This window comes from Canis lupus, chromosome 1 (genome assembly GCF_011100685.1).
Source record: "Canis lupus familiaris isolate Mischka breed German Shepherd chromosome 1, alternate assembly UU_Cfam_GSD_1.0, whole genome shotgun sequence".
Lineage (NCBI taxonomy): Eukaryota > Metazoa > Chordata > Mammalia > Carnivora > Canidae > Canis > Canis lupus.
Genome location: NC_049222.1, coordinates 65,691,736 through 65,763,824, shown reverse-complemented (window position 1 = coordinate 65,763,824; position 72,089 = coordinate 65,691,736). Strand labels below are relative to the sequence as shown.

Below are 72,089 nucleotides of genomic sequence, written 5' to 3'. Positions count from 1 at the left end.
GCTTTGTGGATCAGAGTGAGGGAGAAATAAAAATAGGGATTTTTTTTCTTGCTTTACTAATTATTGAAATCCCTAAATGGTAGTTTTAGATCTTCATCATAAACATCTATTTTTATACACAGAGAATATTATTTTTCTTTACACTGTGATATCCTACTTGTAGTTTAATTCCAACTCACAAATTTCTGAAAATACTTAATTAGGTCACAATTCCATGTCTTTATGGACATTATGGAGATAAGCATAATCATCATTGACCCCTACATTTACTTTATAGGAGTAGGCCAGTTGATCTGAATTCATCATAATACTATTTTCCCCAGCAGTCTGTGGTTCTACTTGAAAATTAAGAAATATAAAAATTCTAGTCATTTCACAACCAGGTCTCAAGACTCATCAGGATCTTTTCCTTCAGCCTTTTTGTCTACATGAAAATTGCCTGCCACAGGCAATTTTGAGTATTGTGAGCATCAAGTTACTTCTCTCTGAATCTTAGTTTCCTGATTTGTAATTAAAGTGAATAATTGTAAATAACATCTATTTTACAGGCTTCTAGTAAAAACTAAATACCTTTGCTGTCATGCAGATGGGGTGTCTTCTGACTTGGTTTTATTCAGTCCTGGGTATTAAATTTACCTTATATATTCCATACTATTTCAGCAGTTCTCCTCCTTCATGTCTCTCAATCCTGAGTCAGTGGGTGAAAAAGACTTGGAGGGGAACAAGAAACAAATTTCCTTCATTCAAGCTTTCTTTGACATACAATAAGGTGAACAATTTTATTCACCCATTCACAAGAGCGGATTTTGAAGAGAAAAGAAACCTTGATTGGAAAATTACATTTAGAATGGATGGGGTGGGGACAGCACCACACACAGAGGGTCAAATGGTCACAAGAATTAGGATGTCTGCAAGTTCCGTGCAGGAAAAGAAGAGCTAGTAAACACTAAGGGGAAAAATGGTGGTGACACTACTCTGGAGGGTGAAAGCAGTAGAAATTTTTAGCAGATTTCAAAAATAGGAGAAGGAAAGTGCATCTCAAGAAAAATTTTAGAAGCTTTCTGGGTGAAATGCTATAGAAAAACCTGCACTATGCCTTTAAGAAAGACTAAAGTTACCATCTGCATTATCCTTTAAAACCTTTGAAAACAAAAAAATAAAAATAAAAATAAAAATAAAAATAAAAAAAATAAAACCTTTGAAAACAGATTTCTGTTTTTTTTTTTTTTTTTTTTTTAAAGATTTTATTTATTTATTCATGATAGTCACAGAGAGAGAGAGAGAGAGAGAGAGAGAGAGAGGCAGAGACACAGGCAGAGGGAGAAGCAGGCTCCATGCACCGGGAGCCCGACGTGGGATCCGATCCCGGGTCTTCAGGATCGCGCCCTGGGCCAAAGGCAGGCGCCAAACCGCTGCGCCACCCAGGGATCCCAGATTTCTGTTTTTTAATGTGACACAACAAAGACCAGGCTAAGTGGTCAATTTTAAGTAACTTCCGTTACTCATCCATTCAACAAATGTAAAACTGAGTGCCCGACTGATGCAGCGACAGTAGTACATTTTTCAGGACTATCTCTAGAATTCAAATTTACTCTATCAGATGACTCTAAGAGGCACCTCAGAATTAAGTCTACAAAGTGCATTTTCACCATGCCTATCAAATTCTTAGGAGTCAGGATACAGTGGCTTAAATACAGGACAAATAACTGTGTGCCATTAGGGTTCCTGGTACAGCATTACAAAGGAAAGAGACATTATGGAGATGAGCACAATTTGAGAAATTTCCTTTTGGTGCTGAATATACAAAGAGGCAAATACTGTATAGCACTATTACCTGTGCAACATATATAGGAAGTCTAAGAAACTCCCTTAGGAAATTGTAAATTGGACATGAATTTCAATCCAACTTACACAGATACAAGAAATCTGAAACTTGAGTTACTTTTAGATGGGTGAGATATGGTTGATGGGGGAGATATGCTTGGATGAGTTTAAACACTTTGCCCTAATCTATTGCCAGAGACCAGATTCTTTAAGGACCTGGCTGCTACTCTTGGACTCAGAACAAGCTTTGGAGCCAATGATACAAGCTAATTGCTACCAGAAGCTTGAGAAAATTTTGGAAAATACCATGCTGAGAAAGAGAACATAACTGAGTCATGGCTAGGGCATGCCACTAAAATTGGCCAGCAATGTCAAGAAAAATACCAATTTTTAAGTTTTCAAATAGGTTGTGAACTCAAATGCTTACATTGGTTCAGAGTTAACATAAATAAGTAAAGCAGGTCTGATTCAGCGGGGTGACAAAAGAATGTTGTCATCTAAAGAAGTCACTATTTAGACCCAATTGATTATGGATGTATTATGGCCATATTGTCCAATTTAAAAAAAAAAAAAACAGAGTTAAATCTGCAGGTGAGATTTAATTTTAAAATGTAATTAATTAAATTAAAAACACCAAAACTACGCGTGTCAAACAAAACTCTGCAGTCCAAATATAGCACTTGAACCACCTAGTTCATGGTCTCTGGTTATTACACCCCATTATAGATGGACAGCTGATGAAATCCCTCCAATATGAACATTAACACCTCCCTCAGCTGGTCTAGTTGTTATGAAGTCAACATACAAATCCCAAATACTCTTTACTTGGCAGTATACAGTTTGCAAGTAGTACTGCATTAAAGAAAGAGATCTCAGTGCCTGTGAGTCCACAAAGAATGCTAAGTTGAGACTTAACAGACATAAGCCATTTTTCTTTTAAAATATATTTCTATGTTAACTACAAAGGTTTTTATAATGAAATTTAAGTATACAGGCCAAAACCGGCCCAATCTCACTTTTGAGATATAACCTTGAAACAACATCTATCTTCTAACGATTTTCCTCTCCTCATTATATGTAGCTTTAGATAAATCAAGAAGAATGTGAATCTTAACTCTGAAAAGCTTGTTTTCAGTACAATTACTAAAGAAAATCACACGGGAAAAATTAGTAAGGAGAACATAGGAAAAACAACTAAACGCAACAGATTTAAGAAGTTATCAATAAAAAAGTTTCCCTCTTTTGAGCTTTTATGCAAATGAAATTAAAGAGATTAGGGAGCTCAGAAATGTTATAATTGTGGTGGTTCACGGATTTCAGACAACACGAGTTAAGGCTCTGATATATCCAAATAGAATATTCTCCACATTGGCTTTCTCAGAAGAAACCAGTCTGTCTGTCTGTCTATCTATCTATCTATCTATCTATCTATCTATCTATCTATATTTTTTAAAGAGTTAGAAGGAATGTTAGAAACTATTGAAGTCCTTAATTTTATAGAGGAAGAAACTTTCCTTAAGTGTAGTTAATGGCGGAATTGAGATAGTTATTTAGATTTCTTAAAACAAGGCAACCTGGGTGGCTCAGTGGTTTAGTGCCTGCCTTTGGCCCAGGGTGCGATCCTGGAGTCCCAGGATCGAGTCCCATGTTGGGCTCCCTGCATGGAGCCTGCTTCTCCCTCTGCCTCTCTCTGTGTGTCTCTCATGAATAAATTAAAAAAAAAAAATCTTTAGATTTCTTAAAACAAGCAGCAAAGTTCTATCCTTTGGATTAGTTTTGGGGTTCGGTAAGGTCACGGTATATATAAAGATGTGTATCTGGCCATATGTAATTGAAGCTACATCTCTATCAAGTCCTGCCCATTGAAAATTCAGTCCTTTTAGAAATTAAATAAAAATCTGTATATGGGCTTTGAGGAACTAAATAATTAGAAGCTCTTGCTCTAGAAGAACTTATATTCTATTTGGCAAAATCATAAATGAATATAAAATGACAATTAAAAATATAAACTGAAGTACACCTTTGGACAGCATGAGAACTATCAAAGGTAGGTATTTAATTGCCCAAAATTGTATCACATATGGGATATTCAATCAACCCTTTTAAAAAATTATACCTCCATTAATAAAAAACATCTGCCTCTGCAGCATTATTTAGTGGACAAATTTTAATTTTTAAAACTGTAAATATCAGTAAAACAAGATAGTGTCTACATGAAACAAGTTATTTCTTGAGGTTAGTAATAGAACTTTTTTGTCTCCAAGAGCACAGTGTTCTCACTTTTCTATGGTGCTTACTAGCTATGAAGCCCTCAGAGCACTGAGTTCAGTGCCTTAACACAGGATATACCATCCATATACCATGATTAGATGGTCTTTTATAGATTTCTAATAATTTCTAAACAATAATTATTTGCATTTTTCTAGAATACTCTTATGCATGAAAATACTGGCTATAACAATATTTTTAAAGATTTTATTTATTTATTCATGAGAGACAGAGAGAGAGAGAGGCAGAGACACAGGCAGAGGGAGAAGCAGGCTCCATGCCAGGAGCCTGATGTGGGACTTGATCCCGGGTCTCCAGGATCATGCCCTGGGCTGAAGGTGGCGCTAAACCGCTGAGCTACTGGGGCTGCCCCACAATTTTGAGGTAAATAACATACAACCTCAGTGTGAAAAGTAGTCTATTCTTGCTTGAGTTTTATTAAAAGTACCTTCCTATATATTAGTTTCATGCTAAATTAATTTTATTAACTTCTGTTTCTAGATGGCTTGGAATTAGGATGACCAACTGTCTCAGTTTGCCTTCAAATGAAGAGTTTCCTGGGATGGATGATCTACAGTGCTAAACTGGAACAGCTGGTCACCCTCACCGAAGTAACTTATGGCCAACCAGTGTTCCTTCTGAGAACAAAATAAACTACATAACATATAGAAACCATTTATATGAAGACAAATGAGATCTGATAAGGCAACAAGAAATATAAGGACTAAGACTCCAGAGGGCAGAACATGAAAAAAGGAAGCTAATATCTTTAGCAAATTTTACCTGGGAGGCATCTGACAGTTCTAACAAAGGAAGAAGTTTGAGACTCCAGGCAGCTATAGTGGAGCTCTTAATGGAGACCTAGAATGTTGGATTACTAGGTCAGTTTTTTCTTTAGGGCATTTACAGACTTCTTAGGCCTATGTGGGAAAGACTGAAAAGTAAAGTAGAGTTTTTGGAATTCTCATGTGTCAAAGACTAGCCTTCAGGATATGCCAGAAGCAGAGCTACTAAAAAACATAATCAAGCTCTCAGTTAAAACACCTGAAAGGCCAAGCACACACAAGAGGTGAACTGAATCTCTTATAAACTACAACTTAGCCATGAGTTAGCAGTCACTGATTAAAGTGACCAGCCATCACTGTCTGCATAGTGTAGGAGAGAATGACCCTCGGTGGAGAATAACTTTTTTTAAAGAAAATATCCAGCATCTGAGCAAAATTTATTAGGCATGCCATGAGGCAAAACTACATGAAGAAACACCAAGAGAAAAAACAAAAAGGATATAAAAAAAAGACTCAGAAAAAAAAAAACCCTCAGACCTCAGATAACCCAAATATTGGAATTCACTGACAATTACCTTAAAATACAACTAATATGTCCAAAGACGTATTAAAAAAAAAAAAAGATCTGTAACTTAGAACTTACCAAATGTGTTTGTGAGCAGATGAAACAGAGCAGAAGTCAAAATTAGGAAACTCAAAGACAAGTGAACAGAAATATCCGAACTAAAGGACAAAGAAAGAAATTAATGTAAAAAACCTAAGAGTGTAAGAGATACCTTCAGAAGTCTTATATTAAGAGTGTAAAGGGGGGCGTATGGATATCTCAGTCGGTTAAGCCTCTGACCAGCTCAGGTCATGATATCAGGGTCCTGGGATCAAGCCCCATGGAACTCTGCACTCAGCAGGGAGTCTGCTTGTCCCTCTGCCCCTCCCTCTGCTTGTGTTCTCTTTCTCTCTCAAATAAATAAAATCTTTAGGAAAAAAAAAAAAGAATGTGAGAGATATCTACAGAGTTTAATAATACATAATTGGAATACCAGAAGAGGAAAAAGAAAATGGGCAGAATCGATATTTGAAAAAGTAATGACTAAGAACCTTCCAAAACTGATGAAAGGTACCACCCTATTTTCAGAAAATTCAGGAACTTCAAGCAAAATAAAAAGGAAAACAAACAAAACAATCCTAGGGCAATTAATCACAGTAACACTGCTGAAAACCAGAAAGGAAAACCTTTGCTAACAAGAGGGGTTGGGGTGGGGACACATATTGCTGTAAGCCTTATGAACTTCTCAGAAAATGATGGACGCTTGAAAATAGGGAATAACATTTTTAAAGTGTTTTAACGGCCAATCTAGAATTCTACACCTAATGAAAATATCTTTCAAATTTAAAGGTGAAATTTTTTTCACAGACAAAAACAGGGAACTTATTACCAAGATCTAGTCACTAATATTGAAGGGAGTTCTTCAGGTAATTTCAAAAAAACTCCAAAGAAAAAAAATGGAATTGTAGAAATGATCAAAGGGTAGATAGGAAGATAGGAAGATAGATATAAATAAACACTGAAAACTGGCAGTATCAAATAATAATAATTCTAGTGTGGTTTAACATATATAAAATAATAATCCTTATGTGGTTTAACATTTAAAATTAGTAATTCTTATGTGCTTTAACAATGTAAAATCAAAATAATCAAAGACAGAAGGTAAATGGAATTACAATGTTCTAAAGTTCTACAACTAGTCACAGATACATGTTACAATCTCTAATAAAAGAGTGCATAAATAGATTAACAAATAGCGTAATAAATCAATGAATACACACTATAATCTTTAGTGTAACAATGTAAAACTAGAGTAATAAAAAGTAAAATGAACCATGAAATTCAAAAAAACAAAAAACAAAAAAGAAAAAGTAATTTTAAAGTGCTGGATCACATAGAACACAATTAGTAAAATAGTAAATATGAACCCAAAAGTAGCAGGGTTGTATTAAATGTAAATAGATTACAAACTCCAATTACTAATATTATCATACTGGATAAAAGAATAAAAAGAATAAAAGCCAAGTATATGCTAATTGCCAGAGACACATTTTAAAGAATACAGAATGTTTGCAAAGTATGATGGAAAATACCTATCATACAAAAACTTACCAAAGAAAACTCATAGATGGTCAGACATAGGGAACTCCAAGACTCAAAAAGGAAAATTGCACACAGATGACAGTATCTTAAGAAAACAAGGCAAATGGTTTTACATGGGATAAGAGTATCTCAAAACTCTATCCCTAATTGGTAAAGTAAATTCAATGTAGCTGATATAAATAAGGAGGAAACTAACTGCAGCATGTCAATGGGCCCATCAAGTTTTATTGATAATATTTAGAAAAATTAGTTGGATACAAGATTTTGACTACATGCCTCAAGTAAGAGGAACGATTTAATTGACAAAGTAAGAAATATCTATCTCTAGAGCTGGGCAATTCATTTATCTACTTAATGGAAGTTCTAACAACCATTTCTTATGGTCTGGATTTTGCTTAAATATCCAGTCTAGCATATTGCCATGTGTTTGTTAAATGAACAAGGTGGGTAGATTTGAACTTTATGTATTTGGGCGACCGTAGAAGCACAGCTAGCAAGAAAAATAGCCTCTGGAGTAATCTGCCATTTGGCAACTTGTGTTTAAGCAATATAGCCAGATGAGGAAAAGAGTGATCTACAACAGGGGTCAAACTTTCTGTAAGGAGCCAGATAGTAAATATTTTAGGCTTGTAGAACATATAATATTTGTGGCAACTAATCAACTATACCATAATTTGTAGCATAAAAGCAGTCACAGATAATAGACACATGTGCATCTATATTCCAATAGAGCTTTATTTACAGAACTTGTGATCTAGAGCAATTTTTTCTCAAAAGTATAGTCCCTAGATGAGCAAAATTAACATCTCCTGGGGAATAGAAAAATTCTCAGCTCTATCCCAGATCTACTGAATTAGAAATTGGATGGGATTAGACCCAGCAATCTATACTTCAAGCCCTCAGGTGATTCTGAAGCTTAGTAAAGCTTGAAAATCTAGAGATTTTCTAGGAAATAGAGATAGCATCATGAAACTCATCTCCAGCCACCTCGATATTGAATGTCAAGATTCAATTACCAAGGAGAAGGTGAACTAAGCACCCATCCTTAGGTACTATATCCACTTCATGTTCAGCAATCAAGGCCTAAAAGTGTTCAAGAGAGAGAGTGAGAAGGAGAGTACAGGGCCAAAAACAAGTTACTATATTAGAGATGAGGAAATTGAGCCTCCATTTAAAGTACTTGTTCAAGGTCTCACAGGCCCTCCTCAACATACAGAACACTTGGTTTTTTCCCCCACCTCTGCTGGAACTCATATTCTAGATTCTCTTCATCTTTTCTAATTCAGGTGTAATGGGTGGCATACAACTACTCCAACATACAGAAGACAAGCCAGTGTCTCCTACTATTCTAACTTCATTGTGTCTTGCTTCTGGCTTTCTTCATCTCTAACTCTTGTGAACATGTTGGAGTTATAACTCCTTACCAACATAGTAAAATTTCTACCTATAACAAAAAACTTCCCAGAAAAGATACCAAGCCTACATTGACACTATGATTGCCTCTACTCTTAACTCTACCAATGCCCCCATCCCACCCCACCTCCCAGGCTGCACACATACTCCTCTTTTGGTCTGGTATTTTCCTGTTGGTTAGCAAAAGTATGGTCTGCAATGATGGGGGCAAAAACCTCCAAGCTTTTCCAAACATCCAAGTAGAATCCTATTTTGCCCTTCGATTGGAGAAGCTTAATCTTAGCCCCACTCTCCGAGTTTTCATACTTCAAGGTTAGGGTGAGGTAGGATAATTGCATATAGAAGCTGAATATGGAGAGAAGAATAAGTCCAGATTATCTGAAAGTCTTTTCAGGAAATGGTAGTGGGTCCAACTGCATTATGATGGTCATTAGTCACTACATAGGAAATAGAAAAGGTGGGAAAATCTCATTTTTTTAAATATGGAATGATTCATGAATTTGCATGTCACCCTTGAGTAGGGCATGGTAACCTCTGTATTGTGCCAATCTTAGTATATGTACTCCCAAAGCAAGCACAAGGGAAAACCTCATTTTAAAAATAACAAAAAAAATAATTCTGAATATATTATAGTTGTCCTGCATCCAAAATGCCCTAATCTAGCTCTTAAGGTGAAGTGAAAAGTTAAGATTTTGCTATTATGTGTATTTACAGAACCCTTCAGCATGAATTACATATTCTAGTATGTCTTTTCAAACTTACACATTCTAATGAAAAATCTTAATATTTGTCTAATTATCTTTATATTAAACATGATCTTATGTTAAAAATGTGTATTTATATTGCAAATAAGATGCTGAAATATTGGCACATTAATGCTTTGGAAGTATTAACTTACTTTTATTTATGTTGAACTAAGAATTCATGAGGCTTTCTGCTCAAGACTGACCCCCCACCCCCCTACCCCCCACCCCCCCCACACACACACATACTCTCTCTCTCTTTCCCTCCTTGGACTCCACTAAAATAATAAAGTATAAAAAAGTATAAACCAAAATTGAAGAGATAAGATATAGCCATTCAAGAGAGTTCAGGAAACTTCTTAGATGCAGAGTGACAAAGTAGAGCCAAAGAAATCATAGGTAACAATAGAAGATGCTGCAGCAGAAGCAGCTACCTGCCCAGGCAGCACTCTGGGGCCTCTCCTGAGTCCAGCCATGTACAATGGAAGAAGAGAGTAAGATAGGGCAATAACAAAATGATTAACTGATGATCTGTGTGTGGGACAGATCACACACAGTCCGTTCCCTAAAACCTTATCCCAGAAAAAAAAAAAAAAATTGTGGGGGTAGAGATTTGTCTCTAAAGAAAATAATTACACAGAGAATTAGGCCACTAAGATGGATGTGCATAGCTCATGATAAAGTCCACCCACGTGGAAAAATATATATATACACACACACATATATATGACTCTGAAAAGTAGAGAGAAAATAGCAGACTAGCTAGAAACTTGGGACCAAAAAAACAACCCCAAAAACCGGTGATGAGTACCCTGGGTTTTCTTTTTTCCCTTTCTATCCTAGATTGGATATTAGAGAAGGTGGCAACACAGAAACTCCAATAAGCACAGACAAGAGGCAGGAAACTGAACCCCCCCCCCCCCAAAAAAAAACCTTTCTCTAATCAAAAGACAAGAAAAGGGATATCCTAGCAAAACAGAATTTTAGACAAGAACAATCTATTTCAGCCAAATACCACAGATAAAAACTGCAGTTTCCATTCCTCCTCCCCTATCCCTTCAGTAGACAACCTCGACTTTTATTTTTACTCTTGCCAGTATATTATGTAGCATTCTAAATATTGCCACCAGTGTGGTGTCGGAGATCAAGTGAGAAGCTAATAATTTCGTCCTGTGCCCAGAAATTCATCCATAACTAGCAGTAACAAGGAATCCCATCCTTTCCTTGTAGGTATCAGAAACCTCCGGGAGAGGCAGGTAAAGACTCAGCACTCAGCAGTAAAGACAGCACACCTTCACAATAGGTGAAGACCCCATAAATCTGATATTTTACCCTCATGCTATGGTAACCCAAAACTCTATCCCCTCCCCATTAGATGGTATCAGAGACTAGTCCAGTTGGGACTTCTCACCACTGGGTAACATGACTACCTTCCCAAAACATCAGTGGAATACAGACGGATGGTAGTAATAAGGAGTTTCTTCTTCTCCCAACCAAGATGTATCAGTAAAGGCCTAGTTGGGAACCTAAACTCCCACCTCAACCCAGGAGTAATGAGAGACAGCTCCTTCTTCACCACCACTGGCCATCTATAGAGGCTAAGAGGAGAACTTTGACTTCTATCCTCACCAGCAGTAACAAGGCAGTACCATGTTTTATCCACTAGAATAGTGCCAGCAAAGTCCTGTGATAGCATAAGATTTACATAAGATACAGTCTTGTAACATAATACCCACAATGTCCAAGTTTCAATATAAAAAAAAAATCACAAATACTAAAAATTAAGATTGCAAACTGAATAAAAAAACAAATGTCAACACCAAGATGGCACAAATGTTACAATTATCAAACAAGGATTTTGAAGCAGCCATCATAAAAGCTCTTGAATAATTACAAACATACTTAATAAAAAAAAAAGTAGGAAGTCTCAGCAAAAATATATAAGATATAAAGAAAAAAAACAAATGGAACTTTAACAACTAAAAAAATTAATAACTGGGGGAAAAAAAAACCACAACAGTAGAATGGAGAAACAGAAGAAATAATCACTGAATTAGAAGACAGAACACAGAAATTACCCAATCTATGAGAAAACAGATACCTCCCCCAAAAGAAAGGCCTCAGAAATTTATGGAACTTAAAATAAAATCTTGCTTTTGTGTCATTAGAGATCCAGAAGAGAAGATAGATGGGGCTAAAAAGTATTCCAAAAAACAATGGTTGAAAATGTCCCAAGTTTGGCAAACAAACAAAAAAACCCCCACAGACTGACAAAGTACCTCCAAATAGGATATATGCGAAGATCCATGCCAAAGTACATCTTATCAATCTTCTAAACTAAGACAAGAGAAAAAACTTGAAAGTAGCCAGAGAAACAATGCACTAATTACAGTTTTTTTTTTTAATCAAAGACCATGGAAGCCAAAAGGAAAAGATACAATATTTTCCAAGTACAAAAGAACAGTCAAATCAGATTTCACATCCAGTGAAAAATGCATCGGGAATAATGGTGAAATCAAGACATTCTCAGATGAAGGAAATAAAATTTGTCGCCAGAAGCCCTACCCTAAAAGAATCAAAAAAGGAAGTTCTCTAAACAGAAAGGAAATAGATAAAAAGTACTCTACAAGACAATGATGAAGAAATCAAAGATGTAAATAAACAGACATTCCATATCCAGAGATTGGAAAACTCAATAGGATAAAGATGTCAATTCTCCCCAAATTGATACAGGTTTAATGAAATTCCTATCAAAATCCTGGCAAGATTATTAATTTTTTTAATAAATACAAACAAAATCATTCTAAAATTTATATGGAAAGGCAAAGGAACTATTAGAGCCAAAACATTTTTTTGTTGTTGTTTTTACCAGTTTTCAACAAGTATTCAAGTCTATCTCCAATAGCCATTTAAAAATACGAAATGCTTCATGAATCTGCTTGTCATCCTTGCAGAGGGGTCATGCTAATCTCTGTATCACTCCAATTTTTAAATTTAAATTAGCCAACATATAGTACATCATTAGTTTCATATGTAGTGTTCATCAGTTGCATATAACATCCGGTGCCCAACACCCAATTACCCCATCCTCCTACTCCCCTCCAGCAACCTTCAGTTTGTTTTCTATAGTTTCTCATGGTTTTCCGCTGATACTTCCCAGTTTTCCCTCCCTTCCCCTATGATCTTCTGCACTGTTTCTTATATTCTACATGAGCGAAACCATGTAACTTGTCTTTCTTTAATGGACTTAATTTGCTCAGCAGAACACCCTCCAGTTCCATCCACATCAATGTAAATGGCATTTATCCTTTTGGATGGCTGTATACACACACACACACACACACACACACACACACTTAACTTTCTCTCTATATATATATCCTTATCCATTCATCTGTTGGACATCGGGGACAGTCTGGCTATCGTGGACATTGCTGCTATAAAATTGGGGTGCAGGTGCTCCCTCAGATCATCACATTTGTATCTTTGGGGTAAATACCTAGTAGTGCAATTGCTGGGTTGTACGGTAGCTATATTTTTAACTTCTTGAGGACTCTCCATATTGTTTTCCATATATTGTTCCAATTTTAGGATATATGCTGCCGAAGCGAGCACAAGCCAAAACGATTCTGAACAAGAATCACGTGAGAGGAATCACTCTACCTGATTTCAAAACTGATTATGTAGGCACAGAACTAAAGACTATGTTTTATTGGTGGAGGGACTGAGACAATTAATGGGGCAAAGAACTCAGAAGACCCCATACAAGTATGACTAACAGATTTGTGACAAAAGTGCAAAAGATATTCAATGGAGGAAATGCAGTCTTTACAAACTAATGGTGCTAAAATAATATCGACAGTCAAAAAAATAAATCTTGACCTAAACCTCACACCTCATACAAAAATTAACTCAAAATAGACCAGAGACTTAAACGTAAAACAAATTATAAAACTTGTAAAAAATAGTAATTATAATATAGGAGAAAATCTTCAGGATCAAGGGCTTGGTTAAGAGTCCATGAACATTACACCAATACCATGAAAAGGATGGGAGGAAACCCAATTAAGATGGACTTCATCAAAATGAAAAACTGTTGATTTCCACAAGATTCTGTTAAGAGCATAAAAGGCAACAGAAAAGAAAATATTGCAAACCACGTATCTGACAAATAACCCATACCTAAAATAAACTACTCTTAGAATTCAACATTGTAAAAACAATCCAAATAGAAAATAACCAAAAGAAATGAGGAAATATTTTACCAAAGAGGAAATATGGATGAGAAATAAACATGAAAATATGTGCAACATCATTAGCCATTAGGGAAACGGAAAGAACCATGAGACACACTCCCATCAGAGCAGCTTAAAATAAAAATTAACACTACCATATGTTTATGAGGATGTGAAGAAACTGGATTTCTCATAAATTGCTGATGAGAATATAAAATGGTACAGCCATTCTGGAAAACAGTTTGGCCATTTCTTTTTTAAAAACTAAAGATAAACTTACCACTCAACACTCCCAGTCGTTTATCCCAGAGAAATGAAAACTCATCCGTGTAAAAACTTATACACATTGGTTCATAGCAGCTTTATTTATAATAGCCAAAAACTGGAAATAATCAAAATGCACTACAATGGGTAAATAGCTACACAAACCGTGGTACATAAATACCATGGAATATGACACAGTAATAAAAAGGAATTCCTACATGCAAAAACTTGAATGCATCTCAAGGAAGTTATGCAGGGATGGTGGGGGAGGGGGATAAATCCCCCAAAGTAATAACCTGTATGATTCCATTTAAAAAATGATAAAATTATAGAGATGGAGAAAAGATTAGTGATTGCCACGGTATAGGGATGGGGGGAGGTGAGGGTCAGTGTCCATAGAAGGCTAAGCGTTAATTTTAAAAGAACAGCACGATGGAGAACTTACTGGTGATGAAATAATTCTGTTATCTTGACTATAGTTGTGTTTACACAAATCTATACATAATAAAATTACACCCACACTATGCTAATATCAAATTCCTGGTTTGGGTATTATACTATAACTACTCAAAATGTAACCATCGGGGAATAAAAATAACTATCAGATACGAAATAAACTTCTTAAGGATTCCTTAGGGGGAAATGAAACACCCATCTATTAAACTTACTTAGAGATCAAGGTTTTGAAAGCACCTTGCGGATGTTTCTAGTTGAGAAATTTCATTTATTGCGTAAAGTAAAAATTGCATTGCTAATGTGAAGGCAATAATTAAAATCAGTATTAAAATGTACCTAGATTGACTGCACATAGTCTTTCTTCAGAAATTAAATTGTCTGTAGTTAATTGTAACTAAATCTAAATCCTTTATAAACAATTCTAACACATCTCTTCAAACTACTTCCTATAGCAAATGTCATTTGTTATGTAAAACATTTGTAATACCAACAAAATGGAAGTAAAAGGAGACCAATGAAAGTGAATGAAACAATTCCTCAAAAAAAAAAAAAAAAGTTATATAGTCCTATGTATGTGCTTGAGACATTCCAGTATCAGTAAAAAAATATACAAATACACACATCCCTCAAATAGTCAATATTTTAATACAAAATATTAAGTGATAAGTAAAAAGTGCCTTCACAGTCTGTTACCACCTAATATATAATTTTCAAAAATGTGTTCTTTGACTTCTAACCTCTGCTCTTCTTTAGAATTACCTGTGAGGGGGAAAAAAATGAAGATTCATATTATACCCAAGGCAAATAAAACAAAACTCAACAAAAAGTTAAATCATCTTATGTACATGATATGCAAGCCTGAGTTTATAAAACTCAATTTGGAAGGTGATTATGAATCATTTGCCTTATAAAAGATCCTAGACTTCCCTAAAATAATCCGCTTCTCTGAAAACATGGGATACATACAATTCTGAAAATCTGGCTTTATAGTCACTTCTGAATGTCAATTTCTTCAAATGTAAGCCCAAAGTACCCAGACTAATGGTTCCCAACTTGAGGTTCATAGACAATTCAGTAATCTAGGGAGTTAAAGAATGTTCCAAGCGTCAAAAATCCTATTATAAATCAAACATTAACAACTATAAAGCAATACAAATCCAATGCAACACACCAAATTTCTTATATTTGAGCTGTAATTATATGAATTTAGAGACCAAGACCTGTCAGCTTATGCTAAAACAACTCATTAGGTTGACAATTTTCAAAACATTTGGCCCATGAGAAAATAAAATCAGATTTTTGGCTATAAAAGACTGGAAGCATTAGATCAGAATATATCCAGAAAATTTTTTAAAGAACTTACCTATTTCTAGGTTAAGTACATCTATGATGAAAACAAACCCTAAATTTAAAATATACACATACACTCTTCAAGCTCTTAAGCTTTACTTTTACCTGCAGGAAAATAAATGCCTATATTGCTTTTAGTCTAGAAACCTATTAGAATATAAGCAAATTTAAAGCCCCTAAAAAAACTACCAGGGCATGCACACTTCTAGGCTTCCACAGAGATCATCGAATCAGTCTATATCCCAGTCCAATACTTGTAGTTCTCTGGTTTTACAAGGTACACGGGAGGGATGCCTGCATGGCTCAGCAGTTGAGCATCTGCCTTCGGCTCAGGGCGTGATCCCAGGGTCCTGGGATGGAGTCCCACATCAGGCTCCCTGCAGGAGAGGAAGGGACATTCTCCCTCCACCTGTGTCTCCACCTCTCTCTCTGCATTTCTCATGAATAAATAAAATCTTTAAATAAAAGGTACACGGGAACTCTATTATTTTTGCATCTTCTGTGAGCCTACAATTATTTCAAAATAAAAAAAAAATATTAAAAGTCTACAGTGACTGTCAAAAATAAGTCTCTTCCCCACATCATTCCCCCAGTCAACCACAGTTGCCAATTTCTTGAGTAACTAGAAATAACCTCTCTATATAACATTGTGACTATTCAAAGAAATACAGTATATCATCTAAATTTAACTGACTCCCAAAGCTTTTTATAGTATAGCATCTATTAAAATCAAACGAAAATAATGATCTTGGACACATATTTGCAAAGAACTATCCTATCATACTCTTAACACTATACAGAGACACCAGTAAGAAGCAATTTTCTCTGCTTATGTAAGTGATTTAAGTCACTCAAATCGCAAAGTTAGAAAAACAAATAAGTAATCAGAAAAACTCAAAATGATCAAGAAGTTTTCATAAATTTCAAGGTGACAAACTTTCTCAAATATATACAGCCTACTATAAATCATACGGATTAGGAGCCATTCATTTCCCTTAAGTAATGATAAAGCATGGCCATGAATACTTCATAGAAATATTCAGAAATCCGTAATATGGACATATTAAAAAAAAATCTCCCCAATTAAATTCATTAACATAGAAAGCCAAGCATCCCCCAACTGTCGACAGCTGCCTCGGTTGCTGTGTAACTAGGCAAGTGTTACACTGCTAGAACAGCAGCCGATAACTGGTTGGCATTCTGGGCCTAATTCATCCCGAATCTGTTAACTATACACCAGGATGCCTGCATAATTGGGGGAGGGGGGGCAAACATCAGTCAATAACCTGAATAAGGAATCCAAAACAGAAGTGATAAACTAGATATTTTTTAAGTTAATTCCTGCTCAAGAGAAGAAAGTCAGATTTTACCTTTGCTGCAGCCAGTACATGCTCTTTTTTAATGACTCCATCCTTATTCTCAAAAGCATTCATTCTGGACTCTTCTGCTAACCGATGAACAAACAGTAAACAATTCAGATGCACCTTTAAAAAGAAAATCAAAAGAATTTTTAAATTCAAACACTTATACTCTGAAATATTGATTTTTAAAAATAAGATTCCAAGATTTATTATAATATTTACTGGTGTGCTTAAGTGAATTTACTTTCTAAAGAATTCGATTTAATTTTTTTTATAAATTTATTTTTTATTGGTGTTCAATTTGCCAACATACAGAATAACACCCAGTGCTCATCCCGTCAAGTGCCCACCTCAGTGTCCGTCACCCAGTCACTCCCACCCCCCGCCCACCTCCCCTTCCACCACCCCTAGTTCGTTTCCCAGAGTTAGATAAATTCAACTTAAATTCCATACAAGAGACTTAGTTACTGCAATACATGAACCAAGGATATAATAAGGCTGACCAAAGGCCCTAGATGATAACATCATCTTAAAGAATAATTATAAAGCTTACGTAAGATTCTATTAAGTAGCAAATATTCTTGCTCCCAAGTCCAAATAAATTTAAATTTATAATGTAATTTCCCCAAAACTTAAAATCAACTTAACAACTATGTTTAAGGTTAATCATCTCTCATTCTACAATCCATGGATTTAACATTTTTTAACCCGATATTTAATTCAAAGTATCTATTCAAAAACATGTTAACTGAAATGTTAAGTTTACTGATGTAAAAAATACATGTATAAAGGTCAAGTTTACTTGTCATCCAACATATCAAAATAATCATATCTACTATTTATAATCTTTATTCAACTTTTTGAGAAATTAAAATAAACATTTAGGTACAATTAGACAATATCTTTAATATATTAGTCTTTTACATATTACTCTTTGCAGTCAAAACAATACTTGTCTAATATTCACTATGTGTGCTACATACAACCACTCCCTCACAGTTCATTAAATATTAATTAACTAGGTAATGTGGTGTTTTAAATTCAAATATTATGCAAAAATCTTTAGTGGATGGTTACAGATGTTTAAGAAAGTTTTAGTGATATGTGGAAAAAAATAGTTTGGGAATTTAAATTTAATAAGATAACCTATGGACGGAACCTTCCTTTGGTACTTTTTCATGCATGGTCTTCTTTAATTGTCACAAGAACTCTAGGGGAAAGCACTTAATTCTGATTATGTAATACCATGTTATTCAATTCTTTGTTAAACTTCTAATGACATCCCATTTCTATTGCAGCAAAAAACAATCTATAATATGGTACAATTTCCTGTTAATCTAGATTTCCTACTTCTAAGAGACATAGCTTCCAGATATGCCCAAAATAAATTCCTTAATACTAAATGACTAGGCTTTCCCAGTTTCCTCGTTCAACTTACAGCTCTACAGTAAGTCTTTTGAACTTCTTTCCGTATTCAAATAAAACCTTGCCTACAGGCATCCTAGTAGTTCCTAAACTTCTCTGAAAAGTCCAAATAAGGTTATGCACCCTGAACTTCCTACCACTGCACACACTATATACACCATGCAGCAATTTCTATCTTCCTCAATGAAATATAAAGGTAAGAACTATGTCTATCTTCCCCAACATTGTATCCTCAGTGATTTTAGTCCATAGCACAATATACAGTGGGTGGTCAATAATTATCACTGCAAGAAAAAAAATCCCTCCATATCTCCCCAAATTACACACACAAAAGTTTTAGTCACTCCCCAATAAACCACACTGTTTTAGAGAACTGACGGGTGTCACAGAAGAGAGGGGGGAATGGGCAAAATGGGTTTAGAAGTGTAGAAGACATAGGCTTCTAGTCATGGAATGAATAAGTCATGGGTATAAAAGGTACAGCTTAGGGAACACAGTCAATGTATTGCAATAGCACTGCACGGTAGTGGCAGCTACACTTGTGGTGAGCATAGAACACAAACTTGTTGAATCACTAAGTTGTACATAAACTATACTTCAAATTTGAAAAAATGAAAAGCAAAAATGCAAAGGGGGAAAAAAAACCCACACTGTTTTGAGAGTTGGTTCACCCTATTAACCTACAAGGAAACTCTTTTCCTCTTCATAAACATGAGCCATAGGTCCTGAGACAATATTGCTTTCTCGATTGTCACAGAATTTTTTTAAGCAAACTAATCCTAATCCTCTCTCATAAAATAGTTAATTGAGTGGTGCCACTCAAATGCACTAAGATTTTTTTTAAGACATTTGTTTTAGAGAGAAAGCTCATGCAAGGGAGAAGTAAAAGCAAAGGGAGAATCTCAAGCAGACTCCCTCCTGACCACGGAGCCCCATGCAGAGCTCGATTTCAGGACCCTGAAATTGATTTCAGAACCTGAGCGGAAGTCAAGAGATGGATGCTCAACCAACTGAGCCACCCAGGTACCTCTGTACTACAGTTTAAATTAAAATAGTCAAAACAAGGGACGCCTGGGTGGCTCAGTAGTTGAGCATCTCCTCTGCCTGCAGCCCAGGGTGTGATCCTGGAGACCCTGGATTGAGTCCCACGTCAGGATCTCTGCATGGAGCCTGCTTCTCCCTCTGCCTGTGTCTCTGCCTCTGTGTCTCTCATGAATAAATAAATATTTTTTAAAAAAGTTCTGGGATCCCTGGGTGGCGCAGCGGTTTGGCGCCTGCCTTTGGCCCAGGGCGCGATCCTGGAGACCCGGGATCGAATCCCACGTCGGGCTCCCGGTGCATGGAGCCTGCTTCTCCCTCTGCCTATGTCTCTGCCTCTCTCTCTCTCTCTCTCTCTGTGACTATCATAAATAAATAAAAATTAAAAAAAAAAAATTAAAAAAAAGTTCTTGTGACAAATGCGAGGAGGTACCGCTCACGGTTTAAACCCTAGGGAAGGAGGGGACCCCTGGGTGGCTCAGCAGTTTAGCGCCTCCCTTTGGCCCAGGGTGTGATCCTGGGGTCTCAGGATCGAGTCCCAGTCAGGCTCCCTGCATGGAGCCTACTTCTCCTTCCTCCTGTGTCTCTGCCTCTCTATGTCTATAATACATAAATAAAATAAATCTTTAAAAAAAAAATAAAAATAAAAAATAAACCCTAGGGAAAGAGCGTTTGTCCTGCTGGAGAAACATATGCTCCGGGCGTTCGACATAGAAACTGCACATTTATCTCAAGACAGAAAATACAACGCGGTGGTTTGGTTCATCCGGCACTGCTGGCGGTGGGAGCCAGGAGTCGGTGGTTTGCCTTCAGTCGCCAACTAGCAGGTGCTCCGCTTTGTCCGGGGGAAGGAATTCACAGCTGAAAGCACACGACGTACAGGTGAGCCGGAGCCGGGGTTCCGCGGGGAGGAAGCTCGGGGACGGGACCGGGTGGCGGGGGCGGGGGTAAGATACAGGCTTGGTGGACAACGGAGGAAGCAGGAAAGGCAGGCAAGGAGGGACGCGCCTAAAAGGGCAGGTCAGCAATGCCCTTTACAGCAGTTGACGGAACCCGGGCAGAATTCCCAAATTAATTCTTTTCTTTTTAAAAGATTTTATTTATTTATTCATCAGAAACAGAGCGAGAGAGAGAGAGAGAGAGAGAGAGAGAGAGAGGGGCAGACACACAGGCAGAGGGAGAAGCAGGCTCCCTGCGGGGACTCGATCCGGGGTCACGCCCCGGGCCCAAAGCAGGTGCTAAACCGCTGAACCACCTAGGGATCCCCCCCCCAAAATTAATTTTCTTTAAGATTTTATTTATTCATTTATTCATAAGACACAAAGGCAGACAGAGAAGCAGGCTCCATGCAGGGAGGCCCACGCGGGACTCGACCCCGGGGTCACGCCCGGGCGGAAGGCAGGCGCTGAACCGCCGAGCCCCCAGGGGTCCCCCCCCCGCCCGAATCAACTTCTTACCCCGTAGCCTTCCCGCCCTTCGCGGCGGCGGCCGGCCACGCCCGGGGGAAAGCGACCGCGCGGAGGCCGAGAGCAGGGGCCTAACGCCGGCTCCCCCCGGACGCGGCCCCTGACACCCACCCGTCGGCGGCACCAACGGCCGGAAGCGCCCTGCGCGGCGGCGGGGTAGGGTAGGGGTGAGGGGGGTAAGGTAGGGGGGTGATGGGGTAGGGGGCGGGGTGCGGGGGAGATGGGGGTGAGGTGAGGGGGGAGGGGAGGGGGGTGATGGGGGAGGGCGGGGTGATGGGGGAGGGCGGGGTGCGGGGCGCCCGCCGGCGTTTACTCCCCACCCCCCGCCCCGGGGCCATCGGCTCACCAGGAGGTCGCCACCCGTCTCCAGACGTAGCCGCGGCTTCTGTCGCCGGAAGAGGCGCCTGAGGAAGGCCCGGGGCGCCTTCCGCCTTACGTGCGTCCTCTGGGACAGCACGCCCGAGACCGCCATGGCTCCCCGCCGCCGCGACACCCCGCCCGCAGCGTTTGAATCCCGCGCCGCAGGAGCGCGCCCGGCGCTCGGCAGTGACGTCAGCCCGGCGCCAGCCCCGCCCCCGGAGCCCGCGGCAGGTCGGGGGCGCCCTGAAGGACTCGGGCGGGATGCTCTGCCGGGAGCGGGAGCCCGCAAGTCCCGCCTTTACATGCTCGCGCTTGGTCTTGCTTGAGACCTTTTCGTGACCTTTTTCTTTTTTTTTTTTTTAATACTACTGCGTATTTTCATGGTAGGGCCCCTGCCCTTTACCTTTGCAATCACTTTACATGGCAGTTTTTTTTTTTTAAGATTTTATTTATTTATTCATGAGAGACCCAGGCAGAGGGAGGAGCAGGCCTCCTGCAGGGAGCCCGACGCGGGACTCGATCCCGGGACCCGGGGTCACGCCCTGGTGACCTCCCCCCCCCCCCGCCCCCGGCTGCCCCCTAGATGCAATTTAAATGCCACGCCGTTCAAACCCTCGCTGCGTCTCCCAACAATTTTTGCATCCCATGTTCTGTCTCCCTGATATTTCCCACTCATTTTTTCTCTTTCCCCTTTAGTCCCTTTCACTATGTTTTATATTCCCCAAATGAATGAGACCATATAATGTTTGTCCTTCTCCGATTCACTTATTTCACTCAGCATAATACCCTCCAGCTCCATCCACGTTGAAGCAAATGGTGGGTATTTGTCATTTCTAATGGCTGAGGAATATTCCATTGTATACATAGACCACATAACTCCGGGAAACGAACTAGGGGTGGTGGAAGGGGAGGGGGTGGGGGTGACTGGGTGACAGGCACTGAGGGGGGCACTTGACGGGATGAGCACTGGGTGTTATTCTATATGTTGGCAAATTGAACACCCATAAAAAATAAATTTATAAATAAATAAATGAATAAATAAATAAATTTTTGCATCCTCTGTGCTGCCAGTGCAAGTAGTTCCTAGACTTCATCGTGCTCCGCATGGAGCATGTGGGTGGGGGGGAGGTTCTGATTCCACGGACAGGGAGGGGCGTGAGCAAGTGGTCAGGTCACGTTGACCCTGTTAGTGTGCGCACACGCAGGGTGTAATGCCCATGATCATTATCCCTAACAACTGGCAATTGGCGTGATAGCCACGTCCCCGCGTGGTCCCTCCCGCCTCCGCCCCCCACCCCCGTGTCGGCGACCCCCTCTCTGCCCGTGATAGCACCTTTCACCCTGTGGGCCGCTCTCCCTCGCAGTCACACCAGGGCTTGTCACCACGAAGTCCCACACCCTCCCATACCCTCAGTCTTCTCACTCTGCACCCTCCTCGGTGGGTTCAGCTCACTCCTCCTCCCAGTGTTCCCAATCCAGCGATGCTCACGTGCCACCTGGATGGGCTAGCAGGCTCTTCCTTTCTTTGCCCACAGGCCACCAACCCTTCTCTTCTGCTTATCCTCCCTCCTGCAGCCTGTTGGGCATTATTATAATATTTCCTTGTAGTTCTCAGCTCTCTAGCCATTCTCTTTCCTTCCCCTTATAGTCGCCTGACCAACCGCCGACCCGGCTTAAATTAACATCTCGGTCTGTTGGGTGCTTTCAACTGAGCCTTGATATTTTGTCTTAAGAAAATCACACAGACCGGCCTGGGTCTGGTCTCAGCTTAAATTTATGAGCATTCGAGTGGGCTTTACAGATTACCTGCAATCTTTTGCTATCTGCTAAGTTCTTCCATCCACCCATCCTTTTCCACAAACCTCCCTCCTTCACTCCTATCCCTTCCTCACTGACCTCAGTTGATGTCATTGCCTCCCTAACAAACTAGAAGCACCTCATAAAGACTTTCCGGATACTCCCACCACCACCTCTACCCATCAGGCTCCACTTGCTCCCTAAGCATCCTCTAAGATGTCCACTCCGCGTGTGCCCTAGATCCCAGTCCCCTCCCTTTCTTAAGGACCTTTAATTCTCTCTTCTTCTACTTTATGAATTTTCCTTTCTTGCTGTTTTTTTTTTTCCCCTCTGTACACATGTTGTAATGTCTACCCTTTTAAAGACTTTTTGGGAGACACCTGGGTGGCTCAGTCAGTTAAGCGTCTGCCTTCAGCTCAGGTCGTGATCCCAGGGTGCTGGGATCGAGCCCCACATCGGGTTCCCTGCCCCATGGGGGGGCCTGCTTCTCCCTCTCCCTGCTGCTCCCCCTGTTTGTGCTCTCTCCCTCCCCCCCCCCGGTAAAATAAATAAATTTAAATTTTTTTTTAAAAATAACCTCTTTCTTGATCCCATCTTTGGTTACTGCCCTTTGACAAAAAAACTAGAAAGCATTGGCTAAATTTGATGTCTCCAGTTCCTTTACTTCCATTTTCCCCTGAAGCTACTGCAATCAGACTTTTGTTCTTATCTCTCAAAATTGTTGTATGTCAACATAAGAATACTTTTAACTCCAGTGGCCAATTCTCAGACTTCAGTTTATTTGACTAACAAGGAGTATCTGTTGGGTTTTATAATTCTTCCTTCCAGGAAACATTTTCTTTAATTTGATGCTATTCTCTTTTGGTTTTCTCCTACTTGACAACCATTCATTCTCCATTTCTGGTTTCTCCTTGTGTCCTTTATCTCTAGATACTGAAGTACCCCGGAGCTCAGTCATCAGATTTCTTCTCTATCTACACACTTCCTATGTGATCTCATCCATGACTTTAAGTACCAATTTTACATCTCCTGCTAATTCTCTTCCCTAATCAGACCTTTATATCCAATTCTCCACTAGGCTGGAATTTTAAGTCACCTAAATTTAACACATCCAAAATTAGGTCTTGATAATACCCTATATCCCAAACCTGCTCCTAACACCAACTTCTCTACCACAGCTGACGGCACTTCCATTTTTCCAATTACTCAAGCCAAAATCTTGGAATCATCCTTGGCTCCTCTCTTTCTCTCACCCCACACTCAATCTTTCAACACATTTTGTGAGCTCTGTTTGTAGTATCTGATCCCTTTTGGCCAAGTCACCTTCATCTCTCACTTGGATTATTGCAACACCCTCCTGACTGTGTCTCAGACTGTTTCTATTTATCCTGGACAGAAGAGCCAGGTTTAACTCAGATTATGTAACTCTTCTCCTCAAACCCCTTCCATTTCCATCAAAATAAAAGTTCTACAATGACTTTTCAGGTTTACCTGCCTGCCAAGTACAAACACACATACAAATGCAGAATGAACTCTTTGACCTTATCTCCCACAATTAAGCAACTCACTCTCCTCCGGCCGTATTAGCATCCCCGATAGCCTTCAGACACACCTGAAATCCATCATATACACCAACTACTCCCCCATCAGGTGTTTGCACTTATTATTCCCTCTGCCAAGAATGCTTTTTCCTCATTTACTCACAGAAGTGTCTCCATCACTTCCTTCAAGTCTCTGCTCTGACAAGGATCAGAGAGACCTATTTAAAATAGAAACTCCACACATGGATACACATATACACCTAGACGCACACATGTGCACATGCACAGACACAGGTCTGACAGTGTGCAAAAGCTGACTTATCTTCTTAGCACTGTGTTCAGTGACGTTATGTTGGTAGCCAAAAGTATTTACACCACTGGAATTGGAAAATGCACAAATCAGGGATTTTTTTATTGTGTCTTTTGGAAAAGAAATTCTTAAACGTTTACCAACATAACACTGCACATATCCCCGCTGATATAAATATCCTCTCTCTGTGGTTTACTTTTCTCTATAGCACTTTTCACCATCTAATATGGCTTCTGCATATAGAAAACTGTTATTGTAGTTTTATTTATGATATAAATAATTGGAGACAGTTATTATTCATTAAGAGGGGAATGGAAATACCTATTGTTGTACATCTTAGTTTCCTAGCATTACTGTAACAAATTACCACCCATGTAATGGATTCAAACAGTGCAAACTTACCATCTTTCAGTATTGCAGGTCAGAAATCCTAAAATCAGTGTCAGCAATCTGCCTTCCTTCTGGAGGCTCTGGGAGAGTGTCTGTTTGCTTGCCTTTTCTAACTTCTAGAGGCCATTTCCATTCTTTGGCTCAAAGCCCTTCCTCCACTTTCAAAACACATCACTTTACTTTCTGTTTTGATCACATCTTTTTCAGACTTTGATCTGCTCGACATCTTCTAAGAGCCCTTGCTATCGCTTTGGGCCTATCCAGATAATCCAGGATTATCTGGTCATCTCCAGATCCTTAACTTCATCACATCTGCAAAGTCTCTTTTGCCAAGCAAGGTAACATTTTCAGATTCTGGAGATTAGGACATAGATATCTTTAGGGGGAAGGGGAGCTTTGTTCTGCCTACTACATGCTCTCTTCCGGGGCTTCAGTGGTGGATATGGTTTATATCTGCTCTGTCCCATACAGTAGCAATATGTGGCCATTGAGTATTTGAAATATGGCTAGCATGATTAACGATATTAACTTTATTTAAATGTCATTTCCATTTACCAGCCACATGTCATTAGTAGCTACCATATTGGACGGTGCAGTTAGAGAAAACCAACAAGTAATTCCAACAAGTAATTCCCTCTTACACTTTTGTAGGTAGGTGGAACCCAAGGAATAGGATTCAAAGAGAACTTTCAATTTATCTGCATTTTTCATACTTTCTATAATGTGAGTACTTTTTTCTAATTTTTACACATTTAAAACAATATTTATGTAGGGTATAACAGTAATAATTGTATTTATCCCTCTAGTGAAGCATGTCCCTACATATTATAGTATTCAATCTAAACAAAAGTATGGTATTGGTATGGCTGTTATGGGTGTTACTATTTCTATTGTATGTGAAATTAAATGATCACAGAGCTTGAATGGCCCAGGTAAAAAAGTTTATGTGGAAAATTTAAGGCATTAACTCTGATGTTTTCATTTTCCAATATGTTACACTATCTTAAAATATAAGAGAAGTGTTCAAATTCTGCTCAATTGCTTTCCTTTAAAAAAAAAAAAAAAACTTCTTATTTTTTTTTTTTTTACAGACTTTCACCTTCAACAGAGTAAAACATTGGAAAATTTCATCACAACCTGGATTTCCAAACATTCTTCTTTTCTTTTATGCTTTTTAGTAATTAAATTCCGTTGATTCAAAGGATGAAAAATAACAGAACAGCTATTGGAACCCTAGCCCACAAAACTAGAATTTTCCCCCAAAACTGAAAGTGTCTAGGGTGATGACAACCCTAAGTCCAAATCCAGGTAAAGTAAAAGGGAATCCAGGTAGAAAAAACGAGGTATGGACAGGAGTAGCATTGACACCAGAAGGATAAATACATCTCCCTTTTTTATCCCAACCAGGAGTCTTCTAATGTAAATTTGCCCTGATTTGAAAAGCACAAGGCCCCTTTGATGCTGTTGTTTACTCTGCTGTTTACAAAAATAAAATTTGTTCAAAGAAAATTACTGAGAGATTTTTCACCCCTTTAATGCTATTCTAAGGCATTGGTATGTATGAAAAACAATATAAATTTTGAGAATTTTTGCCATTTTTGTTAGTGATATCTATTGATGTCTGCTAAGATTCTTTTAAAATAGGGATGAATTTTTTTTTCAGAATCTATCCTAAGAAAATAATCCTAATATAAAATCAGTCTTACGCACAGAGATTTTTTAAATATTTTAAAAACATATCTAATATGGAAATTGGGATACATACATTCAATTAACTATTATTGTGGTCATATTAAAAATGACATTTATGAAAGACTTAAGCCTAGAAGACAGTGATGTTAATCCCAAGTGGGAGAAAAATGCGTGTGTACCAAGTTAAATAGAATATGACCCCAAAAATATTGAAAAACATGATATGCATGCACATACACACAACACTGAGAAGAAATATACCATAATATGGACTTAATTTTTAGATAATGGGCATGTGGATGACATTTTTATTATTTTAAATGTCCAGTTTTCTACAATAAACATCCTTTAAAGAAGAAACGATGAGATATTTCATATTTTGCCTGATATTGTATATAGTTTAAAATGTTTACTAAATAAATTTCATTAATGTACTTCTAAGAAAGCTACATTAGAAAAACCTTAAAAAAATAATGGATAATGTTTTTTGGTATTTGACACAATCTTGGAAAATAATTTGATCTTGCTTTTTGTATAGTGTACTAATGCATACATATGGAATATGTTACTAGATAATGAATTCATGAGAATTAACATTTTTGGATCACTTTAAATGAAATGAATGACTTAGAAGATTGTTTCTGACTTGTGCTTTTGTGCTTGTTAGCAAAGCATTACAAAAAGTGTTAATAATAAACACTGTCTGATAGAATCTTATAGTTTGCAAAAAGTTTTGACATATTATTTTATTAGAACATTAAGAAAATTAGGTTGATTATAATAAGGACTAATCTTCAACAAAGCAGGAAAAAATATCCAATGGAAAAAAGACAATGTCTTCAACAAATGGTGTTGGAAAAACTGGACCATTTTCATATACCATACACAAAAATAATTCAAAATGGATGGAAGACCTAAATATAAGACAGAAAACCATCAAAATTCTAGAGAACACAGGCAGCAACCTCTTTGACCTCAGCTGTAGCAACTTCTTACTAGACACAATGCCAGAGGCAAGGGAAACAAAAGCAAAAATGAACTATTGGGACCTCATCAAGATAAAATGCTTCTGCACAGCAAAGGAAAGAGTTAACAAAACCAAAAGACAACAAAATGGGAGAAGATATTTGCAAATGACATATCAGATAAAGAATCTATAAAGAATTCATCAAACTCAACACCCACAAAATAAATAATCCAGTTAAGAAATTGGCAGAAGACATGAGCAGATATTTTTCCAAAGAAGACATACAGATGGCCAACAGACACATGAAAAGATGCTCAACATCACTCATCATCAGGTAAATGCAAATTAAAACCACAATAATATACCACCTCACACCAGTCAGAATGGCTAAAATTAACAACACAGGATACAACACATGTTGGCGAGGATGTGGAGAAAGGAGAACCCTCTTATACTGTTGGTGGGAATGCAAGCTGGTGTGGTCACTCTGGAAAACAGTGTGGAGCTTCCTAGGAATGTTAAAAATAGAACTGCCCTATGACCTAGCAATTGCACTACTAGGTATTTACCCAAGAGAAACAAAAATGCAGATTCAAAGGAGCACATGCACCCCAATGTTTATCACAGCATTATCAACAATAGCCTAAATGTCCATCAACAGATGAATGAATAAAGAAGATATGGTGTGTGTGTGTGTATGTATATGTATGTATATATATATATATATATGATGAAATATTACTCAGCCAACAAAAAGAATGAAATCTATTTGCAATGACATGGATAGAGCTAAACTGTATTATGCTAAGCAAAATAAGACTGTCAAAGAAAGACAAATACTATATGATTTCACTCATATGTGGAATTTAACAAAACAGATGAACATATGGGAAGGAAAAAAAGAGGGCGGTGGGAAGCAAACCAGAAGAGACTCTTAACAATGGGAAACAGAGGGTTGATGGAGGAAGTTGAGTGGGGAATGTGCTAGATGGGTGATGGGCATTAAGGAGGGCATTTGTTTTTTTTGTTTTTGTTTTTTTTTTTTTTTTTTTATTTATGATAGTCACAGAGAGAGAGAGAGAGAGGCAGAGACACAGGCAGAGGGAGAAGCAGGCTCCATGCACCGGGAGCCTGATGTGGGATTCGATCCCAGGTCTCCAGGATCGTGCCCTGGGCCAAAGGCAGGCGCCAAACCACTGCGCCACCCAGGGATCCCCAAGGAGGGCATTTGTGACAAGCACTGGGTGTTATATGTAAATGATGAATCACTAAATTATACACCTGAAACCAATTTTACTGTGTATGTTAACTAACTAGAATTTAAATAACTTGAATAAAAAAAATAAAATTTTAATCTGCCAGATATACCACTGTTGCCAAAAATTTTTATAACTTTAAAATACCTCTGTCGTAGCTCTTTCATCATTTGTGAAATACAAACATTTATAAAATTTTGGAACCTGCCATATTTCAGTTTTTCATCAACACAGTGGTTTGTAAGAAATTATTCCAGAAACTGGAAAATTTCACCTACTTGTGCATCTCTTAATATTCATATTTCAAAAGTTTAGCTCAGCTAAGAGCATCTTTTCTAATCCTCTTCCCCTCACTGATTATCCCATGTTTCAGGTTGAATATGGAGTGGTTATAGGGACACAAATCTGTGTTTCAGTGTTGATGATAGATATGGGCTTTGAAATAAGTCCTTGTTAGGAGTCCCAAAAACTTTGGGCTTTTTGATGTGTTTTCCATGATTGAAAGATTGCTTTGAAATAGGACATAGTATTCCAAAACAAATGGACTTTGCTAAGAAATATTAAGTGGGACTAAAAATCGTAAGTTGGAGCAAAAGCTACATTGTTAACAATAATTCTTTCGTAACTTTTTTATGCTATAAAGAACAATTGCTACTAGAACATTATTTGGAACAGAACAGGGCAAAAGAGAAATACTGTAATTTTAAAATTTTACTCAGCTGGTAATAGGCCCACATAAAATCATCAGTATTTTTTTCTCTTAATTTAGGGACTCCAGGGAGTTTTCAAATTGGCATCGCTTTCCATAGATAAATTATTAAGGATTCTGTGAGAAATAAAATGACATCAATTGGCCAGTTGTCAAGAAAAAAGAATAAACTATTTCTTTCCAGGTAAAACTTCTTCTCTTCTGTCTCTAAAATAGCCACATTTTTCTGGGGGAGGGGAGATTTTTTTAAGCAAATGGAGAAAATTCCAAAATAATTTATTATTTAGCAACTTTTATTAGACAACAAGGAGAAGGGAGAGCTAGGATAAAGTGGAAAAAAAATACACCTCCCTTCCTTCCTCTTCAGGCACAAGGACTGGGAGAGAAAAGCTTTAAACTGGGTAAATGTTTAAAGTTTTTATTTATTTCCCTGGACTGAATTGTAATGATGGATAATTATGAGACTTGATTAAACTTTATTTCTCATCAGAATAGAGGGTTTTTGAGTTTATTACCAAGAGACAGTAAAATCCTGATATTTGCACCTAAAAAAAAGAAGGAGGGAGGAAGGGAGGGAGAAAGAATAAAGTTAATTTCCACCTATATTTCATCGTCTGGCTTCAATAATCTTAAGCCATTACAAAAAATATGATAAAAGTAACTATACTTTTGTGTTCAATAATCTTAAGCCATTACAAAAAATATGATAAAAGTAACTATACTTTTGTGAGTGTTTACTATATTTCATCGTCTGGCTTCAATAATCTTAAGCCATTACAAAAAATATGATAAAAGTAACTATACTTTTGTGTTCAATAATCTTAAGCCATTACAAAAAATATGATAAAAGTAACTATACTTTTGTGAGTGTTTACCATGTGTGCCCAGACTACTCTAGATATCAAGTACATGGGCACATCTAATCTTCTCTAGAACTCTAGAGGTACATACTATTACTATCCTCGTTTACAGAGAAGGTAAAGGAGATCCAGAAGTAACTTCTCAAAATTTACATCTTTAGTGGAGATGAGATGAGTTTTATCACAGCAAAACCTGGGAATAACATAAAATGTCTAGTTAAATAAACATAGTCTGTCCTTGCACTACCAGGCACTCACGTAAAGCAATGATTTTAACCACCAAGTGGAACTATGTAAAAATATAGCTTACTAATGGTAAATGAAAAAAAATCAAAATATTCTATCATTGGTGTTTTGGCTTATATGTCTTTTGTTAAAAATAAAGTTTATAAAAAACAGCTTGAAGAAAAATCACAAAATGTGAGTGAAAGGGTATTAATTTAATGGGTGTTTTCTTTTCTCTGTAATTTTCTGTTTATTTAATGTGGTAACATTGGACCTCTATTGGAAGAATAAATTAATACAGTGTAAAAAGTAATTCACTTGAACTTTTTTTATCAAAACCAGTCAAAGGGTTTACATTTTAAAAATTGACTTCAGCTAGGTTTTTAGTATTATGAGACTAGCAATGATGAAAACAAAACTGTCTTACTCCTTATTGAAAATTAATTTTCTAACATGGCCATATCCTTAAAACCAATCTTTTTTGAGCACATCTGGGTCCCAGGTAAACAAAGGAGGAATCAGAAGTTAAGTACATGCCCTTTTCTTTAAGGTCAGTTTCTGAAAACTACACATAGCACATTACTTCTATTTCTTTGAAAAGAACTCTCCTATATCATGAACCAAAATGTAAATCAGGGTAGAAAATGCTATTTGTATTTGGGCTACCATGTGCCCAGCTAAAAATCAAGGAATGTATAGTAACTGGGAGACTTTCATGCATGAGGTTTTACTGAGAGTCAATATAAATAGAGATTAGAAAGGATTTTGAAGTCAAATAAACTAGAATCTGAGTACAGGTCTATCACTTAGCTTTAAGACCTTACACAAGTGGCTAATCTCTCTAACCATGAATTACATGATCTGAAAAGGGGGAAATCCTAATATTATGACTAGAGTATACATTTGCCTATCTAGTATGTAACTATACAGTATAGTTTTGACTGCCTTACTATTTTGGCAGGAAATAATTATTGTGTGACTCCTGTAAAGCTGTCATCACACTACATGACATATAACAATTTTCTATTTTCATCAAGCACCCCTATTATAATTTGTTATTATGTTCTGTAAGATAGAATTTTTCAACCAAAAATTAATCATCAAATTCTACGATTAGTTCGATTATCATAATCACACACCAAACATAAAGATATGGGGTTTTTCATTTGCTCCACACCCAATTAAATGCTTGAACTCATGACACTGAATTCAAGAGTTGCATGCTCTACTGATCGAGCCAGCCAGGCACACCTATAAAGATGTATTTCAAAAGACAAATTTTGCATTTGACTACAGAGCAGGTGACAAAAACAATATTGTTGTAATATCCTCAAAAATCCAAGCTACTATTCTCTCTACCCATTTACCTCTGTACATACATTTCAAATGCAAAATTAGGGAGCATGTGAAAAAACCAACCAGCAGCAGCAAGCACAAGAGAAGTAATAGTCATCTAAAGTAGACCCTCAGAAACATCTGATAAAAAAAGATAGATTATAGTATATAAAAAAGTTTTAAAATTTTTTAAATTAGAAAGTAACTCATTATAAAAAATGAAGCCAGACATATTTTTAAAAAATAAAATGAATATTAATAAATTTTAACAGAATATTATTTAAAATTAAATAAGGCATGGAAGCAGCAAAATAGGAAAGTAGTGACTTGTAAACTGAGGAAACTACAAAGTGATGGAAAATATGAAATATAATTTTTTTAAATATGGAGGAAACAGGAATTCAGGAGGAGAGAATAGACAGAATGGAAAAAAAAAAGAGAGAGAAATATTCCAAACATAATGGCTAGGATTTTCCAGAACAGAATTTTTACTTTTGAGCAACATTATACATCTCAAGCAGGATAAATAAAACAAAATCTGCACCTAGAAACATGTTAGGAAAACTACCAGATACCATAGACAAAGGAAATATGGTAAATACCTCTCAAGATTAACCACAGCCTTAAAAAGAAGAAAAATAAACAGAGAGTATAATTTGCTATAGTATCAATAGAAGCCAAAAGATTGTGGAATAACAACCGTAAACTACTGCAGCTAATAAGATTCAACATAGAATTTTATAATCAATCTATCATTCCAAATTGAGGGCAATATAAAAGACATTTTTGGAAAAACAAAAAATGATCATTATGATCAATAGCTTTTATAGAGATATTGTCCAAAGAATGGAATAAAGAAATTAAATGAATAAACAATTAAATAAAGAATTAATAAAGAAATTAGGAATGAAGAAATTTAAACCAGAAAGAAGAATTTGGATGAATATACAAATGAGTAAATCTAAACAAACCGCGATCCTAAAGAGTAATAATAATATTCAATTTGGGAGAATTTAGTGGAAATTAAACCCTAGACAACAACGACATATGAGGTAGGAGGAAGAATAATCAGAGTGAAAATAGTGTGATATTTTCTTTGGGAGAAGAAAAGTAGAAATATTGTATAACTTTGCATTTTATTAAGTATGTATATTAAAATACTAAATGATTAAAAAATAGAAGATGTAGCTTCCACCCATACAAAAAAAAATAAAAGAGAATTAGTCAAAGCCAAAAAGTATAAACAGCAGCATTATTATCCACAAGTATATGAGATTAAAGAACAAAACTTTAAAGAAGAACCAGTATTCTTAAAGTGATTGAACACATAAAAACTAAAGAGAGGATTTGGCCTCCTGGGTGGTTCAGCGGTTGAGCCTCTGCTTTCAGCTCAGGATGTGATCCTGGGGTCCCGGGATCGAGCTCCATGTCAGGTTCCCTGCATGGAGCCTGCTTCTCCCTCTGCCTGTGTCTCTGCCTCTCTCTCTCTCTGTCTCTCATGAATAAGTAAATTAAATCTTTATAAAAAAACTAAATAGAATATTACTAAACTCAAAAATAAGTCTAAGAAATTATCTACAAACTGGAACCAAGATATCAGAGAAATTACTAAAGAGAAGTTAAGAGATGTTGACGATAGAATGCGGATATCCAACATAAAAATGAATCCAGACAGAGGGAACAGAGGATAAAAGAGAGGCAATAGTTTTTGGAATGGCTTGGAATTTTCCAAAGTTGACAGAAGATACAAAATCTCAGATCCCTCAAGTACAAGCAGGAAAAAAAGAATTAATAGACAACAAATGCACTGTAGGGAAATTGCTGAAAACTTGAGAAATAGGTAAGATCCTAAGAGGAGCAAGATGAAAGGGAAGGTTCTTCCAATTTTTTGTGAAGAGAGTATAATTTTAACATAAAGACTATATAAAGACAATGAAAGAAAGAAAAATGAGGGGCTTATGAACTGGATGGAAAATTCTAAATAAAAAATCTTAGCCCAAAAAAAAAAATTAGCAACCTATTAAGAAATAGATTGAACCCAGGAATGTAAGGTGATTAACTCTGTAACAGCTCCTGTCATGAGTGCACTATGATGGCCACACAGGAGTTGTGTCTTTCCACGGTGTCAGCTTTACTCAGTGATAGAGCAAGGCTAACATAATTAAAAGCAAGTTCAGGAATCCAAACCCAGTGACATTTCACCACGTGATTAGTTTGACTTCTTACAAGGCACACAAAGCAGAGCACAAGACAAGTCACAACCCAAACAAGATAACACAGGGAGTAGTAAGCGAAAGAACCCATGCAAAGTCAGTCTGGTGGGCGCACGGCTGAGATAAGGCCTGGGTCCAGTCCAGGTCAGCTCTGGGCACTTATGCTTGTTATGATCAAGCAACGAAGGACCTCAGTTCTGTTCAGAGATCAATCAGGCAAAGCCTCTGGCGGCAGCTGCCCTTTTGAAGTGGTCAGACATAGAGGGGTCAGTGTCTGAGGAGCCATAGTTTGCTGCGAAAATCCTCTTTTTAAAGGGATTTAATCAGTCTTGGGCTCCTGCAGACCTCCTCTGCTTCTACTTGTTATCAGCTCTGGGGTATGGTCAGCTGGTGCTGGTCTCCACGATATCTGGTAGCTGTGGTGCCCTTAACTGCTGGCGTCATTGCTTGACACAGGTCCCTGCTTGACATGAGTGACTCCATCTTGTTCTCTACAGCGACTAATGTAAATTCACCACAGTGACTTTAAAGGAAAAAAAAACATATAGATATTTCAACAAAAGTAAACAATTTTGATAAAATTCATCACATATGTGGAACTTAATAAAACTACTAGCAAACTAGGAACAGAAGGAAACTTCTCTCCCTAATGAGCGCTATCTACCAAAACCCACTGCAGATAACAAACTCAATTTCAAAACATGATAAGCAATCTAAACATGATAGACAATCCCTTATAATTCAGAAACATTTTAGTCAGCATTGCATTGGAAGATCTTGCCAGTTAAATAAGGTAAAGGAGTTATTAAAAAAAATAGGAAATAGAAGAAGCATTTGGAAATGAAAGAATACTGTCACTATTTCTTAAAAAAAAAGAAAAAGAAAAAGAAAAAGAAAACATTATTGTGAAAACCTACAGATAATTTCAGTGAATAAAAGACATTAGCAAGTTTTTTTTACATAAGCTCAGTATATAGAATCAGTAGTGGTCAATATACTTGAGTGACAAACAAAAAATGTATTTTAAAAAAGATATCATCTACAATAGTAACAAAACCCATAAATTTCCTGAGGATAAATCTGATAAATGAGGTATAATATTTACAGAAAATACAGTAAAGTATTATTCAGAGGCACGTAAAAGTCTTAATTAAGGGCTATAACATGTTTATGAATAGCAATCATGAATAATAAAAATATGACAGTTTCTCCCAAAATTAATCTATAAAATTAACGCAGTTTCAATCCACAGGACTTTTATGGAACCTAACAAGTAAATCCAAAAATGTATATGAAAAAGCAAAGGAACACGATAGAAACTGGAATTGAGAATATGCTTAAAATCATGGGAATATAAATGTAAGTAACAATAAAATACAATTTTAGAATCATCAGATTGACATAAACTACTAGATTAGATAAGATCAAAGTTTTATGAGACGTGAGGAAATGCAAATCATTTATACATTCCTGGCGAGATTGTAAAAAAGCAAGACAATATGCATATACTCTAAACAGTAATTTTTTTTAATGATTTTTATTTATTTACTTGAGAGAGAGCGAGAGAGCACAGACGGAGAGGGAGAAGCAGACTCCTTGCTTAGCAGGGAGCCTGGCTTGGGGTTGGAGCTCAGTCCCAGGACCCCAAGATCATGACCTGAGTCGGAGGCAAACACTTAACCCACTGAGCCACCCAGGCGCCACTACAAAACAAATTATTTCTGGGTTTCTACCCTTGACAACTTCCACATACACATGCAAAGAAATGTGTACAGGATGGTCACTGAGCACTGTGCAACAACAAAACTTTGGAAAAATACAACCACCTCCAATAACTGGTTTACTTATGCAGTGGAATGATGTAGATAGTCGTTAAAAAGTTATTGAAGTAAATCTACAGGCATCAATATGGCTAAATCTCAAAAACATAATGTTGGGTAAAAATAGAAGCTGCAGAAACTTCCATGAGTATAACACTGATCTAAAAATGTTCAAATGTAAAGCAAGCAGTATAGGTTTATGCATATAGTAGCTATGTATAGCACATACTGGAATTGCACAGAGCAATTTCAGGGTAGTGGTTGCCTCTGGAAATGGAGGCACGGATAAAAGATGGGGCTGCAGCTGTTGCTGTTTCTTCAAACAAACAAACAAAATACTGATGAAGATTGAAACGAGTACGATAAGATATGAAAAGCTATCTTAGCTCAGTGGTGAGGACATATTTTTGTATGTTCAGAATTTTAAAAATACCCATACCTGTGGATAGAGCTGTGTGTACCTAGATTTTTATTGCAACATGGATTGTAATTACAAAAAAAAAAAAAAAAGGATCAATTGAATATCCTTAGATAGAAAAATAAGTAAATTACAGTATATCATACCCAGGAATGCTGTTAATTGTAAACCTATAGGAATGTGTGTTTGATTGATTGATTGATGGCTCCAGTTCTTTATGCTTCCCATTCGAAGTCAGGGCATTCTTCCCCCACTCCTTGATGCCAGGCTCACCTACAGCACTTGCGCTGGCCAAAGGAACGTTATCAAACATGGCATAACCAGAGGTGAGAAAAAATTCTTATGCACTGTGACTTGCTCTCTTGCTCCTTACCAGAACCATGAGAACATGCCAGAGCCAGCTTGCTGAGGAAATGTGAGGAATACCAGGAGGACAGCTGAGTCAGCACTACGTTGACCATCCTGCACCAACCAGCCCCCTCAGAGCCTACAAATGACTAGAGAGAGATGTCTGAGAGAGTCCTGCTGAGATCAGGTAAGCTAACCCCAGATCAATAAAAATACCCAGGCAATCATAGAGCTGTGGGACAAAAATTACTTTTCACTCCCTTCACCAAAGAGGTAAGTGACAAGGAAAATTATGATTGGAAAGCGACGAAGATAGAATGTTTACAACATCATTTTTGTAATCAGAGTTTTCCCTGATAATTTATCGTTCGGGTAAAAGGATAGAAACAGCATTCTTCACCATTACTTCCCCTTAAATGTCTTCTTCCTTAACTGACTCTAAAGAGAAGTGATTGTGCATTCAGCACTCCGACTACAGCTGGTATCTACGAGTTTACATTTGTCGGTAGTTTACAGTTAGACAGCCTCAGTTTGCATCAGAAACAAATTTATGCAAGGACCAGTTGTTTCCAAAATATAATATTTTAACAAGCAGTTAAAGAGAATTACTAACAGGGTTTTAAAGCAAGTCTAAATGCAGTCTCTTCACATTAAAAATGTAAATGGATTTTACAATTGTAGAATTATAAAATTGGAAGGATCCATAAGAGATTGCTTGGTTCTGACACCTGGCAAATAAGTTAAAGTTTTAAATTAGCATTCATTTTAGGATATACATGAATATGTGCACCTTTATCTCTGCCCTTTATTTTATTAAAATACTATGCTATCCAGAGCAGAGTCGTGATTTGCTTGCCAAACTTTTGCAAAGCAGGTACTTTTTTTAGCAAACAAATAGCAGACATGTTTTTCTGTTTAGGTAAATGTTAATAATAACAGCTGGTTTGGTAATTCAGTTATTCGGCAAAGACACTGTAAACTACTTGAAAAGAAACCATCTGGTTTGCAGTTGTAAAACTGAAACCAATTAAAACATTTAAATGGCATTTTGTTTTTCATTTTAATCTGTAAAAATATATTTTCCAAGCTCTAATTAGTGGGTGATTTTTCTCTATTGCTTTTGTAATATGAATCTGACTCTCAAATAATTTCTAAGTTCAACAAAGGTGTTCCTATAATTGATATTGTACTGGGACATCAGACGAATTAAATGATAAAGAACACAAAAGGTACATGCACACAGACACAAATAATGCAGAAAACAGAATTTCTATATATCAAAGATGATAAAACAAAACGTCCACCACTTCACAAGAATTATTCGGCTAGGTATAGCCTAAGAACCTGATAATTCAGCTAAAGCACTTATATCTGCTTAAAAATGAAAAAGAAAAATTTAGCAAGCAAGCAAGAAAAAAAATAACTCAAAGATTATAATCAGAAATGCACTTTTCTTCCCCCATTTGTTCTCCTTTCAAAATTTATTCGGCGATAGGAACTCTTCACTTTGACTCTGGAATAAAACCCAAGTAGCCCCGTCACTGTTCTTCTCACTTACTTACGGATAATAAAAAGTACTATGATGACTCCAGGTTTCAAAGCTCAGAGTTGGTCTCAGAATGTCCAGGCCCATGTAATAGTCAAAGTATCCAACTTCACTGAAAATTAGAGCTACACCCCATCCTGACGTGGAGCATACAGGCCTGTTCTAAGAAGCCAATAAAGTGGTGAGAGGTACTCATTTGGTATCTCTTTCCCTCTTAACTCTTCTCCTTGGGCCGTCATTCCTACACCACTCTCTCACCAACTGTGGTTATTAAAGCTTCCCTCTAGAGAAGACATGAGAGGAAGGACAAGGGATGAGCTGGAGCAAGAACATTCTTATTTGACCACCATTGTCTTAGGTTGCCATCTATCTCTCAGGCACCGGCGGATGTTTAAAGCTAATACTTTCTCTTCTGGGGAACTTTTATATTTGTTTGGGATGCCCTACCCTCCAAACCTCCCTTTTGAGGCTTCTTTGCCTTCTTGCGGACCTTCCTGTATGCTATCTAATAAACATCTATGAAAAGTCTCTTTCTCAACCATATATGATGAGCACAAAGTGCTGAGGCATCCTTTTCCCCCTACTTGGAGTATAGCAGGACAATCTCAACAGAGGAGCTACATTTCCACTCCCATTGTAGCTAGCCGCTCCCTTGCCCTCCACATTTCTGTGACTCCCTAAGGGCAGGGCCATTGCCCAGTCTCTGAATCATCCTGTTAGAAATCCTCTCTTCACTGTAGATGAAGTGGGAATCCTAATTCTGTTCGAAAAATCCTTTTCACTAATCTCCACACCCTCTGCTCTTTGTTATTTATATTCCCAATGAGAGTAAGAGATTTTGAGCATCAAGAAGCCCTTGTACAGACATTTCCTTTGAAAATGTTCATCTTGGTTTGGCATCTCACTCTAGAATTTCATAGCTCATTACATTCTAATATTTCAATTAAAATTTCACTTTAACATCTGGCCTCAATAGTGGGTTTTTTTTGTTTTGTTTTAATAACCCTTAGCTAAAATAAAAAAGTAATAATCCCTACTTAGAGCAAATATTTAAATGCTATACAGATGAAATATTTCCACCTTCAAATTAATAGAACCATTACAGATATTTGACACCTACTGTAAATCTATTTTTCCATAATCTTGATGATGTTACAGAATAAGTCATAAAAAGTTAATGAAATAAAAATAATTGGGTTCTTTTTGTAGTTGCTATTGCCATTGTTGGCCTGGCATCCCCATCACCCTCCTTTAAAAACAAACAAACAAACAAACAAACAAACAAACAAAACAATCCTATATCTTGACCAGAGAGCCCATCATGAGACCTAGACTGGATAACTCATAATTTGCTTTAATTTTGGCTACATGGATAGGTCCAGGGATGGCTATATGTGTTCAAGTAAGGCAGTCAGAGGTCTCCTCTAGGATTTTTCTGCTAGAGATGATGAGAATCTGTTTCCTTTCTGATCTTGATACTCCAATATAAAGACAACATCAGAATTTCCGGCATCCATGTCCCTAACACCTAGAAAGCACTGATTAGAGGCAGAGAGTTTCTGACATTTGGGGCTGTCTTAGTTCCTGTTACCTTCCTTTAGTGGTCCACCCTGGCATCTTTCCTATAAATCTCCTTTTTAATTTAAGCTGATTTGAGAGCTGCTTCTACCACTTTTAGCCAAACATGGGTAAGATTTTGATGGTTCATTTCTTAAAGTGAATATCATGTGTGGGACCTTAAAATTTTTAAACCCAAATTAAGAGAAGTAAGTGCATTGTAGGGGCAACTATAATACCATTGATATTAAAGTAACTCCAATGGCTGTAAAGCCATAAACAAAGACTAAAAGAAGATAATTTAACATTCAAGGGAATGAGTTGACAATAGCAATAGAAAATGACAAGCATATCTTTTCAATTTCGGGATCTTGTGATGCCTAAGTGGTTTATACTCCTCTTTTTTTTAGGTCCTTTGTGGAGACTAAAGCTAGGTATAGCAAGTTCGAACAGACTAATTAATGGTTAATAAGAGCATTGCTTTCAATTACAAAATATATATAATAGGAAGATAAATATATAAATTTCCCTATCCAACAAAAACAAAAGAGAACATATAGAACATTAATTGCCTAAATCCAAACATTTCTAAATGCATGTATTCGCTTTCCCCTGTTTATTACTCTCCTTATTAAAAAAAAAAAAAAAAAAGACTTGAAGTAACAAGAGACCACTTGGATTCCGAAATTCTAATGACTTGAACACCCCATTCCAAGTGTTTCCAAAATATTTAAGATACCTTGTGTTTATAGAATCTTCTTATGAATGATTTTTATTATTATTTGCTTCTGGCTTCACATACTTTTCATAGAAATTCATTTAATTCCCTCAGAATTTGGAAACACAATATAAGTAATATTGTTTCATTCTACTATTCAACACATTTTAGGTTATGGGCCTGGAAACAGGTTCATGTAGACTGAAGAAAGAGTGTATCAAATCAGTAACTTATCTGCAATCCAGGATTTCAAATTAAATTTTCTAAGTACTTTGAATTAATTAGTTACTCATCACATATTACTTGGGTATCTTAACTATCCCAGGTGATTGTCAAACCCAAGTGTACAATAAAAAGACATTTTCCATATCTTACAAAAGAGGTGCTCGGCCAAACTCATGGCATACATTAAAGTGTGATTGTGTCTCTAATGGAAGTGTGCATGTGTATCTACATAAGTAATAGGATTATAGAAGGAGGAAGACTTAAATTTAGAGTTGAGAAATTGAAGAGAATTTCATAGGGCAGGTACCATTTGACTTGAGAATTGAATTCAATTTTCAGTTTAGGCCTGAAAAATATATACTGGTGTAGAAGTGGCTTTGGTCACCATCCCCCTTTTCAGGGGTCAATATATGAATATTTACACAGTGGGACATAGATACTGGATCCACATTGGACAGGGAGAGTTGAATGCAGAAGGTATGAAACACAGACTGGGCATAAGGCAATTGCCTTTGGAACCAGCTAACGTCTATCTGGACTTTACAAAACACATGGGGCTTCTTAGTGGGAACCTGAAGGCATTGCTTATTTTTTTAATTATATTTTTATGTTAATTGTAAATGGGTATTCTTAAAGTGCCAATCTTTCTAAATCTCCTTCTTAAAAAGAAGACAATAGTTTACCAGAATCTTATCATCATAGTTTTGTTGTTAAATGGAAACAAGTCCACAAATCAATATAATAATTTATCTTTTTGGTTTATATTTTCTCTTTGTAGAGTAGAACATTCAGAACAGAAGAAACTTCGAACTCTATTGTCAAAAAAAAAAAAAGTATCTATTACCTTTCACGTGTTTCTCATAATCCTTTTAACTATCCAGATGATTGTCAAAGCTATTTATACTTAATCAGGGTTTTTCCTTCCTCCCAGCTTGAGTTCTCCTGCTATTGGACCCTAAAGTGAAATGTAAATTTATGGCATCAAAATCCAATCTAGGGCAACCGACTTTTACTGTGGTGGGTCGTGACTTTATGGTGTCACTGTAGCAAATGAGAAAAATTGCAGCAAAAGGGAATATTTGTCCAAATTATTCAAACAGTAGTAAAAATGATCCTCACAGCAATAGAAAAATAAAAGCTAACATAGCTCCTCCTTTATTACACTCCTCGGCTTCTACATTTATAGAAGTATAAAGAAACCTCTTTTAAAAATTAGTACCATGACTTTTTTAAAGACCATGTTCTTAAATGCACACAAATATACACAGCTAGTATGAAAATCACCATGCAATGTCCCCGTTTGATCAGATTAAATATTAAAGTTTGTGAGGAACAGTGAGAGGCCAGAGAGGAGGTGAGTTGATCACATCTTCCAGGGCTTTGAAGCACATTTTTGGCATCTAAAACAAAGACAAACATATTATCCATTGCTGCAGTACTTTGGCACAAATGTGCTTTATGCACAAGGGTCATGTATTTGTATTTTTCTCTATTGTAATGGATTAAGGTTGAATCCCGTAGCGCTATAATATTTGTATTTACAAATAGAAACCATATTTATGCTGAATGCATTTGTAACTAAGTGTACAATTCACAGCTTTATCGCTTGTTTTATGAGTCCATTTGGCTTGGCACAGAAAAAAATAATTAATCAAGTCTGTAGATTTCAGGGCCTGGTCTTTATTTATGCAGAAACTGCTTATTTATTAACATTAACCATCTCCCATTTGGTCTCAAAGAGACGTATGGTTACATGGAAACAGAATAGCTTTCAGTAGATGATTGCACAACTACAGATGCTTTTTTCCGACACTGTCACAGCTGAGGAGGTCCAACCAAATGAAAAACAGCTCTGATGAAGTGAGAAACAGAGAAGCGGTACCATGCAAACGTTATGACATAATAAAATGCAGGCCAGCACACGTTTTTTTTTTTTTTTACTCTCTTTATTAAATTTATGTGAATCAAGAGGAATGGGTGAAAAGCATATTTACTGATGATAAAAGTGATTCTCTGGATAATTTCAGTCATCTCATTTAAAACTTCTTCTTAAAAAAAAAAAAAAAAAAAAAAACTTCTTCTTTATAAGTTTCTAGTTTTCCCCATTTCCTTTTAGCTCTCTGTCATCTACTCTAAAGTTAGACTTTTTGGATTTAATAAAGAAATAGAATTTGCAGGTGGTATGTGCCTGAACAGACAGCCTAATATCAAGTGATATTACAAAACACTTAAATGAAAATTAGTAGGCTGTCCTCACTAATCCTATTCTGTAAAATATTTTCAGATGATTCATCTTAACTTGTTTCGACAGCCATGTTGGTGTGTGTCTTTCTTGCCCCACTGGGAACAATGCCAGGCAGATAATGCATGAAGTCACGGGACGTGTTATGATGCTATCCCTGAAAGATTTCCAGCCTAAGTTATACTCAACAGCATTATCCTACAGGGAGCCTAGAACCCCAGTGGATTCTTAAAGTACATGCAGATGTGTTTTCTGAATAAGCAGTGCTAGAAATATTGCTTACTCTTCTGGAATGTGCTAATATAGAAACAGATACAAATATTAGAATAAGGAATTGTAAAACATACATAGATGGATTAATCATATTCATTTCTTGCTACCTAAAGTGCTTTTCCCCCATTACTTTGTACATATGCATATATGTATCTGGGTTTGTGTGTCTATGTGTGTGCACGTGTACATATACACAATATATGTATGTCTATATAAAGTTTTGCTGTATGTTGAGTTGTTTTACTTAAAGTAATAATCTCGAAGCATATTTCCTCATATTTAATTAGTGTACCTATCCTGGAATGGAAAATGATTTTTGTTCTTTTCATTTTTGCTATCATTTATTGAACAATTATTTGCCAGGAATCTACGTTAAATGTCTAACACATATCATCTCATTTAATCCTTACAATGACCTTAAAAAATAAGTATTTTTCTGTCTGTTTTACCAAGGAGGAAATTATGCCTCTGAGGAATCAGGGCTTATGTGAGACAATTAGTTAATAAATGGGGAAACCAAAATTCAAATTTGGGCTCAACTCCAGAGCCACTGCTCTTAACCAGTATTTCTTTCAAGTCAGCAAACCAATAACTAACTCAATATATTAGTACAAAAGGGATATAAAAGTGATTCCAATTAAATATGCTTAATTGAAAGATCATAATAAATGAATAAAATATATTCATTCTAACTAAAAGCAGTAGGAGGGAATTTATTGCTCTGCTGTCTCTAGCCTTAAATGTCTCCTTGCTCCCTCACACCAACATCCAAAACTATTTGAGAAAAAAAAAACAAAAAACAAAACAAAACAAAACTATTTGAGAGGAATATAAATCTAACATTGGGTCTGAAATATTTTGACACTTTACATTTCTACACCATTTCTTAAAATACTGTTAATTATTTAAATTCTATCACATTGTCATTTGCTCAAGGTAAAGTCACACAAGAACGTTTTGCATACTGTTCTGTTCCTTCAAGAGATTTCATCACCCTTTTAGTTTCTGTACAGTGAGTTCTATTCTCCTGGCATATATCTCCCCTTCTGCCTTTTTTACTCTCTTCAGAGGTGCTTCCAAAGATAGAAATAATAGGAATAATAGAAATAATAGGAAAGAGCCTATCATCATAAATTTCAGAGACAGCAGGATAATATATTAACAAAGTGTGTTATTTTATTTGGATTTACTGGCCATCTAAAGTGTTATTTCCAGCATACATAACCATTTCTAGTTCTTTTACACAAGGAGTACAAGCTGGCATTTATTTTAATGTAATGAATAAATCCAGAGTCAGCCCTACATATAGGCAAGTAATATTTGAGGCCCCATCTACTGGATTTGTGAAAGTTCCTATCATACCGTTTCATGAGATAACAAAAGTAGGGATGGTATCCACCCAGGGTACATAAACAGTTCAGTAAAACATGCTTAGATGCCAACGCAATTGTTTTTGATAGAAGATAGAGCCAATCTCTTTTTCAAAATGTGGGAAATCAGTACTGAATTTTTCAGTCTTTTTCCTCCTTCTACTCCAAGTGAACTGTATAACCCTCTTCTCAGGGACAGAGAGAAATAGTGCAAAGAAGGAGTGTGGTGCAAAGAAAGATAGGAAGCTTAATTTTATAGCAGGTATTTTCTAGCCTAACTGGAGAGTAAAAATCTTTTTATGCTGTAATTCTGCATGTATGTTTTCTATAGTAATCTAGCAACACCAGCAGCATTAGTCACAAAAATACAACTGAATGTAACTGATATTGAGCTGAAGCAAGAGCAAAACAAAAGATTATGAATTCTTTACAGTCACTATAAAATCATGATAAATAGTGTAATCATTCTGACACAGCCTATTCTGAGATACATTGTTGACAACTAAAAGAGAAAAAGCACATGACTTGGAGCCAGAACAATAAATGAAGAACAGGATCTAGACAAGAGCAGGACAGAGTATTCCCATAACACATCTCAGCAAGAGTCTCATCCTTTCATAGTAGTGAGAAATAACAAGTTAATACAAATTTGTACTAACAAAATTACAAATGCATGTACCCTTTGAACTGGTTGCTAATTATGAGATTTGACATCCATACATGATTTATCCACTGCAGTGTTACTACAACAGCAAAAAATTGGAAACAACCCAGATTTTAATCAAAGGGCACTAGTTTTCTAAATGATGCTATATCCTTGCAATAGAATACTATGTAGCTGTAACAGATAATAAGGTATCTCTCCACACATTGTCTTAGTCCACCCGGGCTGCTGTACCAAATTGCCATAGACTAAGCAGCTTAAATAACATAATTTATTTCTCACAGTTCTGGAGGCTGGGAAGGCCAAGACCAAGGTACCAGCAGGGATCCAGTTCTTGGCAAAGGTCCTCTTTGCCAATTCTGGCTTGTAGATAGTCACTTTTTAGCCAAATTCTTACATGATGGAAAGACAGAGAGCTCTGGTCTCATCCTCTTCTTGTAAGGACACAACCCATTATGGAGGCTCCACCCTCATGACCTCATCTAAACATAATTACAACCCAAAAGTCCCACCTTCAAATATCATCACATGGGATTTTAGGGGAAGTGGAGGGGAGACATAACATTCAGTCCATAACAGCACTAGACAAGAAAAGCTTTCTAAGGTCCATTAAGTAAAAAAAAGCACTTTGCAAAACCATTTCATAGAATGCTATGTGTTTAAAAGATGGAGCAAATTAGAATATATATTGATATTTTCTGTAAGTTATATTTTAAAAATTCAGAAATCTTATTATATTGGAAATTGATAAAAGTGTTCATCTGTGGGCAAAGAATGGAAACTCGGAAGATGAATGGAAGTAACTAGCACTTTTTAATATCTGAATAATATGACTGTATTAAGTAAATGCTTTAATTAAAGATCAAAGGGAAAGCCAGTATTGAAATTGGGCCTATGCTTTTGTCAAAAAAATTCAACACTCACTAATGACAAAACTCTAATAAACTGGAACTAAAATTAAAATTCCTTCACCAGATAAAGAACATCTAAAAAACCTTATAGTTATTATACACTTCATGGTGAAAAACAGAATTCTCCTCCCCCACTCCAAGATCAAGAGCAAACCAAGGATATCTTCTCTCATCCCTTCTATTAAACATTATACTGAAAGTCCTATCAAGGAAATCAGGCCAGAGAAAGAAATAAAAGGTATACAGATGTAAATGGAAGAGGCAAACTATCTTCATTCACAAATAAGATTATTGAGTACATATAAATTTATAATGAATCAGCAAAGAAAACTAGGAGAACTAATAAATGAATTTTGGAAGGCTGTAGGATACAATTCATGAAAATATATAAGAATATACAAAATCAACTTTATGAAGATATGCTATCAAAAAACAATTGGAAATTTAAAATCATAAAATACCATTTACAATAGTAGCATAACCATAAAATACCCAGGGATAAGGTTATCAAAAGATAGAAACTACCTGTACTTGAAAATGACAAAATACTGTTAAGAGAAATTAAAGAAGTGTGAAATAAATGGACCAGTATATCCCATTTATTGATAGGAAAGCTTACTATTGTTAAAACGTCAGTTCTGCCCAATTGGTCCATAGATTCCATGTTATTTCAACCAAAATATGGCAAGCTTTTTGTGAAAATTGACATACTGATTTTAAAATTCTCATGTAAGTATAAAGGAACAAGTAGAGCCAAAATAATTTTTAAAAGATGAACAAAGTTAGAAGATTTATACTACCTGATTTCTGTACTTACTATAAAACTGCAATAATACAGTTAGTGTGGTATTAATGTAAGAGCAGACATGTAGATCAAAGAAACAGAAGAATCTAGAAATAAACCCACATATATATGGTCAACTGATTTTTTACAAAAATGCCAAGGCAACACAATGCAGAAAGGGTAATCTTTTCAACAAACAGTAGTGAACAATAGAAGAGCCATATTTTTTTAAAAAAAAACAACTTAGTTCTTGACTCATTTAATATATGAAATTAATCTGCAATGTGTCACAAGCCTAACATAAGAGCTGAAAGTATAAAACATTTAGTAGAAAACAGAAGAAAATCTGCTGTAACAGGATAGGCAAAGATTTCTTAGATTGCACACAAAAAGCAGAACTGTATGACTAAAAAATTGAAAATCAGACTTCATCAAAATTCTAAGTGACATTGCTAAAGGTAAATAAAAATGCAAACCACAGAATAGGAAAAATTCATAATACGTACATCTGATGAAGGGCGTATAACCGCAACACATAAAGACGTCTTCTAACTCAATAACAAGAAAACATATGGAAGTAAAACTGGACAATATGCTTGAACAAAAATTTCACAAAATAAGAAAAATAGCCAAAGTGCATATAAAACAATGCTAAGCATCTTTATTGATCACTGATTGCCTGAAGGCATGGCTGGGGGTATTGAATACAAAGAGGTAAGAGAGAACTGGGGGGAGAACTGGATACGATTTGTGACTTCCACTGGTCACAATTGAGGTGGTGGTTAAACAGGTGTATAAGTATTTGTCAGAACCACCCAACTGTACACTTAAAATCAGTACATTTATGTGAATTGTATCACAAAATTTGATTTTAAGAAACAGCATTACGAAGCAAGGAGGCCCGATGTGAGCAGAGGGAGAAAAAGCAGCCAAGGAGATAAGAAAAACTCCAAGAGAATGTATTAGATACCTCTTGAACACTACTTAAAATACTCTTGGCCACACGTCCAACCATAGCCACACAGCAGTGACCAGACCTGTGTGGTCTATGACCAGCTTTGCACACTTGCAGCCTGACAGCTTGTCCTGTCACCTCAGCCTGTGCTCTGGTTCCATCAGCTCTTGGCTCCTCTGGCATGCTGAACCAGCTCAATACTACGTTTCTCAACCTGAAAATACAGGGAAGTTAATGTTCATGTAGCTCTCCTGACCAACAGGGTAGCAGAGACAATGAACAAATGTAGTCAGTTTCCAAATGCCTTACGTAAACTCCCATAGATAGGACCTCATCTTGGCTTTTTCTCCTTCCTTGTTTCATTCTTCTAGTTCCTTACTGCTTCCTGGGATCATTTCACAATAAACCACTTTCATGCTAGCTTTATTTCAGGCTCTGCTTTCATGGGAACACAGAGTAGGGCATGGTAAGAAGGCAAATAATAATAAAATAATAGCGAAAAAGTATTATGTGTTTACTATGTGCTAGACACTACTTTAAGACTTTAAGATTTCTGCCTATATTATGTTACTTAACATAATATACATTGTACTTAACAGCAACCCAATTTATGTAAGAGAAGACAGAGGCAGGAAAAAAGGTAAGTGGTAGGCAGCAAAGTGGTCAACAATGACAAAGAGTACTAAAAAAATTATGAAATTCAATGAAATTTACAAGTAGGCTATTACTGATGACTTTCATACAAGTGACTTCAGCAAAGTAATGGGAGAAGCTAAATTTGAGGATACTTTTTTAAACCTTAACTGAACATCAATAGCTAATTGTGCAGAAATGTAAACAACACTTGGAGAAACAGTGAGGAATACTGTGCTGGATAAACTTAACAAAGCCTTTATACCCACTCAGATTCTAAATGTTTCTACATTTCTTCGACAGGGTGAATTTGATATCAACTTGAGGATATGAAGTCAAGGAATTTTTTCTGAGATTCTCAAATGTGTGGGTAACACACTGTAAAACAATAATGAACCACGTTGTTGATGTAAGAGAAGAAGTAGGATTGGATACAATAATGGTAAGAGGAAACCCAAATATATTCAAGGCCAACTCTGATGGCCTTTACCTATTTATCATGATGGAACTTTTATACCCCAGAGTGAATTCACCAAAATAATATATTTCATATTTTAGTTTTCTTTGTGCCAATACTGGATTGTATGCTATTATTTCTCCAGAAATGCTAAATAAAAAAGAAGACGAAAAGCATGAACATGAAGTCCAACCAAGGACTATTGATTTGAAAATCTAGCATTTGCCATACTTTTGCTATTCATAGGCCGTATTGTTGGTCATAAGTAAATTAAGACTTCAAATTTGGGGTAAATGAATGTGCATCATGTTTCTAATGAACTTTCAAGGTCATGAATGTTAATCACCTTTTCTCTGCTATGTTATTCAATACAGTGATAAGCCACCCAGTTCAATATGCAAGTTCTAAAAACCCAGCCTCAAAATCCTGGCCCCCTGTTTTGACTCTAATCAATGCAAAGTTCAGATTTGAAAGTTAGCCAGTATGTTCAAATATAAATCCCAATAAGTAAGGCAGTAGTTGATATTCTTAGTAGGCTCATGGCAATTGGTATCCATCTGCCGTCTCTGTTGGCATATCATCCCAGCTTAGTATTCTCAGTGCTGCATCAAGTGCTGTCATTTATCAGGTGTTCAGCACATTAAAGTGAAACTAAACTTGAAAAAATTGAAAGCAAAACTTCATAGGATGTCTGTGCACTCCAGCAATAAAAAGATGTGTTGCAGGAATAAATATGTGCTGGCAACACATCTCTTCTCATATTTCAAGGACAAAATTGGAACCATATTTCCAGGGGGTGCAAACATTGATTGCTATGTGTTCTTATAAACAGAGAACTACAAACAGTACTGTAGTATTCTCTTGATCCTCCTTCACTTTTATGTGAAGTCCAAAAATGTATCAGTTAAAGGAGCTTCTGAATTCAGTTCTGAAAAGAGGAATTCATATGTTAAGAATAGAGGCAGAGCATCCTCCAGGTAAGAGTAAAAACAAACAAAACCACAGTTGTAAAAAACAAAAACAAAACAAAACAAAACAAAAAAACCAAACAGTTGTGTTCAATTTGAAAGATTTAAAACTATTATTCACTAATGGTTATAAAATAAGTGAGCACAAATCAAGAATTATCTCAAAGCTTCATTTAATTGTAGGTTTTGTACTTTCATTTCTCTTCCTCCCTACACTAATGGTTAGCCATGGTCATTTATGTCCCATGCAAGCAAAACACTCAATCCCTCTCCACCTCATTCCATTCAGGAGATTTATCATCACTCACAAGGCATTGCATTATTTAGCTCCTACTATCCTTTGGAGCCTCATCTTTGCCTACTCTCTTTCTTTCTCTAATAAGCCCCAGTTACACTAAATTTCTTTCAGTTCCTCAAATCCACACCCCCCCCCCCCCCATATACACGTCTTTCTGCCTAAGACATTAGCACATGTTACTCTCTCTGCCTGAAAAACCACTTCCCATCAGGGTTCACATGACTAACTTGCATGCATTCCTCAGATTTCAAAGTTAGTGTTTACTCCAGGAAGATGACTGCACACCCCCATCCCATCAACATTGTCCCAAGACTCTAATCAAGTTCTTTCATTGCATCCTTGCTTCTTCTTAGCACTTACAATTAGAGCCAAATATTTAATTTTGAATCTATTTATTTAGTGTTTGGGAGTAGCTTCCTTTTATTTATTTATTTTTTTGGGGGGAGTAGCTTTCTTAAACACTGATCTTGTCTGTCTTGTGGGTCATCAGGTCCTAAATACTAAAATTAGTGCTCTAAATACTTAAGTATATGAATAGTTATTTGGGAGGGAAAGAAGGCAGGCAGACAAGGAGGGAGGGAGGAATAAAGAAATCAGGAAGGGGGAAGGAGAGAAATAGAAAGAGATAAAAAAAGGAAGGGAGGAAGAGAGGGAGAAAGAAATGGAGGAAAGACTAAGTACCTAATGGCTAAGTCCTGTTGTGTAAAACCAGAGGGCAACTCTCCAGTGCTATGTATAGGGATCCAATGGCCAAGTAGAAAATTATGTTTGAAACCTGTCTCAAGAAAGTGTCAAGTTTCAAAAAAAAAAAAAAAAGAAAAGAAAAGAAAAAGAAAAAGAAAAGAAAGAAAGTGTCAAGATTCAAGGGAAAAAAAAACAGAGAAGTGAACTCAAATAGCAGCAAGTGGAAGCATAGAGTGTGATGATGAATTTTATATGACAAATTGGCCAGGGAGATCTAGATTAAACATTATTTCTAGGTGTGTCTGTGAGAGTATTTCAGGATGAGATTGGCACTTAAATTGGTGGACTCAGTAAAGTAGATAGACCTTCCTAATGTGGATGGACATACCCAATCTGTTCAAGGGCCTGAATAGAAAAAGCATAGAAAAGAGGAACCTGCCCTTTTATTTCTTACTGCCTGCTTGCTTGAGTTTTGACATCTCATTTCATCTTGTCTGGCTTCAGACTGGGATATAAACCATTGGCTCCCCTGGTTCTCAAGCCTTTTAACTCAGACTAAATTACACCATTGACTTTCCTGGGTCTTTAGCTTGCAGACAGAAGACTCTGGCACTTCTCAGGATCTGTGATCACATAAGGCAATTCTTCAGAGTAAGTGAATGAATGAACAAATTAATGAATGAATACACACACACACACACACACAGTCATCTTATTGGTTTTGTTTCCCTGGAGAACCTTGACTAATGCATATAGGTATAATCCAGAGATGAGGAGATCAGGGACCAGGGACTGCAAAGAAGTTTTCATATACTGTGTCGGATTTTGTTTGTGTGATAAGCCTGGTCCCCATAAAGGGACCTGCATAAAGTAACTTGAGACCATTTGTTTCTACCAGGATTTTGATTCTGGCCAATACTGACAATTTGCTCAACATATACTTCTGTCGGATTGTCAAATATTAGGAATATGAAGTTTAACTTCTAGTAAAGAAAATAAGTTTTTAAATTAAATCCTATAGACCCAGCCTTAGGTTCAATGAGATCTTATTCCCTTAATTAACTAGGTGTTAAAAAAAAAAATTAACTAGGTGTTATACAGAGAATACTTGTGCTTGATTTTTTTTTAAAGTGAATTTAATTGAAATGTTATATTATTTCTGGCTACTTTGTATCGAATTAATACATATATTTAACATATATCCACCACTGTCTTCAAACCATTTCCTCCCAATCACCTAGTAGGATTTGAAAAATTCAAATATGAATATTCGAGATGGAAGAGTCAAAATAAACATTTTGACTTACTGGAAGTTAGTCACTATTATTACTAAAGAATATACTGAGAAAGCTCACAATCTTAGACCCCAAGCCAGGTTACATAAACAAACAGAAAGCCTTCTGAAGGCATTTGCTTTCCCTAATTTGTCTACTCTGGTTGCCAGAGAACTATCTGTGTTAAATCAGAAAGTCTACACAATCTCTTTGATCTATAAAACCTGAATATGTTTTGAAGTCATAGTTTTATGAAAACAAAGGATTTTTGAGGATGATTGCTCTCCATAGTTTCCAGTCTCCAAAGATACCTGCCATCAATTCTTTCCTTCCCTATTTGTACATGCCACTAAGGGGAGACAGAGTTTATTTCCCCTTCATTTGAATGTGGGCTGGCTATTTACTCCTCTGACCAACAGAATGCAATAGGGGTGATATTCTGGGACTCCTGACCTAAGGCTTTAAGAAGACTGGCAGCTTCTGCTTCCTTACTCTTGAAATTCTTGCTCCTGAGAAACACTCATCCCCCACCCCATTGACCCGAACACATGTGATGTGAAACCAACGACAGAAGGAAAAGCCATATTGAGGAGAATGGAGGCCCTCAGGTCAATAGTCCTAGATGAGTCTCCTCCTGACAGTCAACCTCCACAGCCAACCATTGAGTGAGCGTCCCGTATGTCCTAGCTCAGCTGAACTCTAAAATAACTACAACATCACTTAGAGCAGAACTGAGCCCAGTCAATCTACACAACAATGGAAGATAATAAAACGTTATTTTGAACAAGTTCGGGGATCATTGGTTCCACAGTAGTAGATAACCAAAGGCACACAACCGTGACATTTGTTTTACTCCACATAACCATCACAGAAATATATGCTACTAACTTTGACTATTGTATGAAAAGTTCTGACTTGCACTTGTAGTTCCTCTTAGTAACTTATAAATATCTTCAAAGATTGTGTTTGGGTTTATTGTGGATTTTACCTCATATATTCTTCAGGTTTTGCATTTCCTCTTCAATGTGGGCCATGCTTTTTTTCATACTAAAATGTCCACCCTAGGCTTTTTTAGTTACTTGGTCATACTATTTATAGGGTGTTTTTTTAGTATTTTCATAAGCCAAAGCTCAAAATTTGCCTTAAGTTCCAAATATTTTTCCAGGTAATGCACAAAAAAAAAAAAAAAAAAAGGCGGGGGATGGCTTCCTTTAATACGTTCTCAAATTGATGTACTTAGTGAACACACTGTACTCAGTAGAAGACAAGCAAAAAGCAACTACATTTTTTCTTCAAACTTCCTGTTAAACTCACTTTGACAGATAGTTCTTCCCCTGCCCTTGAGTGAAATCTTGGAGGAATGCCTATGGTTTTAATAACAACTCATAAATAATTTATGGACATTCCCCTTTTCAAAGTAATTTAAAGTCCAGTCCAGTGTGATATTAGAACTCCAATCTAGCTTAAAACTTCTCCTTTCCTGCAGCTTGGAACTGCACTGGGCTTGGCAGAGTCACAGAAGTAAGGGAAGAAGGGAGTGGAGGGCAGGGTCAAAGTATTGTCATAGCATCCTGGCTCCATCCCCCACCCTCCTCACATGACTGGTGCATTTGAAATCTGGTGTTGGTGCATGCTAGGTACAGAGGTCCACATCCTCTCTCTTAGGAGGGACAATTGTGGGTTCGTGCATGGTCTGCCTGCTGGAGAACTCTGGCTTTATTTCCCTGATATAGGAAATGTCTCCTCTGGAGACCACGACTGAGTCTTCTCTCAGTGCTTGGTTTACAGTAATTCATTCTTTTATTAGAATACCTTCTCCCTTTATGCCTATCCAGTAGGGTCCCTAGAACGACTCCAAACCAGCTGTTTTGTGAGATCCACATTGGTTCTGGGAACATCCAATTTCCCTCGCCTTTGTTGTAAATGCACCTCACTCACAATATGGCCATCGCTTTGCTCTGCTGTCAGGCTGTTTGATCCAGCCCGTAAGCTTAATAGGCAAGAGTCACATATCAGTCATTACGTCCCTCTGACCACCTAATAGGGACATATGCTCTCCAATGATATTCCTGAAGTATCCCTTGGTTGGTTTGAACTGAAAAGAATATTCCCCATCATGTCCCCACCGCCAGGATAGGAGGAATACATAATAAACTACTAATACGCCCTCAAGAAATAAATTGATAACCACATCTTCATTCTCTAATGAACACTTGTACGCGGGCTAGGGTCAGATGATGAGTCGGTGGAAACTCACACCCTCCTCTAATGTTTGAAGGGCCAGCTCAGGATACAAATGGAGGCCCACCTAACATTCATATAAATATTTAGAAGTTCAAATCAAGCTAATAAACAGTTATATAAAATGCATCTTACCCTCCAACCTTGACAAATATACCTTTCTAAAAACAAAACTGAAAACCATGTGTGTAGCTCTGGTTTCCATGTGAATTAAAATGGATAGAAACAACTGAATTTAATTATTACTGGGTACTTCTGAGTATGCTATTTGCCAAGCTAGCAATATCTGGGTAAGTAATAAAATAAAGAAAATATTGCTTATGTATTTATGTCATAAAATGTACATTCAATTTAACAAAATCCTAATTATGCTGTTAGAATCAATCATTTTACACAATTGATGTCTTAATGAAAGTGATGCTAAATTAAGCAATTCTTCTTGAGCCAATGTAGTTCTTCATTATGATTTTATATAAATTGTAGTTTGTAGAAACTTTTTCCTCCTGAAGTAGTAGCAATAAAATTAATAAAATTATTTAAGAAATTCAAGGAATTGAAAATAAACCATAAATCTTACCTATTTTATTCAAACACTAAAATGGGATCAGAGATACCTGTAATCAAAAAAATGTGACAAAATATTTTAATTTCATTCAATAAATTACTGCTGCTTCACCAATCTTCCCATATCTTTTAAAGAAATAACTGGATGCACACAATAATGTAAACTCACTATCATACTTCACTCATGTCTATCATTATACATGGATTTAGGCATAATATAAATTATTTTATATTGCTGTTGTCATATTGCTAAATGTTCCTCAGTCACCAGGTACAATTATTACAAATAACTATTCAAATTTATGATTACTTTCAAAAACATAAACGGAGTTTATAAAGGAGGAAATAGACACTAAACATTAACATGACGCCATACTTCATTCTGTAAGACTCTTATGTTAGTGCTAAGACGAAGGATTTGACAAGCTAATTTGCCTTTTCTCTTACCCCCTAAGCCCTCTTGCTTCTCAACCCCTCCCTCTACTTAAAGGTTGAGTCCATCACCAATATTGGCAGTTGCATAACTGACAAATTTTCAAGATATTCAGAGGAGTTGCCTTTTGGTTCACAGAGGCAAGTCAAGAGATATGAAGAAGCATTTCCTTGGGGCTGAACAGTTTTAATCACAAGGGTGGACATTTAAGATTTTGGGGCTTTGGGGCTTTGGGGCTTACTGTGCCAGTGCTGAATGTTGGTCCCTTAAGTAAGAAAAACATCTAGTTGGCTTTTTAAAAATATTTACTTTTTGATTTATTTTTAAATGAAAATAAATACACTCCTTGTTAGCATAAACAACATTTTTTTAAGAAAAGTAACTTCATTTTCTTCTAAACAAAAAAATGTTACTGAGACAAATGGGGGTGTTTTATATTTTTGTAAATCTCATTTATGTCTGACTTAATGGAAGCCAAGTGAATATTTAAAGAAAACCCAGCCACATGCATATATGTAATGAGAAAACAAAGGGTTATTTTGATAACCTTTTCAGAAAATTCTGGAAATTCTTCTTTCATAGCACACCAAAACTCAACATATGGTAGTTTCTCAAAGGTTAGCCGGAACATCAATGACTTTTATGTACTCTGTGACATTACAGTCTATCAATCCCTCTGGTACTTTAAGTGAATCATTTATTCATATCCCATTTTGTTGCATTCTTATCAATTATTCAGAAAATACTGGTTCACTGAGTTTTACAGATCTTCTAAATGTTGACCTATTTTACTATATAATCTTTAAAAAATTATATTCAGTTTTAGAAATCATTTGGTTTATTTTGATAACATGTCCATCGAACACCTAAGTCTAAACAACCATTTGTATGTCAGCCATTCTTTCAAGTGCAGATGGTGTTCCATGAAAAAAAGTGGCCATTTCAGCTTACAACTGACACTCTCACATGACTGCAACTCTTATTGACAAACATACTTCTGTTTGCAGAAGATGTGTATTATGCAATATTAAAATTGAAAGAATATTAAAGGACATTTACTCAGTTAAGATTTAATTTAAAAATATTTTTTATTGCTCTTTCAAGGACATTCTCTTTTTTAAGAGATTTTATTCATTTATTTGAGAGAGAGAGAAAGAGAGAGAGAGAGAATGAGTGGGAGGGTGGGAGGCAGAGGTAGAGGGAGAAGCAGACTCCCCACTGAGCAGGGAGCCCAATGAGGGCTAGATCCCAGGACCCTCGGATCACGACCTGAGCCAAAGGCAGATGCATAACCGACTGAGCCACCCAGGGGCCCCTCAAGGACATTCTTGAATAAAACTGGTGCCTTCTTTTTTCTGCAAATGTGTAGTGGTGAAGAAATTGACAACTACTAATATGGTTTGGGGTCACAGCTTTGACTTGTGTTAACAGTTTTACTCACCAACTGCCCTTGCACCATCGGAACAAATGTCAACAGTTTTTTCAAAGAAAACCATATAGGTCAAAAGAAGATATTCAATCCTTTGAATATTTCAGCAGCATTTCTGTTGCTGCCAAGCATTCACATAAAGGACCTCTGATTATTCATTTGTGCTGATACTCAACAGCTGATGCTGGAATATAAGCAAAATGGCAAACCCAGCCATATCTGTAAGTATTTTCATTTTTAAGGAAAACGTACAGTTTTATAGAGAAAATATTGACTCGATCTTAATATTTTGTAGCTCAGTTTTTAATTCGATGAATTACTGTAGTTTTGGAAAGTGGCAGTTCCATGGTTTCTTTTACCAATTGTTTTTCATCCGGCAGGCATTCAGCAATGTCAACTGTAGAAGGCATACAGTGTGTGCTTCTCCAGGCAATGCAATATAACTTACCCTGCATGAGGATTCTGTGATAACTCTTTAGTTTTTAAGTTTCTAGTTTGAAAAACTGAAACAAATGAATTCTGTTTTAAAGAGTTCATCATTTCTACATTTAAAAAACAAATTACTTATTTAAAAAAATCAATGATTAATCTAAAAATGTCTTTGTAATATAACTGGCACCATGTTGCTATTCAAAATGTCCTATTGAATAAGAAACACTAAAGTAAATTATTAACATCTCCAACGCATTAAAAAGAACAGCTTTCACAATCTATGTGCTTTTTATTTATGGTTTCACACATTTTTTTTTCTTTTTATTAGCTTCCTCCTTTCCCCGAATCAAACTCTATGATATGTCATTTCTTCTTTTTTTTGGTAGCATCAGACGTAGGTGGAAGTAGTTGTGAACTGAGAAAGCAAGGCCTCTAATCTCTCTTTTAAAAGTCAAAGTTTAAGGGCATCTAGGTGGCTTAGTCAGTTGAGTGTCCAGCTTTTGGTTTCAGTTCAGGTCATGATCTCATGGTTGTGAGGTTGGACTCCCATCAGGCTTCACTTAGCATGAAGTCTGCTTGGGATTCTCTCTCTCTCCCTCTTTGCCCCTCATGCTTGTGTGTGTTTGCTCTCTTGCTCTCTCAAATATGAATGAATGAATAAGTAAATAAAATCTTTAAAAAAAATAAAGAGCCAAACTTTATCTTTCCAATATAGCGACTCAAAGATGCTACAAATGGGGAGCTGGAGTCCTGGTGCCACATCTGGCCACAGGCACATCACCAGGAACAGAGGAAAGGTCCTCATTTGTCAATATTTTTTTTCACTGGGGATAAGTGGAATACACTAGAGTGTGGAACTTTGGGTCTAAGGCGAGGACACTCCTAGCAGGCCACCATAGATTGTCTAAAACGTTTTAAAAAATATTTATTTATATATTTCAGAGAGAGAGCACAAATGGAGGGGCAGAGGGAAAGGGAGAGAGTCTCAAACAGACTCCTTGCTGAGTGCAGAGTCCAGCCAGGGTTTAATCCCATAACTATGGGATCACGACCTGAGCCGAAACCAGGAGTCAGACACTATACCACCCAGGTACCCCCAGATAGTCTAAAACACTCTATATAACCCTTTCTGACAATCTGCTTGGCCAAGAATGCTGTCAGGGTTGATGGTGAACTGGGTTCATTATCATATAAACTTGAACCAAATTTATTTTTCTGAAGGAATTCAATTTATCAATCTCCCAATATATGGAGCTCTTATGGTCTTTTTATGCAATCAAGTCTTCAAGACGCCTATTAAAAACTGTCATTTTACTTAAAAAAAAAAAGATAACAAAAAACAAAAATTCTTAAAACTCTGGGATGGGAATGCCTTAATTAGAAACCAAATATTTTTCCATTACAGTGAATTTCTATCTAGACCAATATCTCATTTGAACTTTATAATAACATCTATGTTCTGACTTAAGGAGGTTCCTATTCAGGTCTTTCCCAGGTTACAAGTCAATGCCAAATCAGGGTATGTATGGATGAACCATTCAACTCCCAAGTTCACAGATTCTTGGCCTTTGCAACATCAGTGAATCACCCTCTACTCCCCACCAATAAACATCATTTCAACCATCCATACCCATAGCTACTCCTTGGACCCTGTGACCATTCAGAACTGCTCCATTCCTTAATTTTAAATTCCCATGTTTGTCTTTATTTTGTCTAGAGTTTAATTAGTGAGTGTAAGGTCTATGTCTATCTTCCTTACTATTATATCCTACACAATTTATCTTTCAGAGCCTTATTTCTTGATATTGTATTCTATATTCTATACTTATTTGTTTATCATTTCTCATTCTGCTTATACTATAAAATCCACGAGGGACTGAACTTTATTGTAATCACTGTTGTGTCCCCAGCACCTAGTATAAAACCCAACTCATCATATATGCTCAGTAAATATTGAATGAATAAATAAATGAGCACTATGTCAACACAGCACCCTGAACATGACACGTGGTTAACAAATATGCATTGCATAAGTGAATAATTAATAATAATAGCCAATACCTATTGAGTGTTTAAACTGTGCTGGGTAATTCTAATTGCTGTAAATAGATCAATCTCATTTTTCTTTTCAAAAGGCCCTGTGGACTATGTAGCATTATAATGCCATTTTACAGATGAATGGATTTAAACATGCAAATATACAAATAAGCCAAACTGTGTGTTAAATACTGTGTAATTTCATCTAAGGTATAAAGAAAAAATGGGAGAAGACCTGAAAATTCCCACAGTTTTCCACAACGTAGATTAAGGACTACATTGGACTATGTCTATGGAGGACAACGGGATTATGTGGGTATAGTGGACTATGTCTACCGAGGACAATGGGATATGGGTACCTTAATTCCATTCACAGCAAAATACTTCTGTGCCCCTATCTTTTAAAAATAATCTCATTGTAGTGTATCCAAGTTTTGTATGAGAAGCAGTTAAGACAAATGCAGTCTGTTGCCATGGCCAGATATCTTTAGCATGGTTGGATGCCACTCACAAAGCAGAAAGGAAAAAGATTTGCAATTCTGAGATGTCTATTCCCAAGTATTCTCTCCTCTAACCCATTCTCTTTCTCCAAAGCAGAAGTGCATATAATGCTTCAGGCCACCAGAACTAGTGAATTAGAACTAATGTCAACTAGTGAAACTTCTAAGCAGTGAACTATTTCTAAGATGATCAAGCCAGCTCCATCTAGTTCTGATAAGATTACATTTAACACTTTCTTTTTAAAGCATCTCATACTTCTTGAGAACAGAATCTTTGCCATCTACAGTAGTGCAGTTTTGATTCATATCGAGGATTTTTCCTAGGGCTTTCACTTTAGTATTTTGGTTGGGGATAGTTTACGCTAACGATAAAAGAGATGAAAAGTTCTGTTTGGCTTTTGTCTTCACTCCCACTGGAAAAGTAATCACTGACACTCAATAGCTTAGAGTAAAGTTAACCTTACTACTGAATTAAAGTTTATGATCTGTAAATTTTAATTAGGTGAGTTTTTCAATTGCTCCTATAACAAGCTAAGTTGTCAAATAAAAATTAACTGAATTGTGGAGAAAAGAATTGATGTCTAAGGTCTAATTAAAAAAAAAACAACAAAGTAAAACATGCTGTAGCTGGAATGATTAGGACTTCAGTGATTAACAGCACAAAAGTGGTAATGTATTTTGAAATTTTTATAGTTTAACTCATAAGAGTCATATAGACTTCAGTTTGTACAGGAAGAAGTTCAGGGAGAATAAAATGTCACTGCAGCGTGTAGTCAAATTTTATCTCTCTAAGACCACCCACCAAGAAGGAAATAAATCAGTTATAAGCCATACAAAAGTCAAAAACAAAATTTATTTAGGCATTTTGGAGATAAAACACACAGAAATGTCTCATTAACTTTTTAACTTCATAGAAAACATAAAGTTCTATTCAATAAGAAATAAAGTATATGCATCAACCCCATGCTATTGATTGGTGGGTGACAAGGACAAATTTATTTTTTTAATAATAAATTTATTTTTTATTGGTGTTCAATTTGCCAACATACAGAATAACACCCAGTGCTCATCCCGTCAAGTGCCCCCCTCAGTGCCCGTCATCCAGTCACCCCCACTGCCCACCCACCTCCCCTTCCACCACCCCTAGTTCACTTCCCAGAGTTAGGAGTCTTTATATTCTGTCTCCCTTTCTGATATTTGACAAGGACAAATTTAAAGAGATGCGTTACCTTATTTGACGAAGGCTCCTCCTTCCCTCACCATCTACTATCCTATTCTCCTATTTTGCTATTTGTTAGTAGATGCATTCGTTGACAGGTGTCTGCATAATTCATGGCTCCTTCTCTTCTAATTGCAAAAACAACAAAATCTAAAACAAAACCTTCCTTTGACAGTATGGCTCCCACTAGACAACATTCTAGCTCTGTCGTTTCCTTTTCAATCAAGCTTCTTGAAAATAAAACTCTCATTCTATCCTCAAAACACTATTATCCACCTCTATCCCTACAATCTCTCCCCAACTACTCTCCAAATACCACTCATGACTTCTGTCTGTAAACCCAAAGAACAAGTTTTAGTTCCCATCTCTTTGATTTCTTTTGCAACATTTGCTGTCATCTCCTACTCACCTCCCTAGGGGTTTCTGATAGACTGGTTTTCCATTCATATTTCTATCCCCTTCTCCTCCATCTCTTCCACTGACTCCTTTTCTTCCTCTATATACTGAAAAAGTCTGCAATTAAGGATTCCATCCTTTGGACTTTGAACCCTCTCTTATTGTCAAATCTTTACACCATAGGTCCCAGAAATCTATATCCAGCAGCCTGGTGAACATGACTCATGATTTTTCCATAGACTTTTAAACTTAGCATGTGTCAGAAGGAACTTATTGACACCCTCACAAATCTTTCCTCCTCCTACAACTCTACCTAAGTGAATGATCCTGCAGTGCACTCAGGTACCAGAGTCAGAAGTCTGGGAGGAGCCTGCTCCCTTATTGTATCTTCCATTGTCATGCCAGTTCAGCATGGCTTTTTTTTTTTTCTATATCTCATAAATATTCTTCAATATATTCCCTCATCTCAATACCTTCTACCTTAGTTTTGACTTCTATAACTTCCCTCTGGATTGTATCAATAGACTCTATATATGTCTTCCTGTCACCAGCTGTCTTTCTCCTGTCTATCATCTCTCTTCTTCCACATTGCTGTTTCTCACAAAGTAGATTTAAGCATTTCTTCCCCCATTTGAATTTCAGTAACATTTAAATATTTTTTCTTTAAGACCCAAAGATTTTACCAGAGTCTTGTAGACCGAGGTAAACAATTGGACTGTATTTTATGTGCAATGAGAGTCATTGAAAAGTTTCATGTAGGAAGGTGTAATAATTTGATTGACATCTTGATAAAATTACTCAAGCTGCAGGAGTGAATTGTAAGGTGGAAAGATAAGTGGGGATATCATTTAAGGAGGATAGCAGTCCAGGTGATGGTGGCATGCACTGATGTAACTGTAGATGTGGAGGGGTGAAAAATTCAAGGAATTATATAGGGAAAAAGGCACAGTCTTGCTTTGGGGTTTGATATACAGAATAAGAAAATTAGAAGACTCAGGAATGAATGGCTCCAAGTTTTATGCTAAAGCAAGTAGTCAGATAATTGTGCTGATTACTAAATCTGAGAAAAAAGACTGTAATGGGAAGTTTTGGTGGATGAGAATGTGGGGATTTGAGGAGGGAAGGTGATCTGTTTTAAGACATGTTAAAACTTGAAATTCCTATTAGACAAATCTATGGACTTCCACCCCATCCATATGGTGAAGGCTTAACTCCCTATATGACTATAGTAGAGATAGGGCCTTTAAGATGATAGGATTAAATGAAGTCATAAAAGTGGAGTGGCCTATAAAACTGGTGTCCTTTTACATTTTCTCTCTCTCCCTCCCTCCCTTATTCTCTCCTCCTCTCTCTCCCTTATTTTCTCCCTCATTCTGACAGCAAGGCCTCCTAAGGACAGCAAGCCAGAAAAAAAGTTCTCACCCGAAACTGAATCTTGACTTTGGACTTTCCAGCTTCCAGAACTGTAAGAAAATACATTTCTGTTGTTTACGCTACCTAGCCCATGGTATCTTGTTATAGCAGCCTGAGCTGACTCAAGAGACATCTTGGTGAGATAACAGTTTGATATATTTTCTGATGTTTACTTTCTCCCTTCCCAAGCTCTATTCAAACAGCCATGTTATTCTGTACTCAATTGAATTAAGGTAAGGATCTGGCTGTAGAATCCAGAGAAAAGAGGGAGACTTCCTGGCTTTGGATCCTTTTAAAACATGACAGGATTAAATGGATAAAATGATTGAGAGAGACTTAAGGCTGATCAGACCTTTGCTCTACCATGCCCTCACCCACCCCTGCAATCCTATTCCCTTTCCCATTAGCCAGAAAAGAAGAGATTCCCTGAGATGAAAAGGAACAATGAGATGGCAGTGATGGGAGTAGAGAGGTTGGTGGTACGGGTCAAGAGGGCTAGACCAAATGGGCCATGTGGACAGGAAAGGGCCATACTGAGGAGCATTGCTAAAACACCTAGGAACCATGTGGAAGTCATCATCTGATGAGTACCCTGGCCTATTTTTTATATAATCACTGTCCATCCCCTGTGCCCAGAGGTTATGCAAGCTGTTCTTTTCATCAATGTCTAATAAAGGCATCTCTTCAATAGCTTCTGGCATTTCTCCCAGCCACTGCTCAGCAGGAGTGACACCTGTTGGCGCTTCAGATTTTGCTTGACTCTTCTCTGACTTACCTCATATGGACAAGTACACAAATCATTTTTCAATATCCCAGCAACTCATAATATTGAGAAAGCCCTGGATAGTTAGTGGGGAGATGGTGGTCTGGAAGGGAGACTTCCCACACCTGTAGCGAGTGGAATAGAATGCCAAATGAGGCCACCTCATGATACTTCCCAAACTGAGTCAGTGATGAAATATTTTCAAGTGGGTAGTTGGATATGATTCTGAAGCTCAAAGGAGTCACAACACAACAGAGAAATATAAAACCATGGAAATGGATGAGATCACATAATGAGAAAGTTCAGCCAAATAAAAAGGGAGAGCCAAGTCCTGAAAAATAATAATCATTAGAAAGAGCACCAAAGAAGAATGAAAGAAGGAATGGCCCATGTGATAGGAAAATAATCAGGAGAACAGATAGAGAAGCCAAGGCCAGAGAGGGCTCGATAAGGGCCTACATGTCATATTATAGGTTGCTGACAGGTCTAGTAAAATGAGGACAGAAAAAGACTTTATTGGTTTTAATGGCATAAAGATCAGCATCAATGAAGATATGAAAACAGAGCCAGATTGGAGGAGATTGAAAAGTAAAGAAGAGTGAGGAGGGACAGGCAGAGTGTGTAGAGAGTTGTTTCAATAAATTTGGATGTGAGATGGGGCAAAGAAATGGGTTAGAAGTTAGAGTGCTTAAAAAACAAGTTTCCCTTCTTTTCTCCACCATCTTTTGATTTTTTTCAACATGGGAGATATTGGAAGATGTTCAACTGGTGGAAATGCCCCAGCAGAGATAGAGAGATTAACTGAGTAGAAGAGAGAAACACTAGTAGAGATATAAGGCAAAAGAGGGAGACACTGACCTTTGATTAAAGGAGGGACACTTCTTCCAATGTAGCAGGAAGAAGGAGGGCAAGGAGTACAGAGGCAGGTAGCCTGTCAGTTTGGTTGGTGGGAAGGTGAGGAAGTTACTAACAGATCTTCTATTTATTAAAAAAAAAAAAAAAAAAAAAAAAAAAAGAATAAGATTAGCAACTAAGAGTGTATATTTAAAAGGTTTCCAAAGAAGGAGGTCTAAGGGAAGAAGATAAATTGGTAAGAATGGTCTTAAAGAATTCCAAACTGAGCCTTAAAAAAAAAAAAAAAAAGGCATAACAGAATTACTGAGTGTTGTTGAGACCTTATTCGGAGTACATAGTCACAAATTTTAAAGGGATCCATTAGCCTAGTTGTGTGATCCACTACCTTCAATAGTGGTTTGGGTCCAGAAGAGATAAGAAAGGTGGATTTTTTTTTTTTCAGTTGTACAGTGGAGGAAGAAAGACAAAGAATCTGAGGGTATTTGACTATTCCTCTTCCAGGAGATAACACTGCTTCCTGTGCATACTATGATCATATTTATTATCACTCGGAACTGTGATTGTTGGTTATGTGCATGCTTTGTAATTAGACCAGGAGAACATTTTGAATAATCTATATCTCACCTCTATAGTTTCAAAAGTCAGTCAGCACTAAAATGTTTGCTGAAGGAGTTCATAGAAAAACCTTGGGATGGGAAATATCAGAAAGGGAGACAGAACATGAAAGACTCCTAACTCTGGGAAACGAAGTAGGGGTGGTGGAAGGGGAGGTGGGCAGGGTGTGGGGGTGACTGGGTGATGGGCACTGAGGTGGGCACTGATGGGATGAGCACTGGGTGTTATTCTATATGTTGGCAAATTGAACACAAATAAAAAATAAATTTACTTTAAAAAATAGAAGCCATTTAAGTTTATGCAAATGAAAAAAAGGAAAAGAAAAACCTTGGGAGATAGAAAAGCCATTATATTCTTCTAAATTTCAGGAAATACAGAGTGGACTTCAGCACATGGCTTCCCATGGATTTGGGAACCCCAAATCCTGAACCTGGAATGATCAAACCCTACATGAAGAAATGTCATCAGAGTAGAGAATGCTGAGAAAGTGTGAGGCCCGAGAAGAGCAGTGAGCCCTGAAGACTAGTACCTTCTTCAACAGGGGCGGAGATAATGTAGCATTGAGAAAACAATCCTCTGATGCTTCATGGCTGCATGATCTATTCCAGCATGCTAGGGTTTCAGGGCGAAGGAGAGTTTTACAACCATCAAAAGAAGCTCCTTGCTGTAACACAAGTTAAAATATGCTGAGCACAGGGTTTTCATTACAAGGGGTCTTAATAACTCACTTGGCTTGACTGACCACAGGCAAAAGTAGGCTCAGGGAGTGTTATAGGAAATTGGCCATTGGAGCGGGGGTGGGGAGAGTGAATGACTACACGATAAAAGAAGGTCACTCCAGTAGATATTTGTTTAATACCTACTGTGTTCCAGGCACTGTATTCAATTATAAAACTTCAAAGTACACAGCTTATGTCAAGACAGCCTGCTCTACTTCATCAGGGGCAATGTGTTGTGTTTATTGGGTGCACCTCTGTGTATATAATAAATTATATTTACTTATATTCTATGTCAACTTTTCCCAGAAAATGTTCCTTAGAATACTAGAGTCCCATGAGATATTAATAAATGTTCTAGGGAGAGGAAAGTTTCCCAACACAAATAAGTTTTGGAAGTATTAGGTTAAACAATGGGTTTCTTTACGGGAGAAAATCTAGAAGACTTTAAAGAACTAATAAGTGTTAATGTTTTCTAGGAAAGGGGGAGTAACATAATAATTCGGCATTGCCAGACTTACTTGATTATGGTCTTTTTTCATGAAACAACTTTTAATGTCTCGGAGGATTTGTGTTTCATTTGCCTGTGGAATTCTAAATTGTCTAATGTATGTTTTATATTAAATATATAGAGAGTGTATCATATATTCATATGTGTTAATTATCTTCTTTCCCTATTCTAGGCCCAACTTTGAACAAGTTGTGCAGATATTTTATTCATCAACATGAACTATCAATTCATTTTAAAAAGATGTTTTCATCCTAATTAAATTTAGATAGTCTAATCAGCAGCCAAGAGTTATAATTATACATATTCTTAAGAAGTTCATGAAAAGGGCAATGGACTAAGAAGATATGAAACATTTTATCTCAAACTAGAGCACCAAGGAAACCTTCAAGTCCCAGGAAAGATAAATTTCGAAATATCAATTAATCCAAGTATTTTACAATATGCAAGAATGTTAAGATTATTTCAAAGCCTTGGACATTCAGTAAAATAATACTTGATGCCTTACTCAGAGACTTTTATCCAAAAATGTCATAGTATTCTAAAAATATATAAGTCCCTTTTACAAATAACTATCAAAAATCATTATGCCCACAGAAACTCAGTTTGACCAACTGGACCTGTCCACATTTTTTTTTTTTTTTGTCCACATTTCTTAATTTTAAGTTTTTATACTCCTAGGTAGTTCCATGTTTTGTGTGACTATTAACCATCTTCAGCTGTGTAGAGCCAGATGCAGTGACTGAAGGCCAAGTATGGAAATTACACAGTTAATATAAATGCATGACCCTCATACCGAATGATTCAGGAATATACATTACATTTCATGAGTGAGTTCTCTTCAGGGATTACATTAACCGTATCTTCGCTTTGGCACAATTGGCATGGACTTAAAGGCAGTTTATAATAGAAGTAATTTAGAGTCAGGAAAGGGTCAATGAGGCCCTGAAGAGTATAAAAATAGTGATACTCTGAGGACTCCAATAGTAAGCCATTTAAACAAAATTAAGGAAGGATATAAAAGAGATTATGTAGCATACATTTTAAATGCAGAGAGTTTTTAAAAATCATCACAGCGCTTAAATACCTTTAGTGATTCCTCATTATCTTCAGGATCAAGTCCAGACTTTCTCATGTGGCTAACAAAATCTTTCACCGTGTGTTTTTTTTCTTTTTTTTAAGATTTATTTATTTATTTTATAGAGAAAGAAAGGGAGAGAGAGTATGTGAGTAGAGGGAGGAGTAGAGGAAGAGGAAGAGGGAGAGGGAGAGAATCTCAAGAAGACTCCCTGCTGAGCATGGAGCCTGTCGCAGGGCTTGATCCCACCACCCTAAGATCATGAGCTGAGCTGAAATCAAGAGTCCGAGCCTCAAGTGACTAAGTAACCCAGCACCCGACCATGTATTTCTTTCATTTTTTTCCCTTACCATGCGATCCCACTCCTCACTTTTCCTATCCCCAGATGGCCAACTTTCTCGCTGCTCTTCAAAAACACTCATTCTTCCCATACTTTTGCCTGCTGTTCCTTTCTTCTGGGACTCTGAAGATTCAGGGCAGATCCTGCCTCTTCTCTGAAGATTTCCCTGACTTTCTTAAGCAGTTTCTTTCTTCTTTTTCACCCACGAAACTTCAAACATTTCTCATCTGAGGGACTATTTTTATTCCTACTAGACTGAATTTCTTCTTGGAAACTGGGACAAATGACTTACTCATCTTTGTACCTCTACCACCTGGCCCATAGAGGAAACTCGACAAATGTTTAACAAGCAAATATTAAATAAATGTTTAAATGAACAACTTGAACTAAAAAACAGTCCTGATACTTTGTATTATTTATCATTAATACTATGTAAATTGAGATATAAAAAAATATAAATTACCTGAGATCACATCACTTATTATTGATATGATTTTGTCAGGAGTATAAATATTTTCCTCTCCCCTCCCAAAAATTTCCTTTCCCTGCTTTAACTCTGTCTAAAATTTTATTTAATCAAAAGCCATAGAAAAGAATTTCAGCCAATTTTAGCTTTAAAGTTTCTACAATGTGTTGACCTATAAAAATTTCCAAATTCTGCATTAGCTCTCTGTAACGCAAAGAATATACAGATTTAAATTTTAGAGACTATAGTCAGCTTGAGCTGCTGCAACAAATATTCCATAGAATGGGTATTTTATAAATGACAAAAATTTATTTCTCACAATTCTGGAGGCTGTAAGTCCAAGATCAGGGTGCTAGCATAGTTGCCTTCTGGTAGGAGCCCTCTTATGGGTTACAAATTGCAGACTTCTCCTCATATCTGGACATAGCAGACAGAAGGCAAGCTACCTCCCTGGACTCTTCTTTAGAACACTAGTCCCACTGATGAGCTCCATCCTCATGACCTAATTACCTCCCAAAGGCCCTGCCTCCAAATACCATCATTTGGAGATTAAATTTCAACATATGCATTTTGAGAAGACACACACATTCAGTTCATAACAGAGACCACTGTCATTGATTTTGTTTAAATGATTCCTAACAATGGCAATGGCTAGGGGAGTCTTGCCCATCAGGGTTTCCTCAAATCAGAAATGTAAAGTCTAGAAGTACCTAGACAACTTACCTCCAGACCTTAATGTGAGTTTCCCTAATTCTAACTCTAAAGTTTTCTGATTCTTCACTTGGAACTTCAAAAGCCATCACATTAACTCTGAATTTTCCTGAAAGTTCACAGGACTTTTTATTTTAGGGGATGGTCACCACATTTTCAGTCCTACCCCATTAGTTACATAAGGTTACAGTGTACTTCCCCTAGTTTCAGTTCTGAAAAGCCTAAATAGTCTCAAACATTTATCTAGAATATTTAGTGAATACTTACTCTGGTAATGGCCTAATTTAAGAATTTAATATATTATTTAGAGTAATAAGCGGGAACAATACAATGGAACAGTTACGGCTATTGGCTATGGAGTCAGTATGTAAAACCCATAGTCTTAACTGCGATACTGCACAGATACTGTAAACCAAACTCACGCTATATGACCAGTTCTACTATGAGCCTGACATATGAATATATAAGAAGCATAGAAATAATGAGCCCAGAGGCAACAATGTTGTTGAAAACAATGATGATAAAGACAATCCTCTGAACAGAGAACTAAAATTCCATCACTAAAATTGCAAGTGCTTTCTCCATGGTGGGTATTTAATAAATTGTTGCTTTATTTAGACTTTCTTAGACGCACACTTCAATTGGGGGAAAACACAAATATTTGTGGAACATCCTGGAAGACATTTTATTATAAAGATTTTGAGAGGCAAATGAACTTTTCTACCTTATTTCAAACCGCAAAAGGTCAATGATGGTTCTGGACATACAGTCGTTGCGCAAGGACTAACGTTCATCAAATGTTGAGTAGTAAATACATGCCAAAATATTTTGCCCTAGTCCTAGTACATTTTGTCTTACATTTTCTTATATAATAGTCTTATATATTTGTGGAATTAACATTTTTTGATTTTCACAATTTGCCAGCAACTATATAATAATTTGATATTGGCTTAGGTACAAATACAACTGAATATACCATGGTTCACTAGATGTAAACTAACCTGCTAGGAACCACCCACACATTTTGATCATAAATAGGGAAACTTCTGAAATCATGATATTTGTTTCTTGAGAAAATATCCTTGTCAATAAATACAACTATGGGTTGAAGTTATTGCCCAAGCATGATATTGAGTAAAGCAGGTAGTTCTGAGGAACATATCCTAGAAAGACAGGAAGGAGTTCAGAATAGTGCTAGCAAGTTTTCTTCTACACACACACACACACACACACACACACACACACATACTTCACTGATTCCCTTTTGTTGCAGTATACTGTTAGTGATTAGGGAGGAAGTATACATTTTAGATAAATTACAAGAGCAAATAGCAAATTTGCTGATGACTCTATGATGTGAATGATCCTACCATATTTTCTATTAGAAATAAAAAATAATTTGTAAAATTATTTCAATAAGTGCTTTAGCCTGTGTAAAATGGTGAGTGAAAAAATGGTAAATATTGTAAAGATGTTAGAGTATAAGAATATGCCCCCAAAATGTGTGACTCTCAAATTTTATTTGGGAAAAGTCAAGAGCCTGTAGAAACATATCTCTAAAACTATAGTTGGCAAATTACTAGTTTAGATACAGAAATAATTTTTTATCATGCAGCAATTTTTTTTTAATTTGAAGGACCCTGTAACTTTACATAATGTGAAGCATACTGGAAAAGCAGCATCCTTAGACCATAACCTCATACATATGTTATCCTCCCAAGCTAAAGAAACACATAAAGAGGGTTAAGATAACATTCAGCCCCAAAGGAAACTGGTTGGAAGAAATTGCCTTGGTGAGCATACCCAATGGAGAGAAAGCACAAGTTTTCAGGTGGCCTAAACCAAAGTGACCTCAACTTTAGGGCCATGCAGTTGACAGGGTATTTAAGCTAGGCTTATCTACCATTCTACAAAATGTAGGGTACCGAGACGCCATATTTCCTTGGCAGACATATACGAATGTTTGGATCATGGTAGATCTCTTTTGAGACTGCTTTAATAAATGTTTTAGCTAAAAATATAAATATATATTGCTTCCCATAACTGTGAATTTAAAATCCTGCCAATAATATTCCAAATATGCACAAGCTCTTCCATTTTTATGATAAAGTGTCAGTTAATATGGTTTTCCTTTCCCCTAATATCATGACTCTCTCCCTGCCTTCCAAACCAAGGTATGATGACATAAATACCATGAAAAAAAATCCAAGCACCGATGTCAATGTTTGGAAGAAAGAAAATAGTTTTTTATTACCACATTGCCTGATGATTGATGAACATTAAGTCATTAGTGGGTGAGGTGAAATCTAAAAAGAGAATTTTTAAAAAAGCTATGTGGTTGGAGGTGGGGTTCCAGCCACAAATGATAGTGTGATGCCCATTATGAGAGTTGTATGGAAAGAGAGCAGGGAAAATTTTTGGACACCAATGTAGGTCATGAAGAGCTGGTTAAAAGGTGCAGAAAACCAGGGAACTGATTTCAGAATGGCAACTATTACAATAGTAAAGCAAACTGTTTGGGATCTTTGAAAATATACACTGAAGCTTTCTAATATGCAAACCCAAAGTGGCTAACACATAAGTTTATTAGTCATAATTAATAAGTATGTCCGCCACCTCCCAGGGAACACAAAAATAATTGCAAATGGCAAAATGATAATTGTCATTCATAATATTCCTTAATAACCTATCATTTCACAAGCTACCTACATCCTGGTGTTCTTCCATAAAGTGCTTTGCCATTTTCTACCTCCTACTCTCTATCACCTACTTCTCCTTAGGTACATGCTCCATTTGTAT

At 36.7% G+C, this 72,089-nt stretch overlaps 1 protein-coding gene, 2 long non-coding RNA genes, 1 other non-coding gene and 1 pseudogene across 5 annotated transcripts; 2 read left to right on the top strand and 3 right to left on the bottom strand.

Moving 5' to 3' along the window:
* Positions 1-8,912: 8,912 nt before the first annotated feature.
* LOC119869894 lies at positions 8,913-9,014 on the bottom strand. The gene has a single exon (XR_005354881.1). It is a non-coding gene; the product is annotated as a U6 spliceosomal RNA (small nuclear RNA).
* Positions 9,015-12,090: 3,076 nt separating this feature from the next.
* LOC119869882 lies at positions 12,091-12,191 on the bottom strand (annotated as a pseudogene).
* A 2,569-nt stretch (positions 12,192-14,760) lies between these two features.
* Positions 14,761-21,294, bottom strand: CENPW (centromere protein W). The gene is made up of 3 exons (XM_038526731.1): positions 21,121-21,294; positions 16,855-16,968; positions 14,761-14,893 (listed from the first exon to the last, which is right to left on the bottom strand). Exons 1-3 carry the CDS (start codon positions 21,244-21,246, stop codon positions 14,867-14,869), a joined length of 267 nt encoding a protein of 88 aa, XP_038382659.1. The 5' UTR covers positions 21,247-21,294; the 3' UTR covers positions 14,761-14,866.
* On the top strand, positions 20,835-27,694 carry LOC119870791. The gene is made up of 3 exons (XR_005353888.1): positions 20,835-20,930; positions 25,824-25,895; positions 26,264-27,694. It is a non-coding gene; the product is annotated as an uncharacterized LOC119870791 (long non-coding RNA).
* A 1,579-nt stretch (positions 27,695-29,273) lies between these two features.
* LOC111096230 lies at positions 29,274-67,870 on the top strand. Of its 2 annotated transcripts, none has more exons than XR_005353887.1 (5): positions 29,274-29,980; positions 37,044-37,202; positions 49,197-49,335; positions 63,206-63,290; positions 65,840-67,870. It is a non-coding gene; the product is annotated as an uncharacterized LOC111096230 (long non-coding RNA). The 2 variants fall into 2 exon arrangements; XR_005353885.1 differs by lacking the exon at positions 29,274-29,980 and adding an exon at positions 35,683-35,788.
* The last annotated feature ends 4,219 nt before the right edge of the window (positions 67,871-72,089 follow it).

Excerpts from the sequence above, each read along its gene's own strand:
- CENPW (XM_038526731.1), bottom strand. The coding sequence starts at position 21,246 with ATGGCGGTCTCGGGCGTGCTGTCCCAGAGGACGCACGTAAGGCGGAAG. Across the intron at positions 16,969-21,120 it reads AGACGGGTGGCGACCTCCTG|GTGCATCTGAATTGTTTACT; the intron begins GTGAGCCGATGG and ends TTCTTTTTAAAG. Across the intron at positions 14,894-16,854 it reads ATGTACTGGCTGCAGCAAAG|GTAATTCTAAAGAAGAGCAG; the intron begins GTAAAATCTGAC and ends TCCCCCTCACAG.